Consider the following 61,930-nt stretch of genomic DNA (forward strand, 5'->3'; position numbering starts at 1 on the left):
TTCCATCTATGTCTGTCACACCAGTCCTTCAGTCAAAAAGTCATCTTTCAGACAAGTCCTCTTCTGTTCCTATTTTGGTGCTCAGAAAATGCCAGTCACATGCTAACTCTCTGCAATAAAGAAATAAGGACACAGAACAGAGAGAGGGGGAAGTTCTGTTTATAGTTGTTGTCACAGTTATAACTATTCTGTTTATAGAAAGGCTTTTGTTGCGCCTCCATAGTAAAGCAATGAGGGTATTTGTAGACATTTCACAAATTGCTCCTCAGTTTTCCCCACCTCCCAGATAACATGTCTTACTTACACTGATCTCTGCCCCAAAACTGCTCAGGCCACATACATACATACAGTATATACATACAGAAGTTAAATGGTGCTTTTTAATCCTCTCTGAAGCAGTGATTCAATGTTTTTGAGAGCTGCAGAGTTGGAGATACGTGACTGGGTGTGTGACAAAATGCCTTTACCCTGGATCTTCATCTAATCCTATTGTGTATGTGCCGGGAGGGTGAAATGAAATGGAAGACTGTAATTGCAGTATGAAAGAGAGAGAGTGAGAGAGAGAAAGGGAGAGAGGGACAGAGAGTGAGAGATTATGTTAGACACAAGTTCCTCTCTCTGCTCCAAGGGCACAGTAACAGTTGACTTTGAGCTTTGACATTAACTTCCTACTGTACCTGACAGCTTGAATATTGCAAATGCACTGTACTGACCATGGCAGTGGTGGAAAGAGTACTGAAATATCATTCTCAAGTAAAATTACTGTACAAAAAAACTGACTAAAGTTAAAGAGTAGCTTGTTTAAAAGTACTGGTGAGTGATAATTCTGACTTACGGGGCAGTTTGTTTCAGTCCAATAATTTAATTGGACAAGCTGCTTTCCAAGAGGACTGATATTTTCTATACCAGCATGGGTAAATTTCACTATTTGTATCATTGTGCTTGTCTGTGTTTGCTACATAAAATCAATTTCCAACAATAGTTTGTTGCGTAATAGCATTACTACACATAATATGGGCTGTCTCTAGCAACAAGCAGCACCATGCACCTGTGGCTTCTTTGGGTACCAATTTTATTGATAGAGCAAAGATCAATATAATATTTATTGGTCATATTGTGTCTAAAATGGCAGTTGCATGATCTTGATTTCTTGTTCATTGAACTCTATTTTAAAAGCAATATCACACTCAAAATGGCACTGTTGTACAGAATTATCAGCACAGCTGCGATAAAATACGAAGTAAATTACGGAGGATGCAAATCTAGAGACGGAAATCCTGAATGCTGATATTTCCTAGAATGCAATTGTCCTTCTTGGCCTTAATGCTAAAAAGCTTTTGCAGATGTAGCCAGTGATATTCTGGCACTGTAATGTTGATCTTTCTCATCTCTACCAACAACCTCCAAGCATATTAGTGGACGTGTGGTAGCCTAGTGGTTCAAGGCGTTGAGCTACTAATCGGAAGGTTGTGAGTTTGATCCCAGTTCCACCAAGCTGCCACTGTTGGGCCCCTGAGCAAGGCCCTTAACCCTCAACTGCTCTGTTATATAAAAATAAATGAGATAATGTAAGCCACTCTGGATAAGAGTGTCTGCTGGAAATGCAGATGTGTTAGCAGTTACTACTGTACCAGTTTTACTGATACAACTCAAGTTATGATTCTTTAGGGAGAATAAGGATACTGTAGAAAACAATTTTAAAATATATAAAATCCAGAGTGGGATGTAGTATGCTGACTTGAAATGTGATCACAGAGTAAAGGTACTGTTACAACACCTAATATGTAATTGTAATCGTAAACATGCACACATTTTAATATTTCATAAAGTATAATTACTGAGGAGAAATTACTCAGTTACAGTTATGAAAATATTTGTAATTTGTTACTTTACACCCCTGATATGCGTCAATAAAGGCTGTTTTTCTATCTTTCTAGGGTTTTTGTAGCTTTCTTCTGCTAAACAGCAGGAGGATCTTGTGTTTCTGTGTCCACAGGGCGGTATATTTTCTTCCTGTGCAATAATATTTTCCTAGTCACTGTGTGATACAGACTCAAAGATGTAGCCTGAGTCCAAGAAATGACCTTTGGAACCCAGAGAAAGATAGAGAAAAGGATCAAGCCATATAGCTCTGTACTGTAAATAAAGCAATGGGGTTGTTATTTGATTGATTTGGGTGTCTTGTTGGTTACAGCTCTCTCTCTCTCTGCTATACAACAAGATTTCTACATAGACAAAAAGGGCTTTCAATTGGCAGAGACAAAGCAGGCTTATGGTTTTTGTTGTACAGACCCAAAGAGCAAATTGAAGCATTAAAGAAGGTTGCTTGCATGGTTTATTTCTTGACCTGCAAGGATTAGTTTTAGAGAAAAAAATCCATTGGCAGCAAATTCTTATCTTACACATTTTTCTTATCTAATCTAGTGTAATAGAGCTGAGATCTGATGGGTTTTTTTACCCTTATTTGGCATTGTGCTTCCAGTTTACTGATTAAATGTTTCTAGACATTATAAAATACTGTAAGATCACAAACTATATTGCTTACAAATTTTATGTGATTTTACAATGGATATACAAAGTCTTAACACCAGAGATACTTCTTTCAGGTTTTCTTCATATCTTCTTGGTTTCATCTGACTGCTGAAGCCATGGTTTGCAAAGACCTTACAAAGTACATGGAACACTGCAAATGTCATCAACAACAAATAGAGAAAATGAAGTGCCACAGAGGCATGAAAAAGAACAGGAGGTCCAACGAACATTTAGAAATAGACAAGACCTACAGCCTCATTAAAGGAGCTGCAGGAATATCTGGCAAGTACTAATTACTCTCTGCATGTCACAATAATCCATATTCCATATTCTTCACATGTCTGGGCTATATGGTAGAGTGGCTAGACTGAAGCCCTTTCTCACAAAAATACCCCAAATATATCCAAACTCGTACCATGTGGGGAAATGTGTTGTTGTCTGATGAGACCAATTCCAAAAGTCACTAAAAGAACATCACACCCACATTGCAGCATGGTTGTGGCAGCATTGAGCTTTAGTGATGCTCCTCTTCATCAGTCAGTATTGGGGCTTTTATCAAGGTGAAGGGAATCATGATTAACTAGCAGTAGATTTTAGTGAAAACATTCTTGTGTATGCTAGTAAGCTGAAGGTGAAAAGAAATTTGACATTGACCAAAAACATACATATAAAACAGCAAATAAATTATTTATTTTAAAGAAAATCAATGATTATGAATGATCTAGCCGGAGCCCAGACCTGGATCCAACTAAAAATCTGTGGGGTGACCTGAAGCAGACTGAACCAGGAGATGATCTTACAATGTAATTGATCCTAGTATGTTTTTGGAAGAAAGAGGGTAAATATTCTCTCGTCCAGATGTGCCATGCTAGTCTCTTATTAAAATACTGAGTAGTGTAATAGAAACAAAAGGTGCTACAACAGTTTATTAGTTTCAATGTGTGAACAACTCCAACAAGTTTTTTTTTCCATTTTCCATACCTTTTTACTTAAAAAAAAATATTTGACTGAGAAAAGAATACAGTGCCATTTTAAATTGTGGGTGAAAATGAACTGACATTATATATCTTGGTTTCTTTTTTTTTTACATCACAAAAACCTGCTATTTTTACAGGTGTGTATAAACTTTTTACACACCATTATATTGCAAGAACTATAAAAGAAATATCTAAAAGCATGTAAAAGTTATACGGCTAGGTGGAGGGCAGGTAAAGGATCTAGGGCAGGTAAACGTCAGATGAGGACACAGTAACAGGGCATAGAAGAGTTGATAAGAGAATGACAAAGTTTATATATGTAATGTAAAATGACGATTAAAGGACAAGGAAAAGTGCTGAAACTGCTGAACTGCAGTCTGGAAAGTACAGGTGAAAACAGTGCCCTTGTCTGAGCAGATAAAGAAGATGGCTATGTAAATAGTGTGTGTGTGTGTGTGTGTGTGTGTGTGTGTGTGTGTGTGTGTGTGTGTGTGTGTGTGTGTGTGTCATCTTAGCCTTTGAAGAGCCCTCGGGAATCTTTGTCTTCTGATAGGTCAGAACTGGACATTCTAAAGTTCAAGGCTGGGAATACAGACAGAACTGTTTGGCTTGATCTTCAACAAACTGTTTGGCTTGAACTTCAACAAATGTCTCATTCTTACTTGGCAGAGGAAAGGAAAGAGATGGTCATTTGTCAGGTTGAATGGCAAACGGAATCAGAATCACAAGCCTGTTTTGAACTGCCATTACACAGCACACTTACTGAGCTTTCAGATGTGATAGAACTTGACTAAACTACAGTAAATGCTTAAGTCAATGGCAGAGATTTGGTTTGAACATTAGAGGATTGAAGTGCTTCCTGATATTTTCTTTAATTCATTTTTTATTTATTTAAAGTTATTTACAAAAAAATCTGAAAAGATTCCCAGTCTAGTCCAGTCTCTGGGAATTAAGAAGACTGGCAGCCTGAGGGAAGAAATTGTTACACCGTCTGTTTGTGAGGGCCTGAATGCTTCTGTAAACTTTTCCAGACAGCAAGAGATCCGTGGGTTCATTGACAAAGCTGATGGCTTTGCGGATGCAACATGTGGGGTGATGAAGGGGAGAGAGACTCAGATGACCTTCTCAGCTGTCCTCACTATCCACTGCAGATTCTTGTGGTCCGAGACAGTGCAATTCCACATTGACCCACCCCTTATTCCCAGCCCAACACGACTCTCTCCATCAAAGTAAGAGACATTAAAAGGGTATTTAAGAGACTGAATCCACACAAAGCAGCCAGATCAGACTCCCCATCCACCTTGAAGCACTGTGCTGAGCAGTTATCCCCAGTGTTCACCAACATCTTTAACACCTCACTGGAGATATGACATGTGCCAACATGCTTTAAGACCTCCACCATCCATGTTTTTTTTCAATAATCTGCTTTTATTAAGTATTGTCTAGTGTTCTCGCTTGTAAACCCAAAACTCAATTAATCTTTTGCTATGCCACATGCTTCAGTTGAAAAATTGATGAGAGTAATAAGAGAGAGAGAGAGAGAGAGAGAGAGAGAGAGAGAGAGAGAGAGAGAGAGAGAGAGAGAGAGAGAGAGAGAGAGAGAGAGAGAGAGAGAGAGTAATTTTGAGCTACTTAGAACCCAAGTGTGTAGCCTCATGCCTCAACTGTGTTTTTTTTTTGTATTATTCAAATGTATTTTGTTTTATTTCATTGAGTTTGACAGGGACTTAATAATGAAGGGGTGTGCTTGTGTTTTGTGAAATTTATACAGTTAAAAGATAAGTTAAAATTGTTTAAGATTCAGTTCATGAAAGAATAAAAATGGTCAACTTTCAGAGTCTGATATACACTGAAGTATCAACAAAAAAATAAAAAATAAAACACCCGTCACTCATTGACAATCAAATCATGTATGTAAAAAATCTTTTTAATAAAATCTGTTTCATCCAGTGGTCATACTGTGTTTATATTGGTGTTAAATATTCACAATGATGCCATTGCCCAAGGATTTATTGCTATTTTATGTGTCTTTATGTGTCTTTGCTAGTTATGGATTCACCACTCATTATTTTATTGAATACAACCTAACAACATCCAGTATACTGTATAACAACGCACTGGATTACTTTCTTTAACCAAAGCTGTCGTATTGCCTTTGCATTCATTTTCACATAAACTATTATTACAGATTGCAGGCAATATGGAAAAAGTATAGAATCAAAATACCTGAAGACATTACGCTATACAAAATACAGTATGTATTTCTTTAAAATCTAAATCTAAAAAATAAATAGCGACCCATAAAACATATTTTACATCATAGTCTAAAATAAAAATCAATCATGCAAAAAAAGATTTTAATGTTGCAGGAGAGAGTAAGCATCAGTAACAGTGTAGCTGGTCAAATAATTGTGATATCAATCATGATAATACTGAATTAGGGTTACTGTCTCTGCAGACTTTTGCCTGTTCTACATCGGGTTTTACCTGATTCTCGGATTTTCCTTCCACCTCCCACAAGCAAGCTGTAGGTGGATTAGTCATGCTAAATTTCCCTTATACGTAAATGTGTGTTAATGACGCTCTATGGTGTACTTGTGATGGGACGTAGCCTAGTGGTTAAGGTGTTAGACTACTGATTGGAATGTCATGAGTTCAAATCCCAGGTTCACCAAGCTGCCACTGCTGCGCCCCTGAGCAAGGCCCTTAACCCTCAATTGCTCAGTTGTATAAATTGAAGTAAAACTGTATAAGTCACTCTGGATAAGCGTGTCTGGTAAATGTGTAGTGACATCTCATCCAGGGTATTGTACTGCATCAGGCCCCAGTGTTCAGCTCCACTGTGTCCCTGACCAGGATAAAGTTTTTTACTGAAGAAGAATAAATCATCATATTGCCCATCCTACAACAAATAGTCTAATAAACTAGAAGGGGTTAATATTTTCAGAGATTGCATTTGTTTTACTAGTGCCAGAGGTCTGAGTAGGTTTGTGCAAAAGCACAAACTCATCCCAGAGGAAAGCTTTTCAGGGAATTGAGCTAGTCAGTGTAACCCAACCTTGGGTCTCATCTGTACTTCACACTTCCAACTGTTGAGAAAACCGTGCAATGATGCAAGACAGAACTTAGGTCAGTCTGTCGCTCTCGGACACGTGTGGAAAATTCGTAAATTAAGAGGAACAAAGAGGCCGCGTGCTGTAATTGGACGCTCGACTACGGCGCATGCGCACAATCCTACAGTGAGAAAGGACGAACTTGGCTTCAGCGCACATACCCATGTACACGTCCACCACCCGGAGGCGAGTACGCGTGGTCTGTCGGGGCTCAGATGAACCTCTGCAGCCAACAGTGACTTAAAAAAAGCAGGTAAGTGAAATGTATGACTGAGAAATGAGTGTTTTTAAATGAACTAATTAGCCAAGCCTGTTAGCTACAGTGTTAGCTTTAGCTCTCAGCATCTCTCGCGCCTTCTGTATAAACACTACACTACACTATATGGGGTTTACCGTAGGTTTATTATTCGTTATATTAGTTTTATTTAACACGCTCTGTGTGTGTGGACACGTTTATTTAACACGTGATGAAATGTACACCGGATCTGTATGTCGTTAGATGCCACAACACGTATATCGGTATGTGTCCTAATTAGGTGTCGTATAGTTTGTTAGTAGCTAGCGGAGTTAGCAACGTGGCTAATATGTTCAGCTGAACAGATGGATGTTAACGGCGTTAACGTTGGAGTGAAATTTGCCCGCGTGCGTCTTGGTCTGTGGTATCACGAGTGGCTCACGTGCTCAGACTGCGTGTGTGTGTGTGTGTGAAGCGTCGTGGTGTTCATGACCTTCATTAGAACGAGCCTTTTGAAGAAATAAAACAAGTTTACGTGCTCTGATTAGCCGTCACTTGTAACTCATAGAAGAAACTTGAACACACGCATTTAATAGGATGTCGTGGGTCCTCCTGTAGCCTCCATCTATCTGTCTTCGTTGAGTGTTTAATGGTAGGTAGTATTGCACTGAATAAGTGATCATTCAGTTTTATTTTCACCCCTTAATCTCTTGAATTACCATCCATTTTGTTTATAATCACACCTCCAGTGTCACCCACATGAGGATGAGGTTCCTCTCAAGGTTTCTTCCTTCACCATCCAAGGGAGTTTTTCTTCCCCACAGTCGCCTGAGTCACCTCAGACTTGCTCATTGGGGATAAATGTAACTAATCAATCTTGATTTTTTTTGTATTCTATTAATCTTTATTATTCTTTATAATAACAATTTCTTCTATGTTTATGTTCTGTAAAGCTGCTTTGAGACAATGTCAATTGTAAAAAGCGATACGCAAATAATTTTGAATTGAATTTATTTAAATGTGACTGGCTTTTTTTCCACTTATTTTCTAATCATTCAAAGTGACTTAGAGTTGAATCTCAAAACATGGCGTACTTCTCTTAACCCATGAAGTGATCGACTTTAAATTGATGGTCTTGCCCAATATGATTATGTTGGGATTTTAGCACAAAACCTTGCAATCAATAAACCACACCTTCTCTCATTTTAGATGATCCCATCATAGAGATTAGACTATCAAATGCTTGGAGACAAACACAAAGCACGTCTCGGACCCCTGAACTGATTCGATCAACGTTAAATTTGTTACACCCAAAATTTACCTCTCACTTTTCACTTATCAGTAGCCTTGGTGTGATCCGTTTTTGGAAGGAAAGTAGTGCTTCACGAATCCGATGACGTTTGCCAACTAGTCCGTTTGTTTCGGACTGATAAGACATTTATGTTGACGAGGAACATAACAAGCATCTTGCCTTCGCAAAATCATAAATAAGCATGTTGCAGCTTACAGAAAGACATGGTCCCTGCTCTGTGCTTATTTTTCTACTCCACATTTTGTGAGCTTACAGGATTAAAGTTTGTTATATGAACTCTGTAGATGAACTGGTGAATGGGAAATTAACTGCCACGTGATGAAACCCATCCTGTGTCCTTTTCAGTCCAAGTGAATGGGCTTTTCTTTAGGTGGATTTGACTTGTTTTCAGTATGAATGCTGCATAACACATCCTGCAATCCAAAATGGCTTTTTATTTATTACATATCCTCATTACATTTGGTCTATATTCAGTGTATATTCAATTTATGATCCAGGACCTGCGGCAAATAATTATTATACATTTTTTCAAAATTGACTTTCTTTTTCTGGTCTAAGCAATTATTCCATATCCTAGTCAGTACCAATTTACATTACAAATAAAGTATTTGACAACATGAAAATCAGAAGGAGCTTTATTGCCAAGTATGCTTGAGCACACAAGGAATTTGTTTTAATGTCATACGCTTCCAATTTTCAGAGACAGCACCACACAGACAATGAAAATAAGATGAGAATTTAAAAAATGAATAAATAAAAATAGAAATTAATACAAAAAAAATAATAATTTGAAAAATAAATTATTTACAACTGTGCTATAGATGATTGAATGGAGTGTAGAATAGTGTTTGATAAACAAACAGGAAAAACGAACAAACACTAAAACAACTGGAGAGCGAAGCACCGTGACTGCCGTCTGCGGCGCAATTGAAAATTAAAATGGAGCGTGTTTCTTGCTGTTTCTTCTTAAGTAAATGGTATTAATTCAGTAGCCTAAATAGACAGCTTACCTTATCATTCAACCAAACACGTCACAAAAAAACAAACTATCAATACGTAACTGCTCTTATTTATATATTCCTGCATCTTCAGCACGTAAAAAGCATTGACACATCATGTGTGAATACATAGTTAATGTGACTACTACTAAAAAACATTCCTTTATTTTAGTTGAACACAGCATGACCTCTTTGTTTACTATTGGTTATACTTACAAGATAAATATACTTCGATTACCTTTTAAATGTAACAGAAGCAAAAGTTTTTTTGAAAAGCAATTAGATCAACAATGCATTTTAGTAAATGCAATGTAAATGTAATTTGTACTTCTCATACTTAGATAAAAATACATACACACATTAAATTGTCAACAAGTGAGCAAACTTGATTAGACAATTTCCAAGACTGTTAAGCAAGATAATTAATTGTTTGCTAGCTAGGTGATACAAATAAAATATAACACCAAAATATAATCCAGCGTTTGTTGTGTTAAGCTAAATCTGTGAAACTCAGTTCGGGGGGAAAAAAATCTTGTTTACTCAGTGGCTGCAAAAAATTCTTTAATGTTTTCATAGAGCTTACACTTGGGTTGTGCCACAGTGTAGTTATTCCCACAGCTATAAGATGTCAGATCATTGTGAAGAGAAGTTTATGGAGGTGTGAGGTGTTGTAAACCTGCATAGTGTAAAACCCTGTCTCCTCATAACAGGATTTGCTGCATAAAGAACTGCTCACTTTAAGTATTTGTACAGCGAATTAGACCCCCTGGTCTCGGTAGATCAGGAAGAAAGTAAAAGCTGCCGTTGACGGTAATCCCTCTGTAATTATGCTGCACATGAAGGCAATGCACAGAAGGGTCTGCACCTCATCCCCCAGCTTCTGGGACAAAGTTCGTGATTTTCTAGTTCACAGTGGAAGGGTTAAGCATGTAAATGGGATTCAGGGCTAGTTCTGGCACATAGTTTCCACACAACGGATGTTTTTGCAGGCAGGTTAGGTAGGTTGAAGCTGGCATTAGCACATTGATAAAAAAAACATTGTAAGCCCCAATATTCAGCAGTCATTCTGTGAAATATATCTTAATACTTATGGGTTGTGTGTTTTTATTGTCGTGGTCAGTCTGGTTGGAATTGCCCTTTATTTCTCTAATGGGTTCTGCTTCATTGAGAACTCAAATGAAGTTGAAATTTGCAGAACATGTTTGTTTGGACTGAAATGTTTAGGGATTTTTGGAGAAAATAAACAGGCATTCCAGCACTTTACGGCCTGCTGGGGCATCTGTCTGTACATTAAGCCTGCAAGGAGACTTCAGTGTGACTGGGTGGAGATAACCTACTGAAAAGTTAATGGGCATGTATATTTAAACATGTTTGTTTCTATGATGCTTAAGAAATACGAAATCCTGAGCAGCTTATGGACTGAGGTTTAGGGAAACTGAGAAAGATTTGGATTTCTGTGTCCATGAACCATCATCTAGCAATTTAATAGCCATTTCAGTATATTGGGTTGATAAGGGAATCCCCATACTGCTGTTAAGCATAGTGGCCATCTGTAATGTCCATTTAGAGAAGCACTCGCTATTTCAGCAAAGCAGTGATTCCTCGGTTGACTGTTTCTCTTCAACACCCCTCTACAACAGACTGTTGGACTGATTAATACATTTAGCTAGTGCTGTATTTCTCAGTAGTACCTGTAGGAAAGCATTATTTGGATTCTTTCCTTAATGAGATCAGCATTTGTTTGTTCATTTGTGTGTCTGTGAACTGGTTTAATATATACAGGCTTCTCACTCCTTTGTCTGTCTGGATTCAGCTGAAAGGTGGAGTCATTTGCTATATATGTAATATCTGCCATGGCAGCACACCGTGTTGTGCCATGACCCTGGTGATGTAGGGCGAACGGAAAGTTTAGTCTATTGTTAGCTCTGTTCGAGTGCCAGAGTTCATAGTTTGCAAATCATTAGAGGTCAAATTAGAGGTGGAAATCTTGGCTATAGGCGGCTTTATGGTACAAAAGAGAGTGAGGGCATGAAGGGTCTATTTTTGATGAGATAAGACAGTGACAGTGTTCAGTGAAATCAGGTCACATTCATTTTTCAGTATATGAGTAACTAAGAATAACAATCTGGAGAACGTGGGCCTGGGATATTGTTATACTGTAGATCGAATGATGTTGGGAATGTGTGAAAGCCGTTAGCGTGATGGAAACAGATGGAAGGATAAAAAGAATGTGTGGGGGATCATCAAGGGAGGACCGAAGCGCATGAGAAAGGAAATTCAAATGAGAATGGGGTGGCTTTGTTGTATGTGTGTGTGTATTGCACATCCAGTGGCTTGAGTGTGTGAGAGAGGGAGGTTGGGCACGTATTTGGAGTGCCATACCTTTTTTGTACTGGTTATGCTCATTGTCCTTGTTAAGAGACCAAGCTATGACCTACCTTTTAAGTTTAAACTTTATTGAACTCCCCGAAACATTGTTTGAATATAATTCATTGTAATGTGCCATTAAGTAATAAGAAAATAGTTTCTGTGGTTACTTTACACTTTTTCTCAAATGGGTTGATGATTCAGGGGTGTGTTTAGGTTTATTTATTTTTTGGTAAAGTGTATTTGTGTGTGTGTTTTTTTTAAATGCTTAAGAATCGTTAGTGAACCTGTAAAATCACTGCATGTGATGCAAGAATCGTGACTTCAGAACTGTACAGAACCGTGTGTTCCTCATTACCTTGGAGAAACCATCTCTATTAGTCCACATCAACAAGTTGATCATTTAATTAGTTAAGCAAATGGTTTAATTAGTTGTAAATTGTTTACTTCAGTATCCTTTAATAGAAAACAAAAAAACTTTGTGTTTAGATATAGAGCAACATCATGTACACACACAACTCCAGAATAAATATTTCCCATTAAACAAACTCACAATGACCTCATTAAAAGGCAGTACAACAAAATCGCAAGACATCTGTTTGATTGATTAAATTTATTGATTTTGTGTTACTTGTTTTGATTAAAATAATTGTATTCATGACAAGCTACTCAAATGTAGTTTAATTAATAGAACTATTACCTGTACCTGTTCGCCCAAAAGAGCTAGTTATTGGGCATCATTTGTGAAGACTTTATTTATAAATTGTTTGCAGAAGCATTTTTGCAAACAAGGCTTGTTATTACAAAAAGTCAAATTAGCTGCGCTTGGAGAAATGGTCATAAGTATGTTTGTGTAAATGTATGTATAAGACTTGCTATTGTAAATTTTGATTGAGCTTTGACTTGTAGAAGAGGATTAGTGTGTGTGAATAGTGTGTGTGTACATTAATAGACACTACTGGTGTTATTGAATTTGGATGTGGCACAGGCCACCTAAGCTCGCTAAAAGTTTTGTGGGTGTTACTAAAGGCAAGTTGGCATGCGGTGAATGCATGTTTGTTGATTTACAGGTGATTTTCTCAACCTACACATCAATACAAAGAAGATCAGCTTTACTGAAACCTCTACAAAAATATGTATTTTAGTGAATGATTGAATGAATGAGGTTTGTTGACCTCTAGTTTTTCATCCGTTTACTCCGAGGTTGAATGATATGTTTTCAGGTTCCAGGTTATTCCGTACACATTAACAGTCAAGAAGGAGAAGCCCTGTACATGTTCTCTGAATCTTATATCTGGGTGTAAATCAGGCTGTGTATTATTGCAGGTACAGAGTTGCAGTGTTTGCACTTTGCCACGTGAGCAAAGTGCAGTGACTGGAGCTTTGGGGCTGTTACTCATGTGTTCTGAAGGACTTGCTCATGTGTGGGTGATTGGTCTGGCATACTGGGTGTGACAGTCGTGTATGTTCTATAAAGGAACTGCTGCAGGAAATAAGAGATGTGTGTGTGTAGTAATTCCTGTTAATGACGCAAGTTGCATCGACACGAGTGAGACGATTCCAGTGACGTTTTAATCCTTTGCCACCCTTTTTAATTCCAGTTGTATTAGTTTATTTAAGAAAATATCGCAAATGTCAGTTTATTTAATAAACTTAATTTATTTACTTTTGCCTTATTTCTTGGAGTTACAGTAGTACAGGCAAAACCTTCCCGAATGGTGCGTGTGACATTGCGTGAACCTAAGTAGGAAGTAAGTTTTTAGCTTCACTTCTCAAGTTGGCCCTTTGCTTGATGGACTGTGTGATATTTCATTGGCATGGTGTCTAAGATTGAAGCATTGCAACTAATGTAGAATACTGATCATGCTAAGAGGAAGTGCAAACTTCCTGTTTCTGTGATGTAGGTGTTGCACATGTTCTTTGTCTGGTTACTTGGTACAACATGCAAACTTTAGAATCCCTTCAGAGATGTGGATCCATATGATGGCTATATTTCTGTACAAAACATTATAATAAAGCAATATACTTGTGGGAGTTCTGGTGAAAGGACCTGCACCTTATTGAATGTTTTAAAAGGATATGACAAAGTGCCAGTGCTTGATTCACCCCCCTAATCCACACTGATCCATAATGATGCAATGGCATGGTCATTTCTGAATAGCTTCTACTTTTTCACGATAATGCAGCATCTCTTACTTCCAAAACTGTGAGGTTTACACTGTACCTGCTATAAACGTCTCACACAGAGGTACGTTTCATAAAAAATGCAGTATATTAATTGTAGAAAGTAAAACTCTCTTCTAAACCCTAGAGCACACCGGTGTTGCCAAGCTCTAGTTTAGGTGTGAGTAATGTGAGAGCGCGCGTGTGTTCTGTACTCAGACTTCAGGCTGAGTCACGTCCTTGCTGACCCTCTCTGACTCATTGGCAGGCACTCACCCATGTCTCTGGTGAAGAGCCCACCCCACACCGCCCCTCAGGGGCTGAATGCCCAGCCAGGACTGAAAGATGGGTTGAAGTACTGGACATGACGTTGAGGTGGAGCTCAGATTAACGAGTTTTGGCTGGAATGCTAAGCAGATTCATGTCAGTTGGAGATGGGGATGGGGAGACAAGTTATGCAATTTATTTACATGGTATTTATTTACATGGCACCTACACACACATTGGGTTGTTTTGAGAGGAGGTACATGTCATTGACCTCTTGAGTGCGTTCTTTGGTGTGGCCTCAGCACATGGAAGTCCTTAAAGAACACCACAGGGAGCTGGAGGAAGGAATCTTGTAGATCTTTTGAGAGATCCACAACCTACATTAAAAACATAGCTTAGCTTTTTATTTTTTACTAAGATGTAATGAGTTTAGTAATGTGTTTTTTTTTTTGTTTTTTTTTAAGAACAGTAGTTTATTTGTAGCATGCTTTTAAAAACTATTTCTCATTAAAAGGTTTTCTCCCATTGTCTTTAAATGAGGTGACAACAAAACATGGCATCTCTGTCACCAATTTATTCTACACTAAATCATGTGTTCCTATATTCCTGTTTCCTGCTTGCTAGTTTTGTTCTTTGGAGTGGCAGCCAAGATCCTCCTACAGAATCACACACGCCATCATAGCTTTATGAAGCTTTTCAGTGCACAATCAGATGCAGTGTTTTTGGGGGTTGATAGGCAGAGATTAATTTTTGAATTGCACAATGTTTTTTTTTTTTTTTTTGTGGTTTGCATGTTTGCAAATCAACTATCAATCACCAGTTTCATTGGAATGGTTGTACCAGGATATTTGAGACCCAAGTACTGGTTGCCTCTGCCAGGAGGTTCATACTGGATCAACCACAACTCCACAAACAAAGAAGGGGTTATGTAGTGACTGTTTCTCACTTTCTGGATTTGAATTTATTTATTTATTTTTTAAAGGGAAAAAAACTATACAGACATTTCTATTTTAATTGTTATGAAGGGTGCAGTTCATTCCAGAGAACACTGCATCCTGCTGGACTCAATGAGCTGAAGATGCTCCTTGTTGCTTCTGCTTGTCTTTGCTTTTCACATGCTTTGTCTTTATATCTCTTTGTTTGGATTTTAACAAAAGCTCAGCTGGTCCAGGTTAGCCCAAAGAGAATACAAGCTAGCATTTGTGCAAGAAAGTGGCCTGGCTCTTTGAGGCCTGTTCACGGAAGGTGTTTCATGATGAGCTGCATTCTGCAACAATCAGCACAGTATTTGATGTTTAATCTCTTCATATTTCAGCAAGTAGTAAGGTATTACCTGCAGCATGACACACACTTTTAGTGAAATCTCCCTGTGAGTTCACACACACACACACACACACACACACACACACACACCCCATCTGGCATGGAACAATGTGTTCAACAAGTGTTCCTATTTTCCACAGTGGAACAAATTGTCCCACAACATTTGTACTCAGAACATTCTGAACTTGCTTTGATAGATAGATAGATAGATAGATAGAGAATTTGAAAGTCTGTGGCTTCTTCTGAAAGATGTTCCCTTGGTTGGTGTATTCACGTTGGTAGAGAGCATTGTTTAACATGGGAAGAAAAAAAAAAAAAAAAAAAATTCTGCAAAAAAATCTCCCATAGGTGTTCAGATCTAGTAACTGGAAAGGCAATAGCATGCTATTTACCTCATTTTCACATCAATGAGCTCTTAATGCACTGTGGATGGGGGAGAGATCAGGATAGAAATGTTAAATCATAGATAGGCCAGAAGTGCTTTATATTGATTTGCAGTGACACTTTTCTCTAATGGGACGAATTCCAGATTTCTGTAATGATCTCTCTCAATCTTTGGAAAAATGGTGTTATTACAGGTAGCACTGACAAGTTATGCTTAATCATTTAATCATTATTAGCTTTTTCCTGGCTGTTTTTTGTTTTCAAGAAAAAAAATCTGAATAGAAGCGCTTGCCGTACTGTGCAGTACCAGAGGCAGAGCTATTGACTTGGTTATCTTAAACCAACATTACGGGATACACTTCAGACTGCCGCTGGCACTTTCAACTTTACTATATATAATTTTATTATATAAATAAATATATTTATTTTTTACTATATCTTTATTTTATGATTGAATGTTAGGCGCTCTCAGATGCTCTTATGTTTCAGGGTAGGGAATTTTATAGGACTTAAAGCTAAATGAGAAATTTTAATAACAAACGCTAAAGTTCAGGCTAGGCTATTGAGAAAAGAAAAAAAAAAAAAAACTTGACCATTCTGAAATCACCCCTGGGGAATTTCAGAGAATTTAATAAAAACTGGATGCATGCAGGTCTCACAGCACTGAGTGATTGTGTGTTTATGTGTAATGGGGGAGTTGAGTGTCTGGACAGAATTGCATCAGAACTGTTACGGAGCACAACAGTTTGCCGGCTTGTCAGTTATTTTATTTCACATAAAACAAAATTCATACCCATGTCTTTAGTGAACGTGATGCTTATCCCTGCTGTTACTCTCCATGCTTAAATTTCAGCCTATCTTTTCTTCAGTTGGCTCTCAAATTAAGGTAGATTAGCGATGTTAAATGCCTTTTTGAAATCCTGTCTTTCTCACACAGGCTTCACCCACGCAACACAAGTCCCAACAGCACTCACTGGGTCGTCTGTTCATTCACAGCACAGAAAAATCACTTTGTTTGTGATGTCATGTTTGGTAAAATCCTTGCTTGTGCACTGTGGAACCCTGAAGCGTGTGTTCCAAAAGGCAGCAACCACTCATTAAACATTTCCACAGGATCTGGCATGAGCGTGTGTTGTGGGTGCTTGTTTGATGAAGGCTAGATAAGAGTTCTTCACTGTGGGGAGGTCAAAAGTCACATGTACACTAGTACACACATATGTACATCTTAATTGAGAGCTTTGACGGAATGAGAGAGTGCTTCTGTGTATAGCGAGTCCCAGGCTGAATAATTCTGCCCTATTGTGGAAGGTTGATGTATCTGCAATACTTTCAGTTGGGTTTACTTTCTTATTGAATTTATTATAGATGCTAACATCCTCAATGGGACCTTATTGAACGCACAAATCAGTAGCTTGTGTCGTAGCTTGGACATTTTTAATCACAGTAGCTTAAAATATAACTAAGTTCATTAACCAGACGGAATAAAAAGCTCTCCCCCTTATTTTTTCAAAATGAATCTTTTAATTTGGTGTGTATGTTTTAAACACTTTGTTTGTGTGACAAACTTCAATACTGAAACTATAGCACAGTCTTTTTTCTGAATCCCACTGTCTGCTACACTACACACATCTGGCTGACCATAAAAACGTTTCTTAGTATGGATGAATGACCTTTTCAGAATCAGGAACACGCAGGTATGTGGAAACACTGACAAAGCTGAGGGCAGTAAACTTCCAACCCTCCTGCTGGCACAACATACAGTCACCTCATAGTTAAATCTGTCAGGGAACTATAAATTCACTAGCTGGATTTAAAGGATGGCACTTGTGTGGTGTGAGGACAGAGCATTACATGTCATAGCCAGACGTTGGCAGACATGTTTTTGTCAGGCATAAACAATTTTGTTTGAAGGAGAGAAAGAATCCTGAACTTATTTCCCTTTATTAGCTATCCAAACTTTAGCTATGTTTATGATTTGTTATTGTCTTGTCAGTTAAAGCATGCAACTTGGTGATTTTACTTACCCAGTGAACGTTATTCCTTTATAGTTATGTTCATGGTTTCTTTTAAAAAACTTTTATTTGGTGTTTTACTTATTTAATCTAAGCTCAACTAATCTAATTCATATACGTCTCAAGACAGATGTATCCTGGGAGCTAAGAGCTTAGTTGAGGTGCCTCTGAATTCTCAGACGTGTTTCAATAAAGCACCCGAGACATGTTCTCTCTTTTTTGTATCTGTATAATGTATGGGCGTTTTCTTGCTTCAAAAGGCTTAGCTGTGACCTCTGGCTTCACCGCTCAGGCCCAGAAATGCCGAGACCGATTTAGAAAGGTCACTATACAGTGAATGAATTGGATCATTGAAGCTCAATGAGTAGTGAGATATCTACTGCCTCTGTAATGTCCTCTGGCATTTCTCCAGTCACAAGTCCCAGACTGACTGCTTTCACCTCAAATCAGAAGAGCTACGAGTGTGTTTTACGGTGAGAGACTCTCTTTGGGTTTGTCCATGTGTAAGCATGTGTGTCTAATGAGGTTTGAATCCTGCGAACAAGATGAGCCAACATGCTGTTTAAAGGTAATGCTGTAATCACATGGTTAACAGGGTAATGATTCCTGGTCTCTCAGTAGACTGTTCACACAACTTTTCAGCATTAATGCTCGTGCTACGGTAGGGCACAGTGCAAAGCACTTGAGGATGGTAGGAGTTAATGAGCTGTCAGCACTGGTTAAAGAGTTACAGTGTGCTGGGTATTGGTTAAACAGTGAGGAACTGCACCTTTAGTGATATAGGTACATTTTGCGTTAAATACAGAAGGTACTTTCTGAGATTCCTGTTATCTTTATCACTGATCTTAATATTCAGAATAGGTTTTGACCTGTGCGCTTTAGGGTTGGATCTTCTGTAGGAATATTGTGACCAGCTGTTTGTCCTGCCAAATGGCAGAAACACATTTCCTGAAGCAAAGCTGACATCTTGGGTACTAGTGTTTTGGTTATGTTAGTTTGTATTCATGATGGCACCCTGTACACCAGTGACTGCACCTCTAACGACCCCTGTGTCTGAATTTTCGGACGACACTGTAGGCAGATACGTCTCAGTACTTGGTGAGACCGATGACTGTAGAAAGGAGGTTAAAGAGCTGGCTGTCTGGTGCTGTCACAACTAACTTGGCGCTTAATATGCTCAAAACAGTGGAGATGATTGAGGACACACTGACACTGTGGCTGCAATGAAGTCATTCAAGTTCCTGGGCTCTGCCATCTTCCAAGACTTGATGTGGGAAACTCACATTAACACCATTTGTGTAAAAAAAAAAAAAAAAGGTCCAACAAAGGATGTACTTACTTAGCCAGTTGAAGAAGTTTAACCTGCCACAGGAGCTGCTGAAACAGTTCTACTCAGCTGTCATCGAGTCTGTTCTGTGTACATCAATAACTGTTTGGTTTGGACTGCTGAAAGGATAATTGGTGTTCCCCTGCACACCCTTCAAGAACTGTATAAATCCAGAGTGACTAAAAGGGCTCAGAAAATCACTCTGGATAACTCGCCTCCAAGTCATCCGCTTTTTTAAACTTATACCATGTGGCTGGTGCTACAGAGCCCCAAATATTAGCACAACCAGGCACAAGAACGGATTCTTCCCCCAGGCAATCTACCTCATGAACAGTAAAATGTTCCCCCATTACGCAATAACAATGTGCAATAATCTTATTATATTATTTGTTACCGCCTCTATCCTAGTAGGTCTCTGCATCTCAATCAATTCCGTTCTATAACGTTCCGTTGCGTTCTATTCCATTCTCTTGTGTTCCATCATCTATAGCATAGGTCACTAACAGGCGTACCGCAGTCCAGGTCCGGACCCAGAAGCTGTCCAATACGGATCCGGACCTAGAGCCAAAACAAAAGGTTACGATTTAAAACTTGACGAATCGCTTCTATTTTAACCGGCGCAGCTTTTGCAATCTTTACGGTAGTGGTAGTGGAAACGCACAGACCAATTGCATGCGAGTGAAACCATCCCACGTGATACCACTCAGCCAATCAAGTCTGTGCATTCCTGAAGTAAACCCTGTGACTCAACAGTGCAAGACAGATGAGAGAGAATTAGAGTAAAGTTACACATGAAAGAAAGACATGTAGAAAACAAAGGGAGACAAACAGTCGAGTGAGACGGAGAAAGGAAGAATAAAGAACAAATGGCGCTCTCCAAAATAAGAAAAGTGGACAGCGAAAATAAAGAATTTAATCCAGAATGGACATTTCTGTTCATACTTCACACTAAACTAGTGTGTCTCATATGTTCAGAAACTGTGGCACTTATTAAAAGTGGCAATGTGAAACGCCATTATGAGACAAAACAAACATATCCACTCAAATCTGAAGACAGCGTCCTTGAGACAGCGTCCCTACTTCTGAGGGAAGTAGCCCTATACATCCTGACCATGTTTGGCTCTACATACAACTGATCTCTACAATGAACATAATCAAATCTAAATATCGTTCCAGGGTCACTAATGAGCACCTCCACATGTGTATGAGAGCGGCCCTGACTCCATTCAAGCCCAGTTCTCTCACTGAGATATAAAAGGGAAAGTTAAGCACTTTATTTAAACGTACACAATTTTCACATTTTATTTTTTTCTTATTTTGAAATGTAGCCCTACTTTTATTTATTTAATGAGAGAATGTTATACATATCTACAATCATACATATGTTCAGTTCTATGTTACGTGACAATAAATATTGTCAAATGTTGACACAACTACTAGGCTACTTTTATTTATATATATAATCACATTAACTAGTTAGACATTATGATCTTTCGGACCTTTGCTTCAAGAAATTTTCTCTTACTTGACCTCTTTAAATTTTAGTTGAATACCTCTGATCTATAGCACAACTGTATATACAATTTATTTTTAATTAATTGATTTTTTTTTTTTCTTTCTTTGTGTGTCGTTATTTATTTCTTTTTATTCTCATCTTATTTTTGTCTGTGTGTTGTCTCTTTATACTGGAAGCATATGACACTAAAACAATTTCCTTGCGCAAGAATACCTGGCAATAAAGCTTCTGATTCTAGAGCTCTAGAGAATATTTTCTGAGAATATTTACTGTTTGCTCTGCTCTGACCAGCCATTGTAAGCTCTAACAATTTTCCATATTTTACATTATTTAGCATGGGTGTGTGCTTAGTTTGCAGTCTGTTGTGTATATATTGTATTTGGATGTATGTGTTTCCCTACTCAAAGCTTTTCTTTTGCTATTGTCTCTCAGGCTGAGAGTGTGTGTGCCGTTCAGCTGACTATTTCTGATTGTGTGCGAGTGGACGTGTAGAGATGCCTCCAGCAACGGGCGGTCCGGTGGGCTACACCCCTCCAGAAGGAGGCTGGGGTTGGGCCGTAGTGGTCGGTGCTTTCATCAGCATCGGTTTCTCCTACGCATTCCCCAAATCTATCACAGTGTTTTTCAAAGAGATTGAGGTGATCTTCGATGCCACCAGCAGTCAGGTCTCATGGATCTCCTCCATCATGCTGGCTGTCATGTATGCAGGAGGTTAGTGGTGTTTTTTTTTTATCTCATCTTAGCCATGCTGCTCTTCTCACTTTCTCCTCTGGGTTTTTATTACACAGAAGAAATATAAGCAAACAATCACAGCTGTGTTTATGTTCAAACTCTGAATTCCTGTCCTCTTTTGAGATATGCTACTGGATATATTGTTTTTCTGTGTACTTAGATTAAAAACTGACCTTTACATGACTATTTAATGTTCCTGGTCATATTGTTCAAGATTAATTAGTATAAATTACGAAAATACAGGCTTTTACCAAATCTTACTTAAAACAAAGGCCGCGTTCACACTGCAAGTCTTAATGCTCAATTCGGATATTTTGCTCAGATCTGATTTTTTTTGTTTGGCCTTTGGCCTATATCAGATACCAGTGTGAACTGTTTGCTGTTTTGAACTGACCCGCATGCGCAAACGAACAATAACAATGACGTCACACGCAGCACGCCGTTGCGCTAAAAAGTTGTCGAGGTTATGGAGGAAGTATTGTATCATCTGGTGCAAGCAAACATATCATGTGGTGTTATAATGTGATGTAGTCAATGCAAACATTATGAGCTGGTTCACGTAACCACTTCATATAACACTCTTAACACACACGTCACCAGTCACTTTTGTGTCACGTTTTTGCCGGCTCAAAAAGAAAAGAAAAAAAGTTTTCGCCGGCGCATAATTGTGACGAATGTCGATGTAAATTGACGTAAAAGTCGCATCGAATCCGCCTTGGCTGTTCACACTGCGGCCACATTGGAAAAGATCAGAGTTGGGTCTGATTCAGGACCACATATGGAAGTGGCCCAGATCTGATTTGAAAAAATCAGATCTGGGCCAGATTTGAGTGTTCACACTACTCCTGAAGAAGTTTGACCTGGTCACTTGACCCCAAAAAAATCGGATTTGGGCCACTTTTACCTGCAGTGTGAACGTGGCCAAAGAAAATGACATGTCGCACACTTCCCTCTTCCCAAACTGTTGGAGTAAACTCACTGTTCTAGCACTAAAATGTAATTGTGCATTGTAGTTCACACACACACTGTTTAACACATTGTTTATTTTTCTATTCACAATTGCAACATACTGCAATTTACGTCAGAGCTGCTCAGTTTGTGCAAGCGATTTGAAACATGTTCCTGCATTTCATCTGAATGTCTAAGCATGTCACCTGGCGTAAAATGCTGAAAAACAACTTCTTGTTTAATATCACGTTGGGATTAATAAGTGTATATTAATATATTACAGAAGTGAGTACACCCCTCACATTTTTGTAAATATTTTATTATACCTTTTCATGTGTCAACAATGAAGAAATGACACTTTGCTACAATGTAAAGTAGTGAGTGTACAGGTTGTATACTGTGTAAATTTGCTGTTCCTTCAAAATAATAACACGATGTCTAAACCACTGGCTGCAAAAGTGAGTACACCCCTAAGTGAAAGTACACCCTGAAGTTGGGCCCAATTAGCCATTTTCTCTCCCCGGTGTCATGTGACTCATTAGTGTTCCAAGCTGGTGTCAGCTTGTCAGTGCTCAGACCACACGCCGCACACTGCATCAAATTGGTGTGTGTCATCCCAGAAGGAAGCCTCTTCTAAAGATGATTGACAAGAAAGTCTGCAAACAGTTTGCTGAAGACAAGCAGACTAAGGACATGGATTACTGGAACCATGTCCTGTGGTCTGATGAGACCAAGATAAACATATTTGGTTCAGATGGTGTCAAGCGTGTGTGGTGGCACCCAGGTGAGGGGTATAAAGACAAATGTGTCTTGCCTACAGTCACGCGTGGTGGTGGGAGTGTCGTGGTCTGGGGCTGCATGAATGCTGCCATCACTGGGGAGCTACAGTTCATTGAGGGAACCATGAATGCCAGCATGTACTATGACCTAATGAAGCAAAGCATCATACCCGCCCTTTCGGAGAGTGGGCCGCAGGGCAGTATTCGAACGTGATAACGACCCTAAACATACCTCCAAGACGACCTCTGCTTTGCTGAAGAAGCTGAGGTTAAAGGTGGTGGACTGGCCAAGCAGCTCTCCAGAAATAATTCCTATTGAGTATCTGTGGGGCATCTTCAAACGGAAGGTGGAGGAGCCCAAGGTCTCTAACTTAGGGGTGTACTCCCTTTTGTGGCCAGCAGTTTGACATTAATGGCTATGTGTTGAGTTATTTTGAAGGGACAGCAAATTTACACAATATACAACCTGAACACTTACTACTTTTACATTGTAGCAAAGTGTCATTTCTTCAGTGTTGTCACATAAAAAGGTATAATAAAATATTTACAAAAATGTGTATATAAAGTTATTAGTAGGATAATGATTTGAAATGTAAAAAGTCCATAAGTGCATTTTAATTTTTTAATTCAGGCTCAATCATTTAAACACTTTACTTGTTCTATTCAAGTTCTAGTAATTTAATGTCCCTTTTTAATTAATCTCTTATCGATTTTAGCACATAGGTTTATGGATATTCCGTTTGTTCATGTAACAGTTACATGCAACGTCAACGAGAGAGAGAGGGGTGCAAGAGAAACCTGTCTAAAGAAATGTTTTCATCATTAAGTGGTGTTCTGTTGATTTAGGATGAAAGATTTTTTTATAATACATCTTGCTGACACCTTATTGTCTAAACCAGGGGTCGGCAACCTTAAACACCCAAAGAGCCATTTGGACCCGTTTCCCACAGAAAAAAAAAACACAGGGAGCCACAAAACCCTTTTGGCATCTAAAATGAAGATAACACTGCATATATCGTTTTTTACCTTTATGGAAAGTATAGAAAAAACTAGTGTGTTGCATTTATGAAATCAATGAACTGCTACCGAGTAAACAAAATTTTATTTCTGCAGGCAAACAAAAATATTTTGAGTTTGAACTATCCTTAACAAAAAAGACGCTGGGTGGAAGGTTACTTTCACATAAAATGTTCAATGTCTAATTGAGTCCTCTTCATCTTCATGACATGAAAATTTGAACACTTAAGTAACGTTGGCCGCATATTTACAGATTGGAGTTTCCCGAGACTATAACTCCTGAGCTAAACGCTGTTACTACACAAATAACACCTCTTTTTTATAGTAGTAATGTAGAGATGCAGCTACAACCCAATTTTTCCTCAAAATCATCTTTCCTCCACGTTGGACAAAATACACAAGTCTCTATGTGCAGACGACTGAGAAACAGATTCCAAGGGACCGTCTGCAAAGTGCAAAACCCGAAAAGCGAATACAAAAAGTCAATAACTTTACTGTAATACACTGTACTGTGAAGTTATTGATTTTTTTTTTTTTTTATGAAAAATCATAATTATACAAAAAGACATTTCTCCCAAATAAGTGTTGTAGTATAACTATCAGGACATCAGTGATGTGTGAGCTGGTGACAGTACTGTGAAGTTATTGACTCTTTTTTTTTGTATTCGCTTTTCGGGTTTTGCACTTTGCAGACGGTCCCTTGGAATCTGTCTCAGGTGTAAAGGAAAAACCTGAACAACCATCCTGCCTCTCACTTACACTGAATCATAAGACATTTTTTAAACCAGGTTGTTTAGGAATTCCAGTGTCAAAAAATGTTCGGTAATGAGGAACTGCTGATTATGACCATCCAGTCTCCTTCACCAGCAGTGAAGATGGAGCAGGAGCTTAGGATAATTCAGCTTTGTAGTCATATGATGATGAATGATCTGCCTTTATTATGAATTTATTTATAATATAATAAATCCTGTGCTAATCCCTAAATAATGGTAGTTAACAACAAGAAAAGGTACTTCCCTAACTGCTGTTCCGCCCTGCCGATGTCAGTCCATCCTGCACCTTAGCTACACAAGCCATTTTTCACAGTATAAATTCATTCTATAAACATATCATGTACAAGATATTTTATATATAATTCTGAACATGAGATAAGTGATGGTGTAACTGTTCAAGAAATACTACTCCAGTGATCTGGTGTCAGGGAAGTGCCGGTGTGTTATTTTGAGTGGAGTCACGCCGGTGTCATGATGGTTGTCATGGTAACGAGGACCTCCTGTGAAATTCTGGGCTTGATGCAGTGAGAAACAGAGACGACGTTTGAGCAACCCAAGAATACAGCTACTGAGATTGTGATCTTGATTTCCAGGTGAATGAGTAAAGCCTGCTTGTGAAACACACTTGGGGCCTTTCAGGGGTCTGTTAACAGGAATGTTCTGGATTCAAAGTATGACTGCCCATAATAGCATCAGATGTGGATTATACCTAAACTTATTTTGAGACATTTTCTAGTTTGTATATTCAAGTATGTAAAGGCCAGTTCATAGTGTGTGTGTGTGGTGGGGTGTTTTCCCCCTCCCTCTTCAATTCAGTGTTGAGTCTTCAAATGTCCCCTGCTGGTCCAGGGGCAGGATCCCACATAAACATTGCCTGGGAATCAAACCCAGGATGGAAGCTAACTCGGCCACTAGTTAACGCTCTGTGCCAGTCTCAAACCCAAATAAAATGTGAGGAAGGGTTGTGTCTGGAAGGGCAACTGGTGTAAAACCTGTGCCATGTCAAACATGCAGACCAGATGATGCTTGTGGGAATCCTGAACAGGGGGATGTTTAAAGAACAGCAATGTTGCGTTCTCAAATCTAATTGGTCAGAATGCGTTGATCAATTCATTTTCTGTCAAAACAACCCTGACACCAGCTCATTGTTACTATAGTTACAAATCATTCATTGTATATTTTATGTACTGTACATAAGGCTAATAAATGGATTAAAGTTTTTGACCAATGAAATGTGTAGAATTGTTATATGATGGAGTATTGGGTCTTGGAGCATTTTTATGAGGACAAGAAACTATGCTCGCTCTCTTATTACTGTATCCCATTAGTGATTCTTTTCCTGTCATGTAACCATCCATCGTGTTTTGTTTGTAAACTACAAAACTGTAAGCTAGCAGATTTCCTGCCATGTCGTTGCTTTGCATCAAGGTCACAATTTTGGCGTGGTTGCAGTCATGGAATTAAACCTTCAGTGAAGTCGTTCTCAAATAGACATTACACAGTTTCCAGTTGCTTTAGCTCAAGCAACTGGAATCTGTCCACTCTAACTAGCTCAAGCAAGATATTTATTATTAAGCTTAATATTACAAGCTCTCGAGGGCCCCCACCCCCCCTTTTTAAAAAAAAGTATTGCCCCAGAGTGCATCTCACGATGGCCCAGGTTACAAGAGTTCTTATAAAGTCAGACTTCCTTGTTCATTTGCACAGAGAACAAAGTGCCCAACCTTTATTTATCTATTCATTATTAATTTATATATTATTTATTTATTTATTTATTTATTTATTTTTATTAAAACATTGTCTCATGCGGAATGGAAAGCTAGTAAGCAAGGAGCAGGAGAGATGTAAACTAGATTAAGGTAGCATGGTTTTCCTTGGATGGAATTCGAATCTAAATGGCACCTGCAACGTCTTTTGACTGCCTTTGTGCGTACTTTCTAACAGTCACGTACACTCAATGTCAAGTCACACACCCTTCATAAGTCACACATTTTAAGCAGTTGTTCATTAAATGAGTACAGACACAAAATCAAGTTTCATATTTAAATCACTGCACCACCACTTCTCAATTCAAGTGGCTTAGAGTTTCTGTAATGGAATAAAATGACTTTGCTTATTCAAGGACAAGTTTAGTTCTTTTGTTTTAACCAAACTTAAGAAATAATTTGAAATAACTAACATTCTTTCAATGAGAGCACTTTTACACTTGCAAATGAATCCTGCTTTGAAGATTTGTAGTTTATTTCACTGAAATTAAACTCCAAAGACAAACATGAATAGGAGCAGGAACAGGATGAATACTGCACACACGTGCAATTACTCACACTGGCAGCATTGACCAAACTTGTGCACACAAGTTTCTGCACGTAGCCTCTTTACAAGCATGAGTAGCTTTGGTAATGCCACAGCCAAGATATTTGAGTGTTAAATGAAGTAAATGAATTTTTGCATTTCTTTAGATAAAGCCACCGTTTCATTAAACATGAAGTATTTAGGCAGGACAGTCAGAAAACTCCTGAGGTCTTCACACGTTTGATAACTAATGACTAAAGTCGACATGCGTTCCTGTTGTTTCGGTTTCTGCAGACACTCGGACCTTATTTACACTGCTTACATTTAGGTTTACAGGTTTGAGAGAGTGCTCACACTGAAAGCTGTATTGTTGTACAGGTTTGACCTCCATCCTGACTTAGTGTGAGAGATGCAGCCGACTTTGTTCTTCCTCAAGCCTACACATTTTACTCCATCAATGTGTGTGAAGCACTGAAGCAGTTGGTTTATATTAGGATACTGGTGCCAAGCCAAAATCTAAAGTTGCTCCAGAATGGAGTAACGGAATGAAAAATGTCAGCCCTGTGTCGAATAAGTCTATTCTCACTTTTTGGTAGCGGCCATGACCTGGATTTGCTTTAAACTGGTCTCTGAATTCCCCCAAGGCAGTTTGACCAGAATGTAACTTCTGTATTTGGGTAAAACCCAGAATTGGCCTGATCGCAGGACTAACATCCAAAATCTAATCGGATTGTCAGAAACTCTAACATAAGAGGATATACTGCACTCTCCAACAGTGTTGTTATATTTGGTCTACAGGAGATTTAAATAAGCAGAATTAATTCAAGTCTAATTTGTAGAGGCTTAGAGGACTCTCTGGCATGTGTGTGTGCATGCGCACACACCGGACAGCACACTTCTTTATTTCTTATATTACAAATATGGAAAACATTTGCTGTAAATCTTTTGGCCTGTGTCCCCTCCTACATACTGAACATCTGTTTTTTAAAAACTGCTTAGAGGAGCAAGTTCTTGTGTAATGGTGGCTCCACCTCATCAGTCCAGAAGTGTCCTGCTCAGAGTAATTACTTGATCATTTGGCAGACAGGGAGGTTTGATTGAATGACATATCAGGACAGCATGAGAATATGATGCCTTTAATGAGGTGCACACTCAGATGCCCACACTCAGTAGGGCATTTGCTGGGGCTGTGTGCATAACTATAATTTAGTGTTTTTGTTAGCATTACAAACCACCCCACACTGCCTTCCAAAATGTCTGAAGGTTGAGTGGTGTTTCTGTGTGCGTGAGAGAAAGTTTGTATATATATGCACTGATCTGTGCTTCCATTGTCCTGATTTGTAATGGATCGTTTGTGTGGTCGAGTACAGAGCCCCAGAAGCCTGTCGGAATACATTAGCGTATCTGTTAGACTGAAGGATTACCAAACCATCCTTGCCCCTGATTGGCTGCATTCCCAGCTCCATTGAGCTCAGTGGCCAATGGTTAGAGGTTGTCCTAGTTTGCCGAACTCGGATCAGTTATGCCCATTGGATGTTTTAATAAGTGTTTGAGCACAAAGCCACCTCTGAAGAGTTTGCTTTGCAGGCTGGAACTGTAAATGAACCATCTGTCTGAGCCTGAAGACACTTACTATACAGAATGAGAACGTGTCTCCCTCTCAGTTTGACTAGAAATAAACCTGATAAGAATGTAGAAATACTGTAAACATGTATTGTTCTTTGCAGTAAAGCTTGTTATTGTGTTATGGGGAAAAGTAGAATATTACAAGCATGCAGGCCCACGCACAGGAAGGGGATATTGCACTGGCTTGCATCACTGCATGAAAGCAAATTCATTACTGTCCTGTAGCGCCATCTAGTGGAGACAGAAGGATGAATCTTCTTTTCAAGAGACCTGGCCATCCTGCCAGACCAATGCAAACACATCCAGTGCATTTTAATAAAGCCCTGGTTGGATGTTGCATTCATTACACAGCTGGGGTTATAAACTAAAAACCTCTAAGAAATGGCAGCAAAAAAAGTATGGCCTTTCATATTTTAGTTTATAACAAAATTTATGGTATTTTTTTTTTTTTTATGGGGAAATGTAAGTTGCCATGAATTACTGACTAATAGACAGCGGTTTAGAAAATGTTCCTAGTCAACTGTAAGCTAACATCCATCATAATAATCCCTGGCATGCAACATTGTATTTTTTTTATTGGTTTATGTATTTTATTTTGCTGTAATTTAGTGCTTAAATTGTCGTTCAGTTTGTTTATGGTGGAGTTCAAATGCATAATACAATTTCTTTTTTTCTTTCTTTTTTTTTTTTTTTTTTTGTGTTCAGCATTTAATCAGACCCTTCTCTCTTTAATCAGGACCAATCAGCAGCATCCTGGTGAACAAGTATGGTAGCCGACCAATCATCATCATCGGAGGCTGTCTGGCCAGCATAGGCTTGATCTCTGCATCCTTCTGCAACACAGTGGAGGGACTGTACTTTTGTGTGGGAGTTATAGGAGGTAAGTACTGGTGCTGGTCTCTCACACGCAGAGTGACACTTGTATTTACTGCTCACTGTATTACTATGCCTTGTGTAAGCTACAAGAAGAGAACACTGTAAATGTCAGAGTTTACATTGTCAGTTACAAAGAGTTTCTTTCTTGATGAACGCCATTTTCCTCCTCCTTGTCTTCCTGCAGGTCTTGGTTTGGCATTCAATCTGAATCCCGCATTGACCATGATCGGAAAATACTTCTATAACAAGCGTCCGATTGCTAACGGCATTGCCATGGCCGGCAGCCCCGTGTTCCTCTCCACACTGGCACCTCTGAACAGCTGGCTATATGATCAGTTTGGCTGGAGAGGAAGTTTTCTTGTTCTTGGTGGTGCACTGCTTAACTGTTGTGTGGCCGGGTCACTGATGCGACCCATCGGACCAAAACCGCAGCCCACACCTGCTGTACAGGATGAAGGGACCAGAGGACACCAGAAGAAAACAGTGATGCAAACCATCAACAGTTTCATTGACCTGACACTTTTTAAGCATCGTGGTTTCCTGCTTTACCTCTTGGGCAACGTAATTATGTTTTTTGGTCTGTTTGCACCACTCGTCTTCCTCAGCAACTATGCAAAAAGCATCGGCATCTCCAAAGACAAGGCAGCCTTCCTGCTCTCCATGCTGGCCTTCACAGACATGGTGGCACGACCATCTATGGGCCTGTTGGCTAATACCCGCTGGGTTCGCCCACGCATACAGTATTTCTTTGCGGCAGCGGTGCTGTATAACGGGGTGTGTCACCTGCTGGCACCAATATCTGTGGACTATCTGGGTTTCTCCATCTATGCAGTGTTTTTTGGTGTGGCGTTTGGCTGGCTCAGCTCCGTGCTCTTCGAGACCCTCATGGACTTGGTGGGGGCGCAGAGGTTCTCTAGTGCCGTGGGCCTCGTCACCATTGTGGAGTGTGGACCAGTGCTGCTTGGACCCCCCCTACTGGGTATGTGTTTATATAGCCATAGTCTAAAAATAACAACAGATTTTTCAATATCCAAATATCGATCACTGTATATTAGAGTTGATTAAATAATGAATGTGAGTTCAGAGCATAGACTGGGGGTATTTTAATGCAATCAGGTGGAAGATGTAGTAACTGCAGCAATTCTTTTATACAAAATGGTTAATTGTATAGGATGTTTCAGAACAATGTTCCATGTAATATTTCCCCTCACTAAGATCCTCAACCCAAAACTTATTCTAGGGTGACGGTGCATCAACAGATTTGTGGGAAAGCCATATAAAATTCTTTCTAATAGGCAAGATTTTAAATGACTATATTTGAAGCTACTTTCCTACAGCAAGTAAGAAAGGGCTAGTTAAGGAAATATTCATGTGGAAATATAAATATTTCAGATAGTAATAATGTTTACTGTCGGTCCTGATTCATACACATTTTAGTGCATCAAAGAATAACTGTTCTGCTTAGGAAGAGGCATGTTTGGTGCTTTCTTGATTGACAGAACTCATCATTTTGTGTCATAGTTCGAAGGAAATGGTTTAACCAGAACAATAAGGCTTTTGTGTTTATACTTTATTATGTTTTACATTGTACTGATTATATTACACGATTATATGTGAGCTTATCTCTCTATCTACCTACCTATACATTATAAATAACACTGTCATGATTTTGTCTCCTTTGCAGGCAGACTGAACGACATCTACCACGACTACAAATACACATACATCGGCTGTGGCATTGTACTAGTCGTGGCCAGCATATTTCTGTTCGTCGGTATGGGCATTAACTACCATCTGCTGGACCGAGAGAAGAAAGAGGAGGAGAGGAAAGCTGGGCTTGAAGTCAAGGAACAAGAAACTAACATAGACAATGCCATACAAGAGAACAACGCTGAGAACGACGTGTCTACACCGCTCACGAAAGCAGACGTGGCCAAATCGGAAGACAGCTCTGTGTGATGTGCGTGTATGCGCAGCAACACACTCTCATGTGACGTCCACAATAAACAAGAACGAGCAGCAGATGGATTCACATTTTAGAATTGTAATAAGATTTAACTAGCCATATTGTACACGCACACACACACACACACTCTCACTCTCGCACATATACATGCTGACCTCTTCATTCATTCACACATTAGCTATAGACCAGGACTTGACTTTACATCTTGTCATGCTGGACTACTGCCGTCAGATCATTTCTCTTGCTTGGTCCTGTCTCTGCTTTTTCCACCAAAGAATGTTCACGCAAACACTCCAGCGCAGTGTTGTTGGCTGTGGTTGTTGTTTTTTTTTTTCTTTCTCACTAAAGGTAAAAAAAAAAAAAAAAAATAGGCTTTATTGAGCCACAATCTGAGTGTGGAGAAATTGCCATTCTCATTTAAGAAATTGCACAATAAGCAGCAAGTACAGAAAATATTAACCTGTGCAGCTACTTGGTGGAGCTCAAGTTTGTTTTCTAGTGTTTGTGTGAGACTGAGAACCTTATTCAGGATACTTAGTACAGTCTGCTGAATGGGTCAAAGGATATGGTCCAGTATTTTAATTGTGACTGCAGGAACTCAGCAAAGCCAGAGATTCTAGCTCGTTTTTCTCATTAGAGTGTCTATCATTTCTGTAGATTTCCTGTGATTAGCAGTAATCAGAAACTGCACTAAATTAAACCTTTTAATATACAGCTAAAATCCACATATAAACATAATCTAGGGTTTGTTTTTTGTTTTTTTTTAAGATTTTAAAATTCACTTTGGCGTTTTATTTCTCTAATATTGGTTTCTGCAATGCAGTGTGTCGATCAGACATTTAGAAAGATTACCCATTTCATATTTTTTTATACATTTCTTTTTTCAAAAGAATAAATGAGTCTCTTCTCTGTGCAAGGTGGTATTATTCATCTAATGCTTGTGCCTTTTGAGGTGCTTTAAGTCAAGCCCTCTATTGAACTGATCCCAATGATCTTTCTTCACCTAATACAATCAGTTCCGATGCTATCATCTTAACAAATTTGTTTTTTTTTTTTGTTTTTTTTTACAAACCGGTATTCTCACTTTTGCTAGTACATTTTGATTAGTACATTTTTTAATTTTGGTTTCGAGAAATATTCTAAATGAAAGCACATCGTGTCATATCTGTCGTAACATTTAAGAACTGACTTGAATCGTTTCAGTGGGTCTGTCCTGCTTAAGTGAAGTGAAGTTCAAGAGTGCCGTTATTCTGTAAAGTTGGCTGTAGTCTCAGCATCAGTATACCACATAACACGTCTAACTGGTAGAAAAGCTCACTAGGGGGAAATTCATTTCAATTTCTGTGCACTCTTAAATGCCAGTGTGGTTTTGTATTCTTTGTGTGTACTGTAGTATTCAGGATGGGTAGGCAATGAGTATGAATGAAGGTTGTTGCACACCACTGTTTTTCAGTTTTGTGTGAACTATAACGGTGTAAAATGAAAGGCTGAACAATATTAAAGAGATTTAGAAGTGTGTTGCTTTTAGCTGGATTTGACATTTGTGTTAAAAGGTCAATACACCGTACTTCCAAATATTCTTCATTCCAAACCTAAATGAAAGCATATCCCATAGCATTAATGCCCAGTTTGAAATGGCAGATGATTTGTAGGTTCATGTTCAGGCTGGAAATGAGTGTATATTGATGTAATAAAAAGCGTATGAGTGTGTGGGAACACTCGATACAGACTGCTTCTATGATGAGACGTTCTTAGTATCTTGATTATTTTTTTTTCTCTCCTTTTTTCCCCCACCTTGTTTAGCTTTTTAGTAAGTCTAACTGTTAATGTACTGTTATCTGGGTGTGATATTTTGTATGTTTGACCTGGAGTAGTGCACCAATAAACTGTTTTTAAAAATTGGATTTGATGTGTGCTTTAATATGAAACATATTTATTCCTATAAATTTGACTACACTTTAATTTGAATTTGACACGAAAGTGAAAAAAATAATAAAAGTACTTTTTAAATGTAGTTTGCACGAATATAAATAAGTTGATCAAATTGTAAGGTTACATATTTCATTTACATGTTTTTTATTTTAAATTAAAATGTTTTTCCCCCATATCTCTGCATCAAATACACCAGCATTTACACCGGCGGACAATAAACATGTTAGTATATGAATAATGAGCATGAAATTCTTGAAGTGTTTAAAATGGAGCTGGAAATTTAATCGCATCAAGAAATGACTATTCACAAAGGAAACCTGAACTGAAAGCATTAAGGTGGCAGATTATACAATTAGGGGTTTTATTTTAGTTCTTGTAACTCTTACAGTGTAGAATTTTATCTGTAATCACTTTTCTCATGTACATTGAGACCTGCATTTAACCATAATGTTTTAACCCCATCTCGAGCTGCATGTTGCTCCCAAATGAGTAAGAAGTTTAAATGTTGATTAATTATAACCCAAGAACCAACAAATACATAAACAAGCATCTGTGCGAATGTCTTGAGAACATAACATAAAAGTGTTGTTTATTGCTTTACTTTCTTTATCCTTAATAAAAAAAAAATTATACAATGTTTAAAAACATTGTTTTTAATGATTATATTTGTAATGTGTGGCTGTAGTGGGCTGTAAGTGCTGTGGATAATTATTACGTTTTATTCTCTCTGAATGATGTACAAACACTTTGCTTATGTTTAAAATATCTCTAATCTTTATTGTATTTGTAAATGTTATCCACATCACTGGAACACAAACGTTAGCTCAAAGATCTTCGGCTTTTTCCGGTTTAAATGTCGTTACCATGGAAACGTTAAAGGTCGTTACCATCGAAACTTAAAAGCTGAGGAAGGAAGAAAAAAAAAACAGCAAGTAGCTGCTAAGCTAGTAGATATTAGAAACGCAATATAAGTGTAACTAGCTAATTGGTCATTTAAATATGTCAATTCACCCACTTGCAAACCCAAAAGGAACGAAGAAATTGTGTGAGCTTTGTCAGAAACCAGCTCATCTCCAGTGCACAAAATGTCGTGTCACATTTTACTGGTGAGTTCGAGCTCAAAAGTTTGTTTACGGTTCATTAATATCCCGTATCAGTGCAGGGAGTTTGTGATATTATATATACTTTATTACTGTGACTATATTACAAAATACCGCAGTTATATATAGCTCAAATATTTTGATAGGCCTGATCTTATGACGTCTCATTTTGCAGGTTCTGTATGTTCGTTTCTATGGTAACCGGTTTTTATTTTAGCATTTTTGTTATTAACTTAACTTTTTAATTTTATAAATAGAGGCTATAGTGAGGGAACGTTTTTTTTTATTATTTTTTTTTATATATAGCCTACAATTTCTATAGCTGCAGTTATTATTAACAGGAAATAACTTTTCTCATATGGTCCGCAACTATAAACAGATAAAAAAAAAATCAGTGTGAGGTGTTTATTAATAATTCAGAATTGTAATCGTTGGCAAGCATCTGTGCTGTATTAGAAATAAGAATAAATAATTTCGGCATGTGCTGTTATTGGAAAATAATCAACTCTGTGTCAGAGGGTTTCAGTGAAATGCAGATGTTGTCAGTATCCGAATGAAGCACTAGGTGGCGCCATTTGTACAAGGATTGACTTGTCTCATTGCATAGCGTTTTGTCTCCTGACACAGGAAGGTCAATTTAGTTCTAACAGCCGGGGGGTGGAATTAAGGGGCGGGAAGATGCTGAGAGCTGCTGAGAGCTGCTGAGAGCTGCGTCCTTTTAAACAGGAGGAGAAAAACGAGTACAGACAATATGAAAGGGCGTGGATCACAAAATAATACGTGCTGCTTTGCTCAAACACCTTCTACATTTCCACCAAACTGCTTTTGGGGCTAAGAAGATATTAGATTCATTTGTTGTCATTCTGAAATGACGCCTATAAAAGACAGCGTGTATGATGAGTATTTTAGATCCGTTAGGGCACCTCGTTTGGACAATACATAGATGGTACACTGCTCGTGAACGACAACGTGTTTGGGGTGCCATTAGTTTCGCGTTGGCTCACGTGACCTGTTCTAAGCCAATCACAGAAAGCCTTTCGCGTTAGTGGGGCTCGTTTTGAGTGCACCATCGATGTTGTTTTGTGGGACTGCAGTTACACAGGCGTGGCATGATAATATATCTAGGTAACTAGTAAAAACGTCTGTTAGCACACACTATATTGTACAGGAAAGGAGATCAGGAGGCTCCCGTGATCGAGTGATACATAGACTATACGTTATTTGGATTAAATCAGCTCTCTTTTTATGTTTACTAATAAATCTTACTAATATTTAATGTTTTAGTGCTAGCTAGCTAATTAAATAAAGCATTGTTTGTGTTTATTGGTGTGTTTGTTAAAGTTTTGTTGAAGGTTTTTGTTTTAACAAGTCGGTGGATGTTAGCATTTAATATTAATACTAATATTTCTCTTGAGCAAAATGAACAGAAGCATGTTCCAATTTCTACTTGACCATGACGTCTTGTTTTACTGGGGAATAAATATAAGGTGACACCAGTTTCCATAGTCATTTAACAAATATGGTGAAGAGAACAAATACATTTACAAATGAAATGAGACAAAGGTGGGGGCACGGTGGCTTAGTGGTTAGCACGTTCGCCTCACACCTCCAGGGTTGGGGTTCGATTCCCGCCTCTGCCTTGTGTGTGTGGAGTTTGCATGTTCTCCCCGTGCCTCGGGGGTTACCTCCGGGTACTCCGGTTTCCTCCCCTGATCCAAAGACATGCATGGTAGGTTGTTTGGCATCTCTGGAAAAATTGTCCGTAGTGTGTGAGTGAATGAGAGTGTGTGTGCCCTGTGATGGGTTGGCACTCCGTCCAGGGTGTATCCTGCCTTGATGCCCAATGACACCTGAGATAGGCACAGGCTCCCCGTGACCCGAGGTAGTTCGGATAAGCGGTAGAAAATGAACGAATGAATGAATGAGACAAAGGTTTGTTGACCTTCATAAGTCAGACACTGGATATAAAAATGCCTATATGTATGTTTAAAGGCTTAAAAATATCTTTCTTCCCCAAATTAGGAGAAGGAGAAGATTCTGTGCTATTATGTGTCAAAAGGAGGTTTCACGAAATGCACTAATAAATTGCAGCAGTGCCAATAAATGTGACATTTAGTTTTGTTAGAAAATATCTGGAATAAACGATTTCCCTCATGTTTTCTTTGTGAGATTAAACTAAGTATCCACAAAGACATTTTGATATCTCTGTAGCCATTTAGGAACTTTTAACAGAAACAGAATTTTCTTCTACCTTAGCGTTTACTTTTAACTTGTTTGTTGGGTAGCAGTTCAAAACTGCTAATGATAAAAAAAAAAAAAGAACCAGAGCGATAAAGGTCCACTATCTTACAGGGTGTCAGGTATTTTTCCTTTGCCGCCCCCCTTTTCCACTAACATGGTACTGGTTTTTATGACCAATGAGTTTAAATTCGGTCTCATCTGAGTACAACACAATTCTATTTCTGGTTTCTATTTTCTTCCTCTTTCTAGAATTTATGTGCACACATGTGCAAATATGCAATACAGTTTCTGGAGACTGAAATTTGTTTTTCCCCAGGATAATAGATCATGTCACATAAATTCTTTAGGGTGTGAAAAATCTGCAAATCTTTGTAAGGAAATTAAACAATTATTAAACAATCAATAATTTAGGCAAAACAGGTAACTGTCTAGTTTGAATAGAACATTAATTGTGTTCATTTTATAAGCTTGTTTTTTCCTAATTCTCCTGAAGGCTGCCAACACCATTGTTTGTTTTTTAGTTGTGTCTAGTCAGTTACTTTGAAGTGCTACCGAATGCTTGTGGTTATAACCAAGTATATGACCACAAAATATGAATCTAGTTATTAAGTAGCCATGCACAAACAGTCAGCAGCAGATAATTTGCTAGTTGCAACAAATTAAAAGTTTTCGGTCAGTTTGTCATAGAAATGTACTGTCAAAGATGTAATGCATCTCTCACAGAAACATTTATCTGGGACATTTGAAATAGATAGATGTTTCTTTTATTCATTCATTTGCAGTAACTGTTTTATCCTAGTCAGGGTCATGGTGGACACAAAGCATAGCCTGGCACAATCTAGGAAAAAGGTATTCCACATGGGATGCTAGTCTATCACAGGGCAACACACACTGCTCGTTAACATGCTACTGCCATGTTTCTGGGAAGCAGGAGGAAACCAGAAACCCACATAGGCATGGGGAGAATTTGTAAAACCCCACACAGGCACTGGAACTCTGAAGAGATTATACTACCCACTGCTTTGTCACTGTGCTACCCAGGATGTTTAATAAAAATAAATTATTTAGTGAGGGGCTTATTTGCATATTGCAGCCTTCTGCGATATCAGTACTGCAAATGTCAATATTTTGTTGCCTAACAAGCAATATATTTTTTCATTCTGTGTCTCTCTGCAGTGATGTGACTCACCAGCAGGAAGATTGGAATAGCATCCACGAGAAAGTGTGTGAGCTGCTGATCTTCATACGAACCCCTGTACCATTCTCCTGCTTCCAGGCTGAACGAGACATTCATCAGATACAGACACTGAAAAGATTGGTACACTGTTTACGACAGTCTCAATCTGCAATTTGTGCATTTACTCACACAGCCTGTCCACTAAGTATCTCTGTACTGATTTTTTAATGCAGCTAACTCCAGAAGCCACATTTTAATCAGGATATGTGTTTGATTGATATTAGGAATACATAAAAGACCTCTCCCATGGTACAGCTAAGAGCTGGGTGTCAGAAGGGAAGTACAGGGAGGCAATGCCTGCAGCTCAGCTTTCCCTGCGCTGTGCTATTGACATTTACGGCTCTGATGCTGTTGAACTGGTGCCAGCCTACTTGCTGCTTGCCGAGGCCAGTATAGGTGAGCCAACACACACAAGTCTCATCCTGATCCAACAGAGCACGATTCTACAGTGTAGAACTTGAGTCTCAGCTGGCACTACTTAAATGTGGATTCGGCTCATTTTCGTCTGATAATTTATGTAAACTCTTCAGAACAAATTATAGGGTTGCATTTTAAAACTAGGATACATAGTTCACTCCAGAACTGCAGTTTGTATCTGATTACTGTGATGATATGAGCTGTGTTATTAATAATGTAAAAGTTGTGATTCAATCACCATTCACTCACATTGTTGTGAAACCCCTTAGCCTAAACCCCTAACCACATTGATGTAGAACCAGAACAGCCAAATTCATCCATCAGACAAGAGAACCTTTTTCCACATGATTGTTTGGTTTCCATCATGACTTAAGGCAATTAAATAAACTAATGGATTCGATGGTGCTTGCAGGTCTTCATGATGATGTTTGTTTAGGTGTATTGTCTTTCTGGGAATAGGGTTTTTTACATATTGAGAGCATGTGCCACTTTAGTTGTAACGGTAGACTTGTAATGTCCAAAACCTAATTTAGCACTGGGAATATGCAATCACAGCTTTTACATTTTTCTAAATATATTTAATATTTAACAGGTTTTCAAACTATACTGACACGCTTTCTTGTGTAGGTTCATGACATATAATTCCAAGTAACTTCATTATAGTTCCAGGTTTCAACACTGCAAAATGTGTAAAATTTCTACCATTGAATTGCCTTTACCCAGAGTCTGGTGGGTCTGTGTCCGTGTTAGGTTTTAAATCTGAATGGGATGGAATGTATATCCGAATATTTCCAGATCAACAGATTCTCAGTGTGCATTTTTTTCTATACTGTATGAATGTGCCGGTGTCTGTTTTTCCTCAGGTTTAGGTTCCCTGATCCAGGCGGAAAGTTGTCTCTCAAAGGTAGAGTGGATGGTAATGAAGAGCCCGGGTTGCAACCGGACGGTTCTTCTTCATCTGCTCCACAGAACCTTGGGCCGCCTGTACTCAGCCAAAGGAGACTACAACTCTGCCCTGCTGCACTTTGCTAATGATGTTAGTCTTTACCTGCATCTATTTGCTTTGTTGTGGGTTTGTTTGTGCATACAAGTGTATTATGTAAATGAGAAGTTTACACTGAGTAGAGGTTTTTGCATTTGTGCATGCAGGTGTACTATGCGAGCGAGGAGTTTGGTTTGGACAGTGTGGTGACAGCTGGAGGCTATTTCTTGATGGCAAACATATTCATGAAACAGGAGAAGACAGATATTACAATCTCACTCTACTCAGAGGTACATCAACAACTTCTACACCTACCATCCATAATATTTCCCATTCACACTATTTATTTTCGTGTGTGTTTGTAGGTTGCCAGTACATGGCATGCTCACCTGTCTAACTTGATGGAGTGTTGCAGTCAGGAGGAACATAAGGGAAAACAATACTTTGGTGAGCTGATGAGTCTCTCATCCTAATCTCTAATCTCATTCTAATCTCTAATCTCATTTTAAAATAACCAATCAAATCAAGACAATCACAGAAAGCAGTGCATCAGGGAGCATGAGTATCATTGGGTCTTTTTTCTCTCTCTCTGTGTATTTTCAAATGGAGAATGCTTCATTATTTCTTTAATAGTGTCATAATTTTGCAGCACATGCCACAGTGTGGCAGCCAGTAAAATGTCTGCATCATAACTTCAATCCCGGGGTCATTTTAGTGTCTATACAGCAGAGTTTCTTTGCATATTCCACCCATATCTGCACATCTATGTGTTCTTGGGCCCTGTGATGGACCAGTCTGCCATCCAAGGTGTATTTCTGCTTGGATATGTTTCCAGTATAGGATTCTGTGACTTTGAATAAATGAATGAAAATCATTTATAAAACTTGTTAAGTTGTGTGTATAATGTGAGCAGGGTTAATTTAACGGTACGTTATGTTAGTTGGTTATAACAGCAATGCCAAACACATTTATCTATTATTTATATAATTAAATTGCAGGAACCCAAAAAGAAAGAGATATCTTGATAAAAAAAATATATGTATCTACCATTCTATTGAGGCAGTATAACAGGTTTGAATCTTGCAACAAAATGATATAATTGTAAATTGACATTGTTTTTGAAGCATTGTTTCAAGGTACTCAGAACCAGGATCTGCTGATATTAATGCAGCATTATTCATGATGCAGCTCCTTCTTTTAAAATGCATTTTCTTTGAAATCTATGTTACATAAATCCAATATAAAAATTGCTCGGCGACCACTGATTAGATCTCAAGTAAGGACAGGTGCTAATAGTGCATTCTTTCTCTTAATTTTCCTCTAAAGGCATGGCCTGATAGTGATTATCACTCCCACCTATAACCTCATTCCAGCTGGCCACTTTATCCACCATAGCACCTGGTCACGTTTGAACCTAAAACTTAACCTGGGCAAGGACAAGCCCTCCAGGACTTTTAGTTTACTCAAAGCAACAACAGCAATGCTGCATCATACTGAAGAATAAGCAAACCTCACCCTGACACAGCTTAATTTCGGATGCAAATATGCGTCCCTTGTGTGTCTTTCCCTGCCCCATCTCTCTCTCTCTCTCTCTCTCTCTCTCTCTCTCTCTCTCTCTCTCTCTCTCTCTCTCTCTCTCTCTCTGTCTCTCTCTCTCTCTGTCTGTCTGTCTGTCTGTCTGTCTGCACTGTTCTTGTGTGGTGCAGTGCCTCCCACGACCAGGCTGTGCTGAGGGTAGTTGTGTGCTCTACACCGTGGTCAGCCGCTCCCACTGCACTGAGATGCACTGAGCTGCTGATACTGCATAAGCTGATCCTAGATCAATACACCCGCAGCTGAACTTGGGTGGATGACGTGCCAAAAATAAAAATACTATACTGTATCATACAACAGGGGGCACGGTGGCTTAGTGGTTAGCACGTTCGCCTCACACCTCCAGGGTCGGGGTTCGATTCCCGGAGGTGCCTTGAGTGTGCGGAGTTTGCATGTTCTCCCCGTGCCTCAGGGGTTTCCTCCGTGTACTCCGGTTTCCTCCCCCGGTCCAAAGACATGCATGGTAGGTTGATTGGCATCTCTGGAAAATTGTCCGTAGTGTGTGATTGCGTGAGTGAATGAGAGTGTGTGTGTGTGCCCTGCGATGGGTTGGCACTCCGTCCAGGGTGTATCCTGCCTTGATGCCCGATGACGCCGGAGATAGGCACAGGCTCCCCGTGACCCGAGGTAGTTCGGATAAGCGGTAGAAAATGAGTGAGAGAGTGAGAGAGTCTCATACAACTCCATGTTCCTGTGATACACAACATGCATGGAGGATCCTTTTTTTATGAACATAACAAAAATGGATTATTAGAAAAGAAATAAAACTAAAAATGTTTGCATCTAATCAGGCATCATATGGTTGTCAACCTCTTACCTGAAAATCAGATAAATTGCCATTACTGCTTTAGTATAATTAATTACAGTGATTTAAAATGTTTTTGAGGGTGACTAAACGCTCGTCATTGATTACTAACGAGAACAGATTGTTTAACCCCAAAATATGAGATCATACTGAGGTTTATATTGTGGCTGATATTGATCTGAAATGCTTGAATTGCACTGCATCTGACTTAATGTATTGTACAGTTTTTTTAATCTCTTGAATGTATGTGATGACCCAGATCTTGTATGTGAATACAACTTGTTTTCAAGGCTGTTGCTATCATGCTTGCAACATTTTGCATAACTTGGAAACAAACCCCCCTTCAAGTTTCTGGGCACTACCATTTCCCAAGACCTGAAATGGGAGTGCAACATAAACTCCATTATCAAAAAGGCCCAGCAGATGATGTACTTTCTATGTCAATTAAGGAAGTATGGTCTGCCACAGGAGCTGTTGATGCTGTTCAACAAAACAGGACAGGAACAGACTGCAATGCACAGTAAAAACAGCAGAAAAAATAATTGCAGATTCCCCAGGACTTGTACCATACAAGAACCAGAAACCGGGCAGGAAAAATCACTACTAGCCCTTCACATCCTGGACACAACCTCTTTCAGCTCCTCCCTTCTGGCAGGCGCTACAGAGTTTTGTTTACCAAAACTGCCAGACACAGGAACAGTTCAATCTGTTCCTCAATCACCCTAATTAACAACTCACCATAATTATATTCCCTGCTTCATATCTATAAGTACTGAACTGTCAGTCATCACATCATCCGTAAACGTTACACGCACTACTGCTGCTGCATATTGTACAAAAAGCATAATATTGCACAATACTGTTATTTGCATTACCATGCACTTCTCACAAAAAATGATCAGTCAAATATTCTGTATTCATATTTATTACTCGTACTGTCTACATTGGATCTCATCGTATGTCTTGTCTTGTATAGTATAGTGTTATTTATTGTCTGTACTTTTGAGAGTCACAAACAGCTGGAACCAAATTCCTTGTGTGTGTCAACACAGTATCAAGTATTGGCTAGTAGTCAGAGCTCAGATTGATATAATTCTGTAAAAAAAAATGTGTTTTTCTTATTTACCCAGAATACTCAAATATACTACAATAGAGTTGCAAATCTGTTATTATATACATGGCTTCTTAAAGAATTTATGACAAGAGAAAGTAATGACAAGAGTTATTATGCTCTTATGCTACTGCCCTTGTTTTGATAGAGCACAGAGTGATGACTTTCCCTACGAAACTTCATAAGAGTTAATATCTCCGGCTTGTTGCATTATTATTTGCTTACAGGGTGTTTACATGGCTAGTCAACCTGCATGATTGTCACGCCCATTATTTATGTTCAACAAATAGATTTCCTTCAATAAATTTCCTGTCTAAAACTTTTAAAAGTCCTAACTGTGGTAAGGTTTGTTTTTCACTTTCATTTTGATATTTGCTATAACTGATTAAAGCCGGAAAAAGATCTGACTTGATTTTGTCTTGGTCACATCAGAAAAAGCTGCCATTTTTATGTGGGTGTGTAGACTTTTTATTTCTACTGGATCACAATGTACATTGTTTCAGCTGACACCTTCACTAATGCTGAAATGTGTTGTTTGCATGTATTTAGATGAGGCAGAGCGTGCAGAGGTGAATCGGATGTTGTGTGTGATGTTTGAGGCTCAGGAACAGGATGTAGATGCACAGCCTGATTACCAGACCACACCGTCTCACTCTCTAGGCCAGAAGGCATTGCTGTCTCACTGTCTGGCTATGCTCTGGTTTCTCTGCAATGACCACGAGAAGGTAAATTTCTCCCCCTTGATCTTTGAATTCACACACACACACACCCACCTCACTATTTAGAATATACAAATGCACACCTGTATATTCAGCCTATTCATATAAACTTAAATGTCATCACAAGCCCTAACTCAAACTGTATATTGACAGGGTAAATATGCAAAAGAGCTTGAGAATCAACTACCATACTGTATGTTGGTTTTAATTCCCATGTCCTCCCAAATCACCCCATTACTAAGATTTACATCATTAAAGCTTGACTACAAATCCCAAATCAAACCCTTACTATGCTGAAGGCAGTTATCAAACCCAGCACTGTACCAGTGCACAAGGAAACATGCATCATGATTTCTCTGTCATGGCACTCAGGTGCTGGAATGGAACGTTCTCTGGCTGCCCAAACAGCTGTCGCTGGTTGTCTTCACATCAGCATTGTAGTTCTACCTCTTCATTAGATACTTAAGTACTTAAGCAAGCACTACATCTACAAACTAAAACAACCATAATGTTCACTGTGCTAACTGCACTCTAATAGCTTTGTGGTTTTCTCACAGCTATTCTGTCCTGTTGGAATAGAGTGTATGCTCAATGCTTATACTGTAACTGTAAATCTAGAACAGTTCTAGAGAGATCCTGTAATCATGTTATTATTTTTTGTAATGTAGTTTGAGCTGCCTATTGAAGGTACACCAGAAACACACCAGATTATTTTCTTAAACACGTGCCACACTGGCCTGCATGGATTTCTATAGCATGAGAACTGCTGTGATAATAAACAGCTAAGTGATAATGAAAACCTTATCCTAAAATTGAGCAATCACTCTGTTCTACATCAGGCAAATTATTTGTTAAACTTTTGTGCATTAATCCTCAGTTTGATTGCTTTTAGAGGTTCATATAATTGCTTTTGTGAATAATTCTGTACATGATTAGATTTTTAGGAGCAAATCAATCTGGATGAATTGCATTTTATGTGCTACCTTGAAGAGTAACTGTCTAAAGCTGGCCATGAGATATAAATTTGGCCTCTTTCCTTTAGAAGCCCTGTATCTTATCTCGAACACAATTACTACATTTGCCCCATAATCCTCTTCTTTTCCTAACTGAATCTTTTACATACCTTTTTGTCCCAGACTTCCGTGTCTGGAGCTTCTGCTATGTGTATGAACACAATAAACCTTTCCTGACTTCATGCCCCAACATAACTTGAACATAAGGAAATACACGAGGCAGCGTGAATAAGAGTATCTCCATAATACACAACGTAGTAATGAGAGGAAAACATCCCAAACCCCCTTTTTGAGTTCACAAAGTCAGTTGGTTATATCAATGGTCAGTTGTTGAATCACTTAATCTGCTGTTCTGTGAATCAACATGCCTGAGCCAGCACAGGGATTAGCGACAATTACTGGAGCTGAGCTAAAGCGGCTGGTTCGTGTAGAGGTGTGCACATGGCTTTTTTTTTTATATCCCACTGTAGACTCCTATGATATTTTCTAATGAACCGAGATTTCCAATGAATTTAGTAAAATGAAAGCACCATCCCGATACGCTCCCACATTAAACCACGTGACCTGTCTTTGTCTTGCACTCTTCATATATGACCCCCCACATGATGGTAATTTCTGTTTAGTTGTATATCCTATAACACTTATAACAATAGACATTGACTGAGAAAGCCAGAGGCAACGAGTGCAAGGAGTATCACCAAGATGACACAAGGAAGAAAACATGACGGGAGCCAAGCGCTTCTGGGAGTCAAGCAGTATTAAGTGTGTTGAAAAAATGTTCAGTAGGAGTAAATTGTGAATAAGTCACAGGGAAAACCTTTTTTACTACAGCAACAGTTCTTAAACCTTTCATGGGGTTTTATATTGTCGTACCCACAATGCATCCAAGTCCTGGCGAACACTTCTAATGCTACATAACGGCATGACAATGCAGCCAGAGGCTTTTCATTTTCAATGAGTTCTGGTGTCTTCCGGTGGCACGAGCGACAGCAAACGGTAGCGAATAGATGTGGGCATGTCCAGACACGTGACAAAGTTGTGAAAAGTTTAACTTACAAATATGCAGCAAGTTGTTGCCACGACTACCAATGGAAGGGAAGACAGAAGGGCACACACTACTTCTCCTTCATCTCATATATGATGCATTCATACACTGATGAATTTTATATACTAACACCAAAGCTTCCTCCAGAAGGTTTCAGTTTAACAGCAAGAAAATAGATTTGTTGTAAATTATACTTACAACACTTACTGATATATGTTATTATTATTATGGCAACCAATAGTAGGAATTCCTACTGCAACTTCATAGTACGGTTACCAGTGACTTGTAGCAATAAAAACATGAACATGACTGTAGCTTATAGTCAGGTGTGCTACTAATACTAATGGGATATACATTTTTGGCCTCAGACTAATAAAATCAGGCCAGATATGGATTTAGTTTTACAGTCATTGTTGTGACCACCATAGCAATTTACACCAATTTATTTTTATCATTTCTTCTTTGATGTCTTTTTTTTTTTTAGCATTTATTTGTGTGTGTGTGCGTGTGTGTGTGTGTACAGGCGCTGGACTTTGGCAGGATGGCAGAAGACTTTATCGAGGAGTATGAACCCAACAGTCTGGCTGATTCCATCCAGAGTCTTATACAACAGGCAGAAACACACCTCAACCCATAACAAACACTCATCGTTCACCACAAACTAATACATTCAACACTCATCTACTAACACACACAATAATAAACCAGTACACTCAACACTCAACACATAACCCTGACTAATCATAATGCACCTAGCCCTCATAGATGCCCTGCTTACTCATAATCTCAATATAAAAATGTGCACAGCACTCACACTCTGTCCTCAAATATACAAATAATACAATACAAAACAACTCTCCTTTTTATAAACATCTCAGTCGTGAGGCTGTAGAGTTAATGACTGGACTTTGTCTTCTTGTTTGCTTCTAAGTAGTGATTAGTAGCTGATGGTGTATTGTAAATCAGAATGGTGTTAAATAAGAGCACAAGCCTCTGATGCACATTTCATGTTCCAGACATTTTTATAATGTCTTTTATTATTATTATATTGTTTCTTATCATCATTATTATTAGAATATCATAACATACAACATTTATGTTAGAGTTCTAACACTAATAAGTTCCCTAATATTATAGAACATTGCTGGTTTTTTGGCATTCACGGGGAACATGTATGTAACTTAAAATAAAAAACCAACAAACAAAAACAAACAAAAAAAAAAAAAAACAGATGAGGCAATGAAATGGCGTTAACATGGAATCTGCTCATTTTCCTTTTACATACTGGAAATCAACAAAACTGAACATTAGCAGCAACTTGACATTATTACGTAGTGATAAATGCCATTTTCTCAGTCTCTTGTTAGTGGAGTGTGGCAACAGAGTGGTACCATGTCAATATGGTTTTTGCTTAGGTTTGGCTTTCATATTACACTGTTGAGGCGATCAACATTTCTCTGCTCATGTTTACTTAAGACTTAAGTCTTGCCATTTAATCCACTGAATCACAAGCGTTGGTTTGGAATCAAGACAGGTTTTAACAACACGATAAAAGGCTAAAAGAGCTCTGCAGCTCACATTATTGGCTCCCATGGTACAAGGAAGGAGTGTGTCCGGTTGCTTAGTTACCAGTCATTCCACTGATGGATGATGGAACACATCACACATGGTACAGCAAATCACAACATGGAGGATAGGGAGAGGGTGTGTGTGGGTGTGTGTGTGTGTGTTTCAGCTGTTAGACATGTGTGTTAAAGCATTCTGCTAAAGCTCACCACCAGGGATTAGTGCACACAAACCAGTTTTGTCATTCAAAAAAAGAACCAAGAACAATAGAAAACAAGCAAAAAAAAAGTGCATGATTATGTCAAAGCACTTTCTTAGTTGTAGGCTGATGCACACTATAAGCAGATCTGTCAGATTGTCCATTTTCTGCTTTAGAATGAGGCAGGGGAGGAATTTGATCCAGGCTGCTTCCCTGAGTTTGAATCAACCTCAATTGTTTACTACCAAAATTCTGCTTCAAGTTTGAAAGGTTTTCATTTGATCCGGTTTTTGAGTGTTTTGTAAATGTAAAGTAACAATCTGCGTTCTGGCATAAACATACAACTGTAATCAGAGTTCAGTTCATGAGTTTGGTCCATACTGTAAATAAATTCATTGCTAAGCCTGTGTGAAATTGCATCCTTGAGGTAAATGGCATCTAAATGTGATCCGAATTCAGAGATGTAGACGAGAGGAGGACTTTTCTAGCTTTTTACGAACAGCACCAGTCTGTACACCACTGGGTTAGACCCATTTGAGTTGAGAGTTAAGTTTATTGTTTATGTTGTACAAAGAAATTTCAAACAGTTTAAGATTTTAGTGTTGGCAAAAAAAAAAAAGTCATACAGACATACGGGTGCAGTACTCATAAGCCTAATAAGCATTCCATCATACATAATACTTGTTCTATGTAGCTCACTGCTCAGATGCTAAAGGTCCGAAGGGGTGAAGTAAACATTGGGTGTGGTGCATACTGCACATGCAGGTCTGTACAGGTATAGACTAGATGAGGGAGTTTACTGGGAGAGAATTTGTGGCATATTTAACACATTCTTGTGTTCATCTCTCCCTCAACGCAGCCGTTCTGACGGCTTCAGAACGGTTCCATTGCTCCTGCGTAGAATAGAGAACAGTGGGTTCTCTAAAATGGCTCTCTTATTAACCAAACTGAGCCACTAAACTGGGGAGGGGTGGAAAGATGTACTTCTTAAAGGGGCAGTTAAACATTTTCAATTTAGGTGTTAACTTCTATAATCTCTGCATATTGCGAAGAAATTCTGACACGTATTAAAGGAGTTAAAAACAGATGAACTGCTAAAGTGCTGATATAGTACCTGCCCCATTTTCTACCCACCTTCTAAGTCAAACAGCTAAAACAGAAAAAACTTAAGACTGGTTCCAGGTCAAGAATGAAATCTTACTTAGCCAAACCGACGTGTTTGCTTCTGCAACAAGACGTTTTTATTAAATGCAGGCAAGTGCTGAAGCTAAAAACGGTGAATGCAATCTTAGTCTGTACAACTGTGCACCAGTCCACTGTAACGGGAAGAGAATATGTACAGATTTTCCAGTCCTTCTTTACACATGCAGATGTGTGAATGTCCGTGTTTGTGTTTTAGAGGGTGCAAACACACCAGGATGGAGCAACATAGACAAACGGATTTGGGATATTTTCCTTCATGTTAAATCAATCAATGCACCTCACTGCATGCTTGATGAGCCTCACAATAGTGTGGGTTCTCACTATACTGTGTATTTGTGTGTGTGCGCGTGTGTGTATGTGTGTATCCCCAAATCTTTTCCATTCTAAAACCACTCTGCAGTACAATGCACCCTGAAATACAGTGGCAATCACTCACTCACTGAATGCCTGCACTAAGGCTTGGTCAGAATGTACACTGGACTTTTGCAGTCACTGTCAGGGGAGCAGCCTCAGATCCACATCAGGGTTTCAGAATGGGTTAGTACAAAAACACAAGTGTGTGTATGTGTGTGTGAATGCATTTGACCACTGTATGCTTATTTGCATGTGTACATGTACTGTATGTGTATGCATATGTATGTGTGCTGTGTATGACTGCATGTGGTTTAGTTTTCTCTTCAGCTCACTCAGTCAATAGATTAATCTCCTTTGCAAGGAGGGAGTTGATGTTGAACGCGGGGTCTGGCAGACTCTGGGCGTGGGTTATCTCAACGAGCTCCGCCTCACTCTCACTGGAAGTGGAGCTGGTGCTCATGGTGCTAACGGCATCAGGAATGGTGCAGGGAGGGACGGGTGGGCATGCCTCTGGTGGGATACACACTTCAGGCTCACTGCTGGTCTCGCTGGCACTAGACACCACAGAGAGCAGAGACATCTTACGGCTGAGGCGACTAGGCAGCAACGACAGGGCGTAGTCTGCCACGATACCCGCCACGTCGATCCCGCATGCCTGGTCGAACGCTATAAAGCCTACATTGGCGTTAGCCTCACAAACCACGAATGAGCCATCATTCAACTGCAGCAGGTCAATACCGCACACATCCATGCCCAGAATGTTGGACACCTGCACAGCCAGCTGCTTGCCCTGCTCACTCAGAGGGCACATCACACCCACACCACCTGGAGAAAGAGAAACTGGACTTAGTGGGTACTTCATATAATCATGCCTTCAATCATACACTCTCAGGGTATTTTATAAGTTTTACATATTCAAGAAAATCCAGTTAAATCAAAAACGTTCATATCCGAGGAGCGCTTCTGAGCTGTTGTAAAGTTCCATATAAGGAAATTCAGTAATGTGATCTTTGAGGTTTTATATATGGATTACACACTCAAGTACACTAGTTCATTCATCTACAGTAATCTGGCCGAGAGTACAGGATCTGGAGCCTATCCTAGGAACGCAGTCATGAGGGGGGAATATATGCATGAACCTATTCACACACACATTCAAGCCTTGGGGCAACTCGAACTAGTTAGATCACTAATGTTCATTTTTTAAAGGGGTTGGGAGAAATAGTTGTGTGTCCAATTCTTGGCTTTGTTCAGTAATGTTTTTGAAAGCAGCCATTTGCAAATAGTAATAAACATTTACTTGCACTGCAGAGAGCAAGACAAAGATACTATCCATCTGGGTCAAGATTAGTTTAAACTAAACTGGAAGGCTACATAAGGAATGAAAAAAGGCTCATAGCACACACCGAGGGAGCAGTTGCTCTGCATGCGTCCGTCTGTTGAGCAGCGGAGCATAGAGCCGATCACTCTGCCACCCACAAGCACCACACGCACGTCTCGCCCGTGGCTCTCCTTCACATATTCCTGGAATAGGTACGGAGCCTCGTGCCGGATTAGGTGGCACAAGTCAGAGAGGTGGTGTTTATCCCGTGCCAGAAACACTGCCTTACCTGTACATGTAAACACACACAATGGTTATAGCCCCGATCACAATTCTTATAAAGCATCAATTAAAAGTATTACATTGTTTTAAATTTCTAAAAACAAGTGTTCTAAATACAAAAAGGTCTTACATTTTTAAACTCTTTACTGTTTATAATCTTGTGGCTTTATGAATCAAACCAAACCAGTATTGAAAATGCTCATGATGAGTACATAAATAAATAGTAAATAGAAAAGTTCACTTATTGCCACAATTAACAGCACACCTGCAAAACACTAAGGTTAAGAATGCAATGTTTCCCAACAAGGTGGAATGCTGCTGGCATTTAAACAATGCTGAGTGTTTAACTGTCAGAAGTCATAGTGTGTTTGGGTGCATATGCATATGCTGCACCACGCTGCCGCTTAAATCTATTCCCCAAATCATTTCAGATTATTTGAAACAAACAGATCAGTGAAGGCTCAAACGCCAACTTTACAATTTTCTATTTGACCTTGAGACATTTTTTCTTTTGTTTATTTGTTTAATTCAATAACAAATCTGGCACACGATGTACCGAAGGCCGTTTTTCAGGACCTGGCCTATATTTCAAGCAGGCAGTTAACAGAGAGGTTTAAACACCCATGACAACTTTGTAATGCTGGGGGAGGAACAAAAAAATTGTGTGTGTGTGTGTATGGCTTTAAAACAGCTGCACTTCATTCACCATAAGCAGCCTCTGGTCATGATGCTGCAATTTCTGCCTGGTTCCTTGTTAAGCAATTTTCCCAGCATGCTCTTGTCTTTCTAATCTCACTAGTGTGCATTTGAAATGTAAGAAGTATAGCCAAACCCACAAGGAGAACATTTGCAGACACAGAAATAAAAGCAGCAGAGCAGGTTCGACACTCACCTCTGTGTCCGCGAGCATTTTTCACCACAACCGGGTAACCTAATGGTTCTGCCTCGTCAATCATCTTACGAAAGTTGTCATGGCCACCTGGAATCAAACACACAGGCACTTTACAAACCCAGTAATAACTAGACTCGTATTTCACCAGTAGTGCATGGTGTGAGATTTCTGGCCCATCCTCGAGAGGACCAGTGTGTTAACGTGATAAAACAAACACTATCCCAACAAATCACCTCAGTCCCACAGTACATTTACACATACATTAAACACAAAACATGCTTTTATTAGTCTTTATAACTTTTTTGATTTAAGGAGGTGTTACATATAATACTATAAAACATAGAATCTATTTAAATACAGCACCTTGCAGAATTCTTGGCACCTTTATTTCAACACCATTTTCAATAAAGGCGTTTCAATGAGTAGGATATCTGGGTGCCAACAATTCACAAAGGCACAGTATGAGAAGAATAAATTGCATGCGAAACTGTAACTTTCAAAATCAGCATCTCTGCACTGCATACAGAAATTGTGTGTGTAGAACACTAGTGCTGTGAGGAAATAAAGTTACATGCGTGTATATAATTGTGAGGTCAGATGAGCAGGGACATAGGCATCCAGCTACATTTTGAAACAGAACATCTGTTGACATTTTGCAAGGGAATGATTTCACGATAAAAACGCAAATGATGCAACTGAACATTTGGGTTGCAGACACATGATTGTTACAGTAACAACAAGCCCCTAAATGTTGTTCTGTTTCACGCCATATACAACATAGGGTATGTTTGTAGTAAATAATATTCATTCATAATTAAGAGTCAGAATGAATTTGTTTGCACTGCACATAGTATTTAAACACAGCTGGTGATGATTTTCAGTGTTGCTGAATCAAATGACAAAATCAGTGCATCGTTATGTCCTGAAAACCCTCCTGCTTCATACTAATTAATACCATTTGGTCCGAGTGCTCAGGTCTTGGCTGCTGAAGCAGTGTATGATGTGGCACTGTTATGAAGGCGTTGGAGACAGATGTGCACTGGACTGCGGAGTGGAAAAAAAGACGCAGGAAAAAGCGAGTGATTTGTGAGGGCCACAGGGAGGAGGGAAAGAGAGAGAGAAGCAAGGAGAAATCTAATTATAACTGTTCCTCTGTCTGCTCATCTTAGCTGAAGAGAAAAGCGGTTTTCAGTTATTGCAAGGCACACGCACACGACACTGCAGAGGCTACACAGACTGCTGGAGTCTCTGCTCATTATGCAGTGCTTAATGCTTCTTGCTTTGGTGCAGCGATTGATCCATGTTTTGAGCTGCTGCAGCTTTTTCCAGTGTCTACAGTCAAAGAGAGGGGGAGAGAGAACGCGAGAGAGAGAGAGAGAGAGATATGAAACACAGGGGGAACAAGCACATGAAACTCTTGTTTTCATTTCAATGGTCTGGAGTTCTCCTCGCTCTCTTGCTACATGCTGTTGCATAATAAAACCCTTAAGTGCGTCTGCGTGTGTGCGTGTGTGCATGTGGGGAACCCAAGACTACGTCAGTCAAGCTCACGATGTTTGTTTCCAAGCTGTGCATGCATAAATAAGCAAAGAAAATCTTCTACTTCCTCCAGAAATCCATCATCAATGTTGTTGTATTGAAAGGTACATTTGGCTGTACATCGCTAGTGCCAATGCAGCCCTGCATTACATCCATCTAGATCAGAACGAGACATAACCACAGATATCAACATCCCTGAAATACAGAGCTTCTCAAAAGTTAAAGACTGAAATGTGCAAGAGCTGACGTCCGAGAAAGCCAGTAAACACAACAGGATGAGCTTTATTTTTACTTTCTCCCGCATTGACTTTTGCTGAACTAGCAGAAGTCTGTTTTTTCAGTTCTCTTGCCACTGCTGATCATGAAGATAGGAGGGAATCGCTGAAATGTGAGTAAATGTGCTGGTCTGGTTATGCGATGCAAGAATGGGAATGTAATTATTGTGGCACCTGAACAAATACAAAACAAACGAATACTGCCAGTAAGAGTGTGAACATGTGAGAATGTGGCTAATTGTCGGCATGTGAAGCCAAAACTAGGAGTCACTAGTGACTAGAAGATCAGAGTTTAAATCTCAAGGCTGGAGAGCCACTGTTGAGTCTTTGTGTAAATCTCTTAGCTGCAGGAATTGTGTCCAGTCTTAACTGGAAAGACACACTGAATAAAAACAAACGTGCAAATGTAAATGTTTACAGGAGTATGTATGCGTGTTTTTGTGTGTGTTAATGCTGACCATAGGAATAAGTATTAGGCAGTGGAACTCCATGTCCAGCAAGCTCCTGAAAAGTCCAGAACTTGTTGACACAGTTAAGGATGGCATTGGGCCGGTTGACCAGACGGCAACCCATCTTCTCCAGATGCCTCAGAACGGTGATGTCACTGTCCGACTGCACCCATGGAGTAGGAACACGCACTACAGCCACCTGTGGGTACGACGTCACCACCTCCTGCCCCACTCGCAGACCTAAATGAGATGCAGAACAAATCAGTACACACTTAAAACACTCACCTGTGTAGCACATGTAAGTCATTTACTTCTGATATTAACTTCCTGTTGCTGGCACTTTTGCATTTTCTTAATTAGCCTGATGATGATGCTAGTCATAAGGGCTTTGTTAAGAAATAGAAATGACATGCTGGTAGACATAATCCGGTTGCTTTTATGTTACATTGAATGTTGCATAAATGACATTTGTGACAACACTTTTGAGTACATTATAATTTGCTTGGAAACCAGCACCGCGAACAAAATAAAATCCTCACAGGCAGAAACATCCAAACACACCAAGGTATTAGATAGTTTGCTAAACAGTAAGAATGACTGGAAAAAAGAGATGTAAATGCCTGACATGACTACAGTAAAGAACCTCTTCCATTTTCCCCTGGAACCAAAGAAACCACAGTCACACCTTTTATCTAGCGGCACATGAGTTTGGGGTTTGCAATTTCACAGGAGAAATTTCATCTACATAAAGCTAAAGCACAGAAAAAACAACAGTAGCCTCATATGAATCTTCCACATCCTTTCCCATGCAAGAACTTTGCTTTGTTGGGCAGACTTTTACTGATGTTTAAATGTGTAGTTTTCAAATACAACTCTCTTTCAATTTATATCTGGAATTTTGTGTGTTCTTTTCCAAAACCATTCTTATGAACGCTTTCCATCCAACATATTGAAAACACCAGGATATAAAACATCGGCCATTTTCCAACCACTCCTGTTGACCTGCTGTAAATTATACAAGCCGTATTGATCTGCTGCAGGCCAAGCTGAACTGTGAGCCTCAGAAGGTATCTAAAAGGAAGCCAATTTACATTAATTCCCCTCTTTGCCACCAGGTATGTGAGGACATGCAAAATAAGACCTGGCAGGGTCACAAACACAGACAACATCTCATCCACGCTGACCTTCTGATGTACTATCACCAGATCAGTTACACAACACCGCAAACACACGGCCTTCAACTTCTCCGTTTATCTCTTCAGTGACCCACTAACCCATATCCTGTTCTCTCTCACTGTTTTCATGCTTTAATTACCATTGCAGCTTTATTCAACACCTAATATTCACCAAATATATGCTTTAATTACACATTTACTATTGTACAGTTTCCCCGAGTGACAGGCTCAAACACTGTGTGTTGACTCTTATCTATATTCATTTCAGGGTTGGAACAAATTCAAAAAGAATGCATGTTGGTGCATGAACTTTGGTGGTATAAAAGTGGTGTCTTTATATTGCAAACAATTATGTTTTTTATTTATTTATTCAGTTGATATGAATAACATTATGAACCAGTTTCATGCAAACAAACAGATCTTTATCAGTACAATAACCCTATTGAGAGACACAAACGGTGTCGGCTATTGTTACTTTTGTCAGCCATGTTCTCTGCTGTAGTTATGGTGAGTTAATGTGCCTACTGAAGAACCACCAATACACAACAGGAGACTCATCTGAAGAAGAAGAGAGAGAGAGAGAGAGAGAGAGAGAGAGAGAGAGAGAGAGAGAGAGAGAGAGAGAGAGAGAGAGAGAGAGAGAGAGAGAGAGAGAGAGAGAGAGAGAGAGAGAGAGAGAGAGAGAGAGAGAGAGAGAGAGAGAGAGAGAGAGAGAGAGAGAGAGAGAGAGAGAGTCCATATAACCATCTCCTTTCTTCTTCGCCATTTTAGAAGAAGCAGACTGTCATGGCCACAGCACAATGTCTGCACACAGACAGTGTCAGTAGCACAGCATTCTGAATACAAGACGCCTTTTCTACAAGGCCATTATGATCATTGTGCGTCCACAATGAATGCAAATGTGCGTTTTATAATCAAAGTGGCAGAGTACCATCCAGCTTTCAGATCATTCTACACTAGAGAATGAAAGTTGTGTCAGATATTACTGCTCTGCTTTCTGACAAATCACTGTTTGTGTTTACGGACACGCTGCTGTTTCTAATGCAACACCCCATGCACGTTGATTTTCTACTAACAGCGCAGGACCTAAAGAATACATGCAGTGCTTGTGTGTGCACACATGGAGATGTGACTGCTCAGCAATACAATACGGTTTAACAAGTTCTCTGGGGTTCAGAAAGAATCAGACACATTCACATGGCAAAGTAATCTGTGGCCACAACCCCCCCCCTTCCCTTCCAGCCTTCATTCTTTTCTCTCCAATTCCCCTGACACTTCTGTGCACTGCTGATCTATAGTGTAGCGGTAAAGTCCAGGCTAGGAACTTCTTTAGGTCTGTGTTAAAAATTCAGAAGTTGTTTAATTGATAAGTATATGCATGCAAACAAAAACAAAAAGGGGGCAAACAAATTTGATCTTAAAACTATGTACAGCTCCGCAAAGAGCGTTTCTCCGCCAGGAAAAACACACTGTAGGCCACGTATGCACACAAAGGCACACGCAGTGTGCAATATCAAGCACCTGCATGAACAATGATTTTTTTTCTCTCTCTCTCAATTTATAAAAGTAAATAAATAACCAGAGCAGTGTTGTCTATCATTACCAACACAAAAATATAAAGGGCAGGTTATTAAAGTTTTAACTTCCTAAGTAGCTTCCGATTCACTAGAGTTTGTTTGTCTCAATGGGAATATTTTATAGGTTCCTCGCTGTGTAGGGTGTTTCTAGCTGGAAGCCTTTGTATGTTTGTGTTCTGTATTGAAATAGAATGTTGATTCATAACAAAAATGAAAGCAAGAGTGTCATAATTAAAATTGCACTTATTCAGAACCCATATATAAAAAAATCATTTAAATAAAATGTTTAGAAAAATGTGCTTTGATTTTCTTGCCTTTGATTTATTGTGTTAATCATTCATGCAACCCCAGTGTGTATGAATGTTACCACTCTATCTGTACCTAGTAGCTGCACTGTTTACATGTGTGAGGAAGTACTAAACCCATAAGTACGGAAGTCTAGCTTGTGCTGGTATACCAAAGCACGCAGTGACAGCAAAACCACCATGTTACATTTCTCATCTGCCAGTGGAATGGCCAATGCCATACTGCAGCCCACATGTGATGCGCCACTCTCTCCCTCCATCACACGCACTGCACGATGCGACATTCCCAGCATCACAAGTCTCAAATGCATGCCGATTGTTTTGTGTGGCTTCACAGCACGTTCCCTCTATCCTACCGATCACACATGCTGCCCGGATACAAAAGCAGCCTACAGCTGGAATTTGTGCGCAAGTGCTGGCTGTGCCATGTGGCTAGGTCAGGACTGTAGCGTGAAATGCATGGTTATATATGGTATGTTCTGATATGTTACCCCTAAATTCATCCATCCATCCTCTACCGCTTATCCGGACCCCTAAATTCAAATCACTGCATTGTGTTTGAAATTTCATGTACCTTTTTAGCCAAATGATGACCTGAGAAGTTAGGCACAACACAATATAACGAATGTTCAAGTCAAACATCCCTATCAAAAAGGGGTCTTGTGCTGATGACGCAACTCTAAATCCCTGAGTTGTCCAGCTGTCCAAGGGCCTAATCTGAGCTTGCCACGATTCAGGCTAAAAGATTAACCTCGCCCACATTCATGCACAAACCTGGCCAACACACACCTCCTCCAGTTTTGATGTCATGTTCTCTGAACAGGTGTGAACCTGCAAATCATATTGAGAAATAATTTATTAAACAACAACTCTGACCTGAAGAGAAGCAGAAATTAAAATAGGGGCATCTTTAGCCAGCACTACGACCACTGAAATATTGTAGAACTCTACAGAGCTCTAGGTGATATCTGTGTAACCCTTTTGAAAACAGATCTTTTTTTTTCCACAAAACGTTGTTATTCAGAATTAAATACAGATATTGAATACTGAAGACACCACAACGCAACCACAACTTCACAAGCATTGACTGCTTTTGAAAATAAACTCTCATTGTATATATCAATCCATCAAACGTCAAATTCTCACTACCCTCTTCAGCCCTGTGCCACCCGCCACTGCACCCCACCCCCACAGAAACTGCAGACTGAACAATCTGCCAATCCTCCAGATGGCAACATGCGAGAGCCAGGAGACACCAAGCTGACGCTTAAGAGAAAGCTGACCAATTGCCTCCAATCGCTGCAGATCTTCTGTGAAAATCAGCACTCAAAAACATCTTAAAGAGACCAGCTGGAACCTATAGCATATCCACAGTCTCTGCACCTAAGAGGTGACCACAGGCATAATTTACAAAAGAACTGAATATAAATGTGTAGACTGGTTTATTACTTAGTTGTACTATTTACTGTTGTAGTATGCATCGGAACAATCCAGTCTAGCTTGTAAAAGGTCCAACTGAAATTTAAATGTGTTACTTTACTGTCTGCTCAGCCATTTTTTTTATACAATTGCTACAGCCGACGTGTAAAAATATGGTGTATTTGCTTGGGTAACTTTGGTTTCTTTTTGGTTTTGGTGAATATGATATAGCTGCAAGGACAAGGACAGACAATAGTGTGAGAACACACCTCAAACTACGGCTTGGCATTCATTATTATCCAGTAGTTCACGCTTTGGTGCATCATGGGCCCAAGACAGACTCAGTCTCCTTTAATCAATCTCACACTTCTCCATAGATTCCTTCTGAAATGAACATGTTTTCCCCAATCATAACCCCTCTGTGTGTGTCTTCTTCCTACTAAATAACAGCAACCCACACACGATTTTCCATCCTCAGTGTGTGAGAATTGCCAGTATGGATGGTGATGATGAGCTGTGTGACAAGAACAACCATCATCACACCTGTCAAACCAACAAACCTCTAAATCCTGGGAAGCCATTTTAAATTAAAAACACCATATAATCCTACATCAAAACTGCACCATTATTTCTCTCCTTAGAGAAAAACACCAAACGGTCGTCTGATGCTTATAATGCGGCAGCTTTAACGAAAGGATAAAGAAACTTAAGAAATGCCGTTTTTAACGGATTGTTTTTAAAATTTTGATTTAAGGTCGTTAACGTATAGACTGAATGGTGCGCGCGCTTTATTACGTGCTGACCAAGAGCGCGCGACCAGTCGCTCGTGACCACGCACGCGAACCAATTAATTGTTTATTTTAACGTGCCTCAAAAAGCACAAAAAAAAAATCTACATTCTCTGTTATTTCGTCTCATTATTCGATGTTTCGTATTAGATACGTCACTAGCGAATTTCTGCGGCGGTGTAGGGCGAATTACCTTTGGAACAATTGTGTTAGGCGGCCACTGTCATACAGATTAGCTTGAAGCTAACTACATCTCATAACCCATCAATAAAAACATATATAAACCGGTTACACAAAGATAAGTCTTTCATTCCTGGCGTTATTCAGAAACATCTGTGTGTTAGAGAGTGTAATAGTTACCCAGCTGTCCGTCCGTGATGGTTATCACGATCTCGTCCATCAACAGATAGCGGAATTCAACGTCGTCCTCGACGCATCGCTCCTTCAGAGCCCGCAGGATCTGAACTTGTGGATATTCCTGGCTGATGCGCCGGTCGGTTACAAACCACACCCGTGAGCACATTTTAAATACCGAAATAAAACCGTCTGAACACTTAAAACCGCTGGTGGGTTTGAGAGCACGCGGGATTCAGACTCGGGCGGTGACGGTGCTTAAAACAATAGGGACGCAGCCGCGGGTTTGCTAACTCGAGTTAGCGCCTTCTGCTATTTATTTACACCGACTGCCAGGTTCCTGAATCCCGCAAGATAAACAAATTAATAAAGAAGTTAATTTGAAAATGTGGGATGAAAAAGCGAGAAAGGCTGCGCCTGGTCTGCAGCGAGGGCACCGTTTAACTGCCCTGTCAAAGCGCAAACAAAAGCCTCCACGCCGCTGCTCACTAAAGCCGGGACTCGCTGCACTCACGCGCTACAGCGGTGCGGCTGAAAATCTCTACAAAATGGTGGAGAACAGACGCAGTGATGGAGAGAAGGCGGATCGTCGGCGCCTCGGTCTCACTGGTGGATCGAAAGGCGGTAGTGACGAGCAGGATCCAAGCTTGGCTCAGGCCGCGATGCTGAAGAGGTTGGAAAAGACGCACGCTTTATTTTCAACCCTGCAATTTTGTTCAAGCACGCGCTTCGTTTACAATTCTCTTCCTCGCGTTCGAAAAGAAAAAAACGCATCCAATGGGGATCGAGCGCTCGCTCCGCTGTTGACCAATAACAACAATGTCGTCGTCAGCAGGAGGAGAGGATCGACCAATCAAAGAACGGCGTCCGAGGAGGCTCGAGTATTTCAGTAGGCCAATGAGGATGTGAAAATTGGGGTCGGTCGCGCGCTTCTGTGTTTTGGCGCGTGACAGGAGGGGGCGTGAAATGAGTGCGCTCTTCCCTCGAACCGGTTCAGACCGGGCGCAGGCGGGTTTGGTGGCTGCTGTTGGTGCGGTGTTTCCGTCTCAATCTATTGACACGCGAGGGATCATTGAAAAATTCTGCTCGTGGCGCAGTGCTCGTTATTATTATAATACTATAATTGATCACACGGATGTTTAACACTCGGTGTGTTGTTCACAGTAGCTTCGTCACACGAACACAAAAACGCCCCTTTGTGAAACGACTCGTGTATATTATCATTATAAAATAAGATAAAGGCAAAACTGCGGATCTCTACTAAGTCTGTGTTCTCTATAATGACGTAGGGGGAAATAATGCGGAACCACCTGGTCCTTTGCGGCAAAACAGGCGCTGCGAAAAAAACAACCGAGTTTTGCTTTGTTTACACCGCTTGTCCGCGTGCGTTGCGGGGGTTGGTGGGGGTGGTGCTGTTGAGCATGACGTCACCTTTGACCAATAGCTAGCCGGTTTGATCTGGTCCTTTTTACGGTTAAGTTACCTCAGTAACATCAAGACGACAAACGGATTTCTTTAAGCATTATGCAGCACCAACAACTCCAAAATAAGACCAACTTAAAAGTTGTTAGCCCAAATTAACTAAGGCTACATGAACGAGTTTTATAGTTTGTTTTATCACCAACAAATGCTAGTGCCCAGAAACTTGAAGGATTTGGATGAGACTGATGAACAACGTTCGGACTGGGAGGAGCCAGTTTTACTAAAATGTCAATAACTCAAGAACTAAATGAGCTATCAACTCCAAACTTGGGATTCATGTGAAAGAGGTCAAACTGAGATCACAGTTCAAAAACTGCGGTTGTAATGAAGTCACACTTCATTATCCTGTGTGACATCACCCGTCGATCCACCAATCAACCAGAATCAGGATTAGAATCGGAATCAGAGACAGAAACAGAAGGAGAAAGATGTGTGCTAATTTGTTAGAGGGCTCTATTGTTGTTCATTCGGTTTTAGTATGTCAGACTGTTCATGTATCCCAATTTCTTAGTTATTTTGTGTACGTGACTTGAGGGTCACTTTGTGTACGTGACTTGAGGGTCACTTTGTGTACGTGACTTGCGGGTCACTTTGTGTACGTGACTTGCGGGTCACTTTGTGTACGTGACTTGCGGGTCACTTTGTGTACGTGACTTGCGGGTCACATTGTGTACGTGACTTGCGGGTCACTTTGTGTATGTGAGAATCCGTTAAGGCATTAAACTCCCTAAAGGCCTTAAACGCTTGAACCCCGGGAAATGCTGCTTGCAGCTTTAATTGTTGTTGTTTTTTAAAGCCATTACAACATTTAAAGACATTACAACAGAGTTGTTAAACCCAGAACAACTTACACGTTATGAAGAATTAGATTGTAAAGAATTAGAGTAAATGGAACTACAATCCATAGTATGCTACACATACAACACAAACTCAAGGCTAAATTCAGACCTGTTTAACACAAAATCATGCCAAAACATACCCAGTCATTGTTACTCCAGATAACTGCTTTGATATTGTTGA

At 39.5% G+C, this 61,930-nt stretch overlaps 3 protein-coding genes across 3 annotated transcripts; 2 read left to right on the top strand and 1 right to left on the bottom strand.

The window, feature by feature from the left end:
* The first annotated feature begins 6,720 nt into the window (after window positions 1-6,720).
* slc16a1b (solute carrier family 16 member 1b) lies at window positions 6,721-33,437 on the top strand. The gene is made up of 5 exons (XM_060881011.1): window positions 6,721-6,875; window positions 20,959-21,237; window positions 29,430-29,573; window positions 29,754-30,548; window positions 31,254-33,437. The coding sequence occupies exons 2-5, from the start codon at window positions 21,021-21,023 to the stop codon at window positions 31,526-31,528; spliced, it is 1,431 nt and encodes a 476-aa protein (XP_060736994.1). The 5' UTR covers window positions 6,721-6,875; window positions 20,959-21,020; the 3' UTR covers window positions 31,529-33,437.
* Window positions 33,438-34,381: 944 nt separating this feature from the next.
* zmynd12 (zinc finger, MYND-type containing 12) lies at window positions 34,382-46,638 on the top strand. The gene is made up of 8 exons (XM_060881245.1): window positions 34,382-34,573; window positions 37,985-38,126; window positions 38,270-38,441; window positions 39,326-39,498; window positions 39,612-39,734; window positions 39,810-39,891; window positions 43,503-43,678; window positions 46,254-46,638. Exons 1-8 carry the CDS (start codon window positions 34,467-34,469, stop codon window positions 46,365-46,367), a joined length of 1,089 nt encoding a protein of 362 aa, XP_060737228.1. The 5' UTR covers window positions 34,382-34,466; the 3' UTR covers window positions 46,368-46,638.
* A 95-nt stretch (window positions 46,639-46,733) lies between these two features.
* rimkla (ribosomal modification protein rimK-like family member A) lies at window positions 46,734-60,339 on the bottom strand. The gene is made up of 5 exons (XM_060881244.1): window positions 59,435-60,339; window positions 53,820-54,050; window positions 51,548-51,634; window positions 50,459-50,662; window positions 46,734-49,877 (listed from the first exon to the last, which is right to left on the bottom strand). The coding sequence occupies exons 1-5, from the start codon at window positions 59,595-59,597 to the stop codon at window positions 49,381-49,383; spliced, it is 1,182 nt and encodes a 393-aa protein (XP_060737227.1). The 5' UTR covers window positions 59,598-60,339; the 3' UTR covers window positions 46,734-49,380.
* Window positions 60,340-61,930: the final 1,591 nt, after the last annotated feature.

Source organism: Tachysurus vachellii, chromosome 11 (assembly GCF_030014155.1).
Source record: "Tachysurus vachellii isolate PV-2020 chromosome 11, HZAU_Pvac_v1, whole genome shotgun sequence".
Classification (NCBI taxonomy): domain Eukaryota; kingdom Metazoa; phylum Chordata; class Actinopteri; order Siluriformes; family Bagridae; genus Tachysurus; species Tachysurus vachellii.

What these genes read in the sequence shown, in the direction of transcription:
- zmynd12 (XM_060881245.1), top strand. Translation starts at nt 34,467, where the DNA reads ATGTCAATTCACCCACTTGCAAACCCAAAAGGAACGAAGAAATTGTGT. An exon ending in TGTCGTGTCACATTTTACTG is followed by an intron (nt 34,574 to 37,984) that starts GTGAGTTCGAGC and finishes GTCTCTCTGCAG; the next exon opens with TGATGTGACTCACCAGCAGG. An exon ending in TACAGACACTGAAAAGATTG is followed by an intron (nt 38,127 to 38,269) that starts GTACACTGTTTA and finishes GATTGATATTAG; the next exon opens with GAATACATAAAAGACCTCTC.
- rimkla (XM_060881244.1), bottom strand. Translation starts at nt 59,597, where the DNA reads ATGTGCTCACGGGTGTGGTTTGTAACCGACCGGCGCATCAGCCAGGAA. An exon ending in CATCACGGACGGACAGCTGG is followed by an intron (nt 54,051 to 59,434) that starts GTAACTATTACA and finishes CATCTCATTTAG; the next exon opens with GTCTGCGAGTGGGGCAGGAG. An exon ending in GCAGAGCAACTGCTCCCTCG is followed by an intron (nt 49,878 to 50,458) that starts GTGTGTGCTATG and finishes CTCTTTCTCCAG; the next exon opens with GTGGTGTGGGTGTGATGTGC.
- slc16a1b (XM_060881011.1), top strand. Translation starts at nt 21,021, where the DNA reads ATGCCTCCAGCAACGGGCGGTCCGGTGGGCTACACCCCTCCAGAAGGA. An exon ending in TTGTGTGGGAGTTATAGGAG is followed by an intron (nt 29,574 to 29,753) that starts GTAAGTACTGGT and finishes GTCTTCCTGCAG; the next exon opens with GTCTTGGTTTGGCATTCAAT. An exon ending in GCTTGGACCCCCCCTACTGG is followed by an intron (nt 30,549 to 31,253) that starts GTATGTGTTTAT and finishes TCTCCTTTGCAG; the next exon opens with GCAGACTGAACGACATCTAC.